This window comes from Nothobranchius furzeri, chromosome 3 (assembly GCF_043380555.1).
Source record: "Nothobranchius furzeri strain GRZ-AD chromosome 3, NfurGRZ-RIMD1, whole genome shotgun sequence".
NCBI classification, from domain to species: domain Eukaryota; kingdom Metazoa; phylum Chordata; class Actinopteri; order Cyprinodontiformes; family Nothobranchiidae; genus Nothobranchius; species Nothobranchius furzeri.
The window spans coordinates 53,379,359-53,442,582 of NC_091743.1; the positions used below are offsets into that span (position 1 = coordinate 53,379,359).

At 42.2% G+C, this 63,224-nt stretch overlaps 2 protein-coding genes across 2 annotated transcripts; one reads left to right on the forward strand and one right to left on the reverse strand.

Annotated features, from left to right (window-relative positions):
- Positions 1-25,086: 25,086 nt before the first annotated feature.
- LOC107385530 (V-set and transmembrane domain containing 2 like) lies at positions 25,087-45,555 on the forward strand. Its single transcript, XM_015959472.3, has 4 exons — positions 25,087-25,332; positions 42,750-42,919; positions 44,951-44,995; positions 45,151-45,555. Exons 1-4 carry the CDS (start codon positions 25,224-25,226, stop codon positions 45,406-45,408), a joined length of 582 nt encoding a protein of 193 aa, XP_015814958.1. The 5' UTR covers positions 25,087-25,223; the 3' UTR covers positions 45,409-45,555.
- Positions 45,556-47,700: 2,145 nt separating this feature from the next.
- On the reverse strand, positions 47,701-60,650 carry tgm2b (transglutaminase 2b). Its single transcript, XM_054750742.2, has 13 exons — positions 60,527-60,650; positions 57,278-57,457; positions 56,295-56,513; positions 55,914-56,032; positions 54,506-54,634; positions 54,219-54,396; positions 53,984-54,116; positions 53,787-53,890; positions 53,470-53,709; positions 51,806-52,081; positions 50,952-51,112; positions 48,733-48,869; positions 47,701-48,159 (listed from the first exon to the last, which is right to left on the reverse strand). The coding sequence occupies exons 1-13, from the start codon at positions 60,534-60,536 to the stop codon at positions 48,009-48,011; spliced, it is 2,037 nt and encodes a 678-aa protein (XP_054606717.1). The 5' UTR covers positions 60,537-60,650; the 3' UTR covers positions 47,701-48,008.
- Positions 60,651-63,224: the final 2,574 nt, after the last annotated feature.

The following is a 63,224-nucleotide window of genomic DNA, read 5'->3' on the forward strand; positions in this document are numbered from 1 at the left end:
GCACAGACGTTGTAGAAATTCTTCATTTAGTTTTGAGCACTGTGGACATGTGGCAATTTAAGTCTGTTTTTACTGGATGCAGATTGATTGATTACTCAAAGCACACACCCCTGACTGTTTCCTCACGATTCCTGTAGAAACGTATCTCCTGGGTATGAATGATGGTGCTGAAAGTTGGAACAGACAGTGGAGAAAAGACAAACTATCTTTGTCATGACGTCTACACAAACCTAATCAGCTAAAATGATAAATGTTCAAGCTCATTTTAAACTATGTGAACTAAACAGGAGGAAACTATGGGGCACAGACAGAAGGGCTCTTCTCTGCTTTCCCATTTAGTGTCATTTCTCTCAATAATAAAAAAGTATGCTGTGCATGCTGCATTTTGGTTCAGCTGGCTTATGTTAAATTATATACCATTTAGACAATTGTAAGGCATATTACTGTCAGCTGAAAAGAGAACTTATGAACAGATCTTGTGAAGACATTGAAAATATAATTCATATAACTTGATTTAATGCAGCTTTGTTAATAAAATGCTGCCATTCTGATGTTTGAATCTGTGTAAAAGTTAAAAATAATTATGATCTCATTTGTTGTGGACAGCGTCCTGAATTGTTTCTGTTCTAAGAAATAGTTTGTGTCCTAATAGACTGCCCCTGGTGTTTTCACAAAACAACCAGGGGCAGTTCTGGGGGGGGGGGGGGGGGGGGGGGGGCAAGTGCATCATTTACAGCAAGATTGCAAGCCCCAGCTGTCAAGATTGTATCTCCCGGCCTAGCCAAGCGCTAACTGTCCTCTATCTTGCAGAACCAGCCTCTCGAGCCAGAGACCCAATCTACCTCATCACACATTTGTGGTGCACCTTTAGTTTACTTTAATAAATAATTGTTTACTTTTTTATCTCTTTGTGTAGTGACTGATTCTACATGTCCTGGGTCAAACAGCTCGATCCAAACATGACATCAATGTTACAAATAAAACGGAGTAAATAAGACGCCAAACCCTGCCGTCTGAAGCCACTTTCTCCTCCAGCTGATATCTATGTTCTCAAACAGGAGCACCAGACCTTCTTACCCAGAGAACAACTTACAAGGCATTCATTCCTACTAGAGACCACTGCAGATGTATTGAAAATATGAATGCAGTTGACCTTTAAACCAACACCCTTGTGTATTTCGTGGCCTTTTAAGATGCCTTGTCACAAGGAGGAGTAGGTCAGACTACCGACTGATTACAAAGAGCACCTAGAAAGTTGACAATCAAAACAAATGTGAACTTTGAGGGAATGTCCGGTTACAGTAAAACAATCTGTAATGTTGTGGAAATGACTGAGGATACACAGTCCAGGACTTGATCCTATTGGGCAGGCTAGGGGATAGGGGACAACATTGGGTTTTTACATGTAAACCATGATTCTCACTGAGTTTTCAGTGCATAAATGAAGGCAGAATAGGTATAGCTAATGTACCACTGAATATTTTGCTGGTAAGAATATAATTGCCCTCATATTTCTCCATAACACTGATGTTATGATTGTTTAGTCACCCATATTTGTAGTTACACATCACAACATTTAATATTATAAAATCATGAATGTGTTTCATCCAAAACAAGTTATTGGATGTTGAAAAAGCTGTTTTTAGAGTTGGGGTGTTGCAAATGATTTAAAGCTTTTATTTTTGTTTTACTATTGAGTAATAATTAACTTTGCCATTAATAAAATTATAGTATTGAAAGTTATTTTCTTTACAGGGATTTCTTTACTGGTGTTTAAAACCTATGAATCTGTGCCAGAACAGTTCTTCTTCTTTCATGCTCATCATGTGTTGAACTACTGATTGTATCTGATCTTGTTTATTTAGGTGTTCAACAATAACCAGCAGATCAGGTAACTGACTCAGTTACTGCAGAACTCACGTCTCGTCTACCGTCAGTAAGTCCAGGATTTCACACAAAGTTTTACTTTTTGACAAATAAATATGTTTAAAACTCTGTCTTGAATTCTTTTCTATTTATGTTTCTTAGAAATATTTGCAATCTGTTGAAAAAATTGATTTGACCTTGTAGAGTTCATTGTCTTTTTAGATTTTTCCATATAACGTTTGCAATTTTCAATATGGAAAACATAGAGCCGTAGAGAAAAAGAGAAGAGCTTGGACACCCGAGAGTGACTCAGGGTAGAGTTGCTGCTCCTCTGAGGAGCCAGCTGGGGTGTTTTGAGCATGAGTTTTTGTTGGGAGACCCTGGACCATCCCAGGACATGCTGGAGGGTGGAAGTTTGTCACTTTAGGATCCCATCAGACAAGTAAGAAGATGTGAAAGGGGAATTAACAGTATGATCTTCATAGTTAAGGCTGCAACCACTGTGGCCTGAGCCCCGGATAGCAGAAGATAAAGATATGAGACAACACTATTTATCTTTTACAGGAATTGATTTTATCACCACTAACTTTCTACAGTTGGAACATAAACATATAGATATCGAAAGCAATCTATCGTCATGTGTCTGGTGAGACAATGCTATTTTTTTTTTCTAAAATAAAAAGAAAGCATATCTATACTCACATTCCCATGAGGATCACACCAATCCTTGCATTTTCCAAATTAAAAAGTCAGGGATAGCCCCCAGTGAGAGTCATTTGCAGGATTATAGGACAAGGTGAGACAGTTTTGAATGCAGCTTTGCCAAATAAAACAAACTTCCCAGCCATCTATAGCAATGATTCTGGTCTGTCAAATTCCAGAATGGGAAGAATCTAACAATGATCTCTTGGTTTCATGGATGAGCATATGGAATGAGGCAGAGTGAAAGGAAATCAAAAGACTGAATCATGTTGCAAAGAAACTAGATTGATCAGCCAGATAGATGATATATGATCTACTGTACATGTATAACATTTCATCAGATAGCCTCTCAGTTGAAGACACACAAGAGCCGTGCTTAGATCATTTAGTCCAGTCCATCTATTTTATTCATTTTAGACCTAAGCTGAATAACCTTTGGTTTATTTTTTCTGGATTTGTGCTGAAGGAACACACTTCTTTTGTTACGTTGCTTGAAATTGGACTCAGACATGATCTTAGGGGCTAGTTTTACATCATCTGCATGAAACAAAATCTGAAAGAAGAGTGGAGATTCTCCTAACCACACATAAACAAATCTGTAGCAAAATTCTATGCAGCTTCACATCTATTTCAAACGATCTATTCATTCATCTTTCCAGTAATCATGACATGGATGCTACTCATCTTAAAAGCAATGCATATTTTATAATATTTGTCTGTAATTATAGAAATTCCCTGCAGCAAATTTAGTTTTTCTTTTAATTTAAGGCACCTTGTGTGTCATGTTCTGCGGGTGGAGGTGGCAGACCATGTGTGGTGGTGGGTTCCGGAGGCAGATGAGCAGGCAGACGGATGTAAAAAATAAAAAGCTGTTTATTGTAGGACGGGAGCAACAGGACGAACAAACATTGACAACGACAATGAACCGACAAAGACAACAACCAGGAGGGAGGTATAAATACACAAGGGAATCAGGAACACATGGGCAGAGTAATCAGGGACAGGTGAGAACAATTAGGCAAATCAGGGCAGGAGAGACACAGTCAGGGAGGCTGGGGCGGATCATGACAGTACCCCCCCCCCCCCCCCCCCCCCCAAGGGGCGGATACCAGATGCCCACAAGCCACAAAACACAGGAGACATGGGCACGAACGAAGACCAGACCAGGGCACACACGACAAGGGAACACAGAAGACGAGACCAGGGAACAAGGAACACCATCCAGGGCTGTGGAGCAGGGGCCTCTCGGTTCAGGCGGCACTCCGTCTTACGACCAAACAGATGTGTCCAAGAACTTAGACCAGGGAAACTCGGACCAGAAGACTTGGGACTCAAGGACTGGGCACAGGGACTCGAACACCTGGACTTGGGCTCGGGGACTTGAACACTTGGACTTTGGCTCAGGGACTCGAACACTTGGACTTGGGCTCAGGGACTCGAACACTTGGACTTGACACGATGGCTTGGACTTGACACGATGGCTTGGACTTGACACGATGGCTTGGACTTGACACGATGACTTGGACTTGACACGATGACTTGGACTTGACACGATGACTTGACTTGACACGATGACTTGACTTGACACAAACACTTGACTCCAGGAATACAGGACACCAGGAACACAGAGACGAACTGCAGCAGCAGGCGTGGGACCCAGCAGGAACTGCAGCAGCAGGCATAGGCCCCAGCAGGAACTGCTGCGTGGAGAACCTGCAGGCACAGAACCTGCAGGCGTGGACCAGGAAGTGGTTGAGTAGCGGGAGCGACGCGTGGAAGCCCAGCTCGGCGGCAGGTACTCGACATCCCAATCAGAGCAGGTGCACATCCCGATCTGCTGGGTCCATCGGCGGAGGCTCGGGAGAAGGGAAGCCGGAGAAGAGCGGGGAGACCAGCCCTACCACACCGGAGAATAATGGCGTGCGTAGGGGGTGTAGCTCCCTTGAGGCTCCGGGATCCACCGGAGAAGAGCGGGGAGACCAGCCCTACCACACCGGAGAATAACGGCGTGCGTAGGGGGTGTAATTCCCTTGTGGCTACAGGATCCGCGGCTTCGGGAGAAGAACGGGACGGGGCAAAAACAGCTGGAGGAGAATGACCCTGGCCACCCCGAAGATAAATAGGATGCGCCAGGATCTTCCAGAGGAACTTCGACCACCCCGAGAACAGGTAGGATGCGCCGAACACACAAACTCCAGGCCAGAAATCTCCCACAACTGAAAGGGACAAAAAAGAAAAAATAATCCTCCAGGAACAGATGTGTTAGCTCACCACAGGTCCAGGTTTGGTCGGTTCATTCTGTCATGTTCTGCGGGTGGAGGTGGCAGACCATGTGTGGTGGTGGGTTCCGGAGGCAGATGAGCAGGCAGATGGATGTAAAAAAAAAAAAAAGCTGTTTATTGTAGGACGGGAGCAACAGGACGAACGAACATGGACAACGACAATGAACCGACAAAGACAACAACCAGGAGGGAGGTATAAATACACAAGGGAATCAGGAACACATGGGCAGAGTAATCAGGGACAGGTGAGAACAATTAGGCAAATCAGGGCAGGAGAGACACAGTCAGGGAGGCTGGGGCAGATCATGACATTGTGAACATGTGAAGTAGTTAACCTTCACTACACTGATTAAAATTTATGCACTGGACTATTTTTATTCAATTAGCTAGAATGCTAACATCATGTGCAACATGAAACCTACTGGCTGGGTGAAGGTGTTCTATGCTTTGTACTGATAAAGCAATCGGTACCCCTCCTTTGCACAGAAGGCGTCGTGTAATGGCCATGGAACATAATTAGCTGCCATTATAAAGGACAGGTGCCTTTCCATCGGCCATGAAGTGTCACGTTTTGGATGCATCCCAGAAGCGCAGCAATATGTTGCTTACATTTGAAGTCTATTTTTTAAGCTCTACGCTTCCAAAACATGTCAAACTCTGCAGTTCAGATCAGGTCGGACAGGAAGTCAAACATGAAAGAGGTGTAAAACATCCATAAGCTTTCAAAATAAAGTCACGTGCACATTTCCATTTGCATAACTAATACTAAACATGCATCTTTTCCTGTGTAACATTTGTAGCCGAGGTAAAATGGAACAGAAAATAAAACACATACCTTTTTGAATATATGCTGCTGTCTTTACCCTTTTTAATAACATTAACTTCTGAAATCCCAAAATCAGGTGGTTTTGCAATTCCAGCTCACCAGCTCAGTGACCTAGTGGTAGAGTGTCCGCTCTGAGACTGGGAGATCAGGATTCAATTCCTGGTCGGGTCATACCAAAGATTTTGAAAAAAATGGGGCCCAATGCCTCCCTGCTTGACACTCAGCAATAAAAAGGGTTGGATTGAGGGGGTTAAACCACCAAATGGTTCCAGATCACAGCTGTGTCTGCAGCTCACCACTCCCCCAGGGGATGGGTCAAATGCGGAGAACAAATTTCACACACACATCAGTGTGTGTGACAACTAATGGGACTTTAAATTTTCTTGTTATTTCATTACCTTGTGGGATGCATTCACTCATGTTCCACATCTAAAAAAAACTTGGTTGTGAGGGTAAAATGTGTCTGTTATGCGCCCCTTTAGTGGAAAGGCTGGGTCAGAGACAACAGGGATGTTTGCACATGCTATGATCCAAAAATACATTTTCTCCCTTGTAACGTTTCCCATAAAATCAAAGTAAAGAAGATTTGCCCATGACTGATTTAGATTGATGCTTATTTTTCTGCACATTAAACCTCAGCCTTACTGCTTTCTGAGTGACTGCCAGGAACCTCCCTCTGCATTCAATAAATGGCACAATGATTGATTCATCCCTCAGGTTTATTAACAAGGATAGCACCGAGCACCCAAAGCATACAGCATGTGGTATAAATAACCTTTAACTGAACAGATCCATTTCATTCCTAAAGGTTGGCTGTCCTTTATAGGGCTGTTCTTGAACACAGAATTGAACCCATATTTCAACTCTGTCTGCTGCAGTCATTTTAAATTAGTCCAGGAGGCTGAAGAGTGACTGGATTAGTGAAGTATAAAGGTAGAAGCATGCAAACATTAGCAATCCAGAGGGGTTTTGCCAATCCAGATTTAGGATTTTTGGTGGCAAAACTTGACTGGAGTCTTGTGAAGAAGGTTTTGTTCTATTTTAACAGTTCAGTTGGTATAAAGACGTTTCAGCTGGATATTACAACATGTTTTTTGCTTAAAGCGACAATGTGTATTTTCCCTGGCGATGGGGGCAGTACACACCTAAATCATTGCAAGCAAGTGGTATTTTTATGTTTGAGTAAGACCTTACCAACGGATGGCCATTAGGGTCAAAAATCCCTGAGATTTTAATTTTCAAAGGAGTACTTTGTCAGATTGTTCAACCTCTAGCAAAACAACTAGCGCATTAGATTCCCTTTCATCATTGGCAATGAGCAAAGTAGTAAATGTGTAAAACAACAACATTGATGAATGGTAAAAGTTTTGTAACCACTTGTAAGAAATCAGTAAATGCATTTTGTCCTCACGGGCACCTGTAGAAGGAAACATGGTGTCTAATATGGTGTCGTTCAGAGACTTAGGGTGTTTCTCAATGCCAAGGAACCTCGCCTTGATGTCTTGGTCCCGCTCTTGTTGCCTTGGAGATGTATCATCAGGAGCCGCCAAGGCATGTTCCAATGTTTATGTTCTACTGAGGCGTGTGTTCTCCATTTGATAGCCGTTTATCTAGCCAAGCAAGGATTCACGGGAGGTGTCTTGTAGCCTAGCCTTTGTCAAAAAATTTCCCAGAACACACCACGGTATTTTCAAATGGATGGTGGATCAGAAGCTGTCAGCTACTTCAGGGGTAAATTTCAAGTTTAAAAGTAAGTCAACTAATTAAAATTTTTGTTTTAGATCCAAAGAAGTTATCTATAGTTGGTTGGTTAGCTTAGTAGTTGCAGCTTCAGTGGCTGGTTGGTAGTAACTCGCTTATATATTTAATTTAACAAATATATACACAATTTAAAAAGTTGAAGGCTCGTTATGTATTTATATTGAAACTAATACGTATAAAATGTAACGTTATCTCCTGTGTCTCATGATGTTATGTGACCGCCGTGGAAGCCGCAGTCACGTGATGTAAGTCTGTTCCATTTAACAGTTTGCTTTGACCAAGTGAGGACAGTGTCCTCGTAAGCAAGGTGCCTGGCGTCGCAAGACATTGCCTCACAAGGCCAGGCGCCTTGACATTGAGAAACACCCTTGGACCCTCTCCCAAAATATTTTGACCTGAAATTTATGGTTATTTGTCACAACGCTAATATTTTTAAACCATTGGGCATAATTTAATTCATTTTCAAAAACATTTTCATGGGTATTTCCAAAGACTACCGGTAAAAACTACAAATTGCCCCTTAAATGAATATTTTATTTGAACACATTTTTACTGTGTAATTCCACACCCCATAATCCCCCCTCCTTAGTGTCTCCAAGCAGCTTGGGATCCATTAGTGACACTGATTAACCCCGCTGTGGTGGCTGTTTGCTGCTTGATGGAGCTGGACGGGTCTGAGATAAGGTCAAACTTGTTAAAATGTATGAATTTTAACACATCTCACAGAGGCCTCCTTATTTTCTGGTTAAAACAGAGATGTTAGAGGCTACTGCTGAATGAGATCTCAGATCGTGTTTGTCCAATGACTGGACTCCCTGTTAAAGCTGTAATAGCAAATCTGCAAACAAGCTAGGTTTATAACATTTATACTGTCATGGAACACTTATCCCGCTTCTTGGGTATTTTTACTGGTTCTGAATCCACCGGAACCAGAAACCCACATTGTCAGAGGAAACAAGAGAGCACTAAACAGCAGTCACTGTTTCTACATCTAAATGTCTTTGGTGGTGCATGACCAGTTGTTTTTTTTTTCTTTTAGGGACTTTGGTATTTTATCTCAAAGTTGTGCATCCGGCTATTTCTCATTCTCTGATATTTTTGAGAACCTCTCACACCAGTGATGTTCTGTTGCTACATGAGTGCGTTATGAGTGGAGGACCCACAGAGGTGCTGGAGGGAAGCGGTTTGGCAAGACCAGCAACCAGATGGTCCAATGGTTTCTTTGTTATTCTTCAAGCTGAAGAAAGAATCCTATCAGATCTTTTTGACCTGTGGTACTCCAGAGGCAGCTGATGGGTACCGGCAGGCCAAGCAGAATGCTACTCAGGGGATTTCAAAGGCAAAAACCCGGGAGTGGGAGGAGTTCAGTGAGACAATGGCGCAAGACTTCCATACGTTTTTGAGGATATTCTGGTCCACCATGTGAGCAATGTGGTTTTCGTCCTGGCCGTGGAACACTGGGCCAGCTCTATACCTTTAGGGGGGTCTTAGAGGGTATGTGGGAGTTCGCCCAACCAATCTACAGGTGTTTTGTGGATTTGGAGAAGGTGTTCCACCGTGTCCCTCAGGGGGCCTTTTGGGGGTACTTTGGCAGAATAGGGTACCAAGCCCTCTGATGAGGGTTGTTAGGTCCCTATAAGACTGGTGTCAGAGCTTGGTCTGCATTGTTGGCAGTAAATCAGGCTTGTTTTTGAGTTGGACTCCGCCAAGGCTGTCCTTTGTCACCGATTCTGTTCATAAGTTTTATGGACAAGATTTCTAGGCACAGCCATGGTGTTGAAGAGATCCATTTTGGTGGCCTAAGGATTGAGTCTCTGCCTTTTGCAGATGATGTGGTCCTGTTGGCTTCCTTAGAACATGATATTCGGCTCTCACTGGAGTGATCCGCAGCCGAGTGTGAAGCGGCTGTGATGAGAATCAGCTACTCTAAAACTGAGACCAAGGTCTTGAGTCGGAAAAGGGTAGAATGCTTTCTCCAGGTCAGTGATGAGGTCCTGCCCCAAGTGGAGGAGTTTAAGTATTTTGGGGTCTTGCTCACGAGTGAGGGAAAGATGGAGCGTGAGATCGACAGGCGAATTGGTGCTGTGTCTGCAGTGATGGGGGCGTTGTACCAATCTGTTGTGGTGAAGGGAGAGCTGAACAAGGCAAAGCTCTTTATTTACCAGCTGATCTATGTTCCAACGCTCACCTATGGTCACAAGCTCTGGGTAGTGACCAAAAGAATGATGCTATGGATACAACAACAGGGTGGCTAGCCTGGCCTGTCACACTCATCCTCTGTTTAATTCTGCACAGAGAAAAAGTCTGGTAACTCACAGGCAGAGAGGCACATGAGGGGCGGGACTAGGCAGCTAAAAAAAAACAATCAGAAAAAAGATGGAAATGCCGACTGTACCGCGCAATGCTGTAGTTTTCTAGCTGTAGTAAAAAAAAAGGTGTCTGGCAACAACGAAAACATCTATTATTTTTTTAGAAGAAAGTCTTTTGGCGCTTCTACTTGTGGTTTTAAAGACACTCGAGTCATTTAGAACAGAGGAAATAGCCATATCAAACTCCGCCGCTGTCTTTGTGGTTTATGAGAAACTGAGCGTCGCTGTGTGTGACGTCCGCAACGCTGAAGTTTTTTAGCTGTAGTCAAAAATTGAGTCTGGCAACGGCGCAAAAGTCTTTCTTTAGAAGAAAGACTTTTAGCACTTCTACTTGTTGTTTTAAAGACATGTCCATGCCATATGGAACAGAGGAAAGAGCTGCAGCGAACTTGGCTTCAGTCACCATATTTATGACAAACTCGGCGTTATGGTGTGTGACGTACGCTACTCAGCGCTGATTGGCTCGGTTACAATTCTCACAAGGTGGGGTTATTTGAACAGGAGAGTTCCCAGACCCTTTCTCTGTGCAAAATTATACAGAGGAGGAGTCTGGCAGGCCAGGCTACAGGGTGGCTGGGCTCTTCCTCAGAGATAGGGTGAGAAGCTCGGTCATCCAGGAGGGTCTTGGAGTAGAGCCGCTGCTCTTCCATATTGAGAGGAGCCAGTTGAGGTGGCTCGGGCATATATTTAGGATGCCTCCCGGACGCCTCCTTGGTGAGATTTTCTGGGCACGTCCAACGGCATTGGAGAAGACCTAAAGAAAGACCCAAGACACGATGGAGTGACTATGTCTCTTGGCTGACCAGGGAACGCCTTAGGATTCTCCCTAGAGGAGCTGACCCAAGTGGCTGGGGAGAGGGAAGCCTGGGCCTGCCTTCTTAGGCTACTAACCTGTGACACAACCCCAGATAAGCAGCTGAAAATAGATGGATGGATGGATGGATGCAAGAGTTTCCTAGCTGTTATGGTCGACAATACCAGAAAGGTGACAGATCATTTGCTGCTGTGGCCCCCAGACTCTGGAACTCTCTCCCCCTGAGCCTGAGATCAGTGGACTCAGTGGTCTCCTTTAAAAAGGCAGCTGAAAACTCACCTGTTCAAATTGGCTTTTGCGTGACCTTTGTCACCACCCTCTTCTTATTCTGTTTTTCTTACCAATTCTGCCTGTCCACTTATTATCTCTTTCTTGTTCATTTTCTTATCTCCTTTCCTTAAATATTGAAATCACACATATTTTTCTCATTTTTAAATCTTTTAATTTGTTATTTAAAATTTTTGTTCTTGTGAAGCACCTCATGATTTAAATCTTGAGAGGTGCTATATAAAATATTGCTTTCTTTCTTTTCTTTCTTTTCTCCCAGACTTATCTTATCCTGTACTGCCACCTAGTGGTAGGCACAGCACTAGCCTAGAAATCTAGACAAACCAAAGCAGTAGCTTAAGATTAGATTGCTAAAGTCACCCTCTATGTCTGTAAAGAGATAAATCCGCTCTATAAATAAAATGATGATGATGATGATGATGATGATGATGATGATGATATGGCTTAGCACCACTACAGCAGGGCTTTATTTTTTATGATGATTAAGACGATGATGAAGATGATGATGATGATGATGATGATGATGTAGTGTAATACTTCCTCACGCTACAATGATGATGATGACGATGACGATGACGATGATGATGATGATGATGATGATGATGATGATATGGCTTAGCACCATTACAGCAGGGCTTTCTTTTTTATGATGATGATGAAGATGATGATGATGATGATGATGATGATGATGATGATGATGATGATATGGCTTAGCACCATTACATCAGGGCTTTCTTTTTTATGACGATGATGAAGACGATGAAGACGATGATGATGATGATGATGATGGTGATGATGATGATATGGCTTAGCACCATTACATCAGGGCTTTCTTTTTTATGACAATGATGAAGACGATGAAGACGATGATGATGATGATGATGATGATGATGATGATGATGATGATGATGATGGTGATGATGATGATATGGCTTAGCACCATTACAGCAGGGCTTTCTTTTTTATGATGAAGGGAAAGCTCAGACAGAGCAAAACTACAAAGATGGTGTAGGCTCAGGAAGTTTGAAATGGCTTTGACATTAACTTTGGGTGATTTGAACTTGGGCTTTACTTTGTTACATGAGCAGATAGAGAAACTTAAGTGCCTCATTAAAAAAAAAGATGGTGTATGACCACTGCCTCATTGACTGATTTCCGTGGAATATAATTAAATGAAAAATTCTTGTTGTTCTTTGCTCTGACTGGTCTTACTGCTACCTGAAAGACTCCACTCTGTAGATTCTACCCCTACGTATAAGCTGAGCTCTATCTAAGGGTCATGGCCAGACTACATATTTACATATAGGACGGCTGGCTATGGGATTCCTCCCAAAATACCAAAAATGGTGAATGGCTTGTATGGCACCTTTTGGGGATTCTACAACCCCCCAAGGCACTTTGCAAAACAATCAGTCATCCACACCACACACACTTTCACATGCTGGTGGTGATGAGCTGCAGTGTGTCTATAGTTACACTTAGCTAAATATCTGCTGAATAAAAAATAATAATTCTCATGAGAATTTGTTGAGTCTTTTCATTTTCTAACAGAAAAAAATAAATATTTCTAACTGTTTAACTATGCGACAGAATGTAAAACAGATTCCTGACGCTAATCCCTTTTTTTTAGTTTTTAGTCATCAACACTTAGTTAAATATCACCAGGTGCAACAATAACTCTAGGGCGGTCAGTGAGTGAAGAAGGCATTCGGAGGGATGGCATGAACACACACACACACACACACACACACACACACACACACACACACACACACACACACACACACACACGCACACGCACACGCACACGCACACACACACACACACACACACACACACACACACACACACACACACACACAGCGTATACTAGCATTGAGTCATCACGCTGTCTTCAGCCCCTAATCCGTGTTGTTTGTGGACGAGGCTGCAGGACTGTGCTTCGAATTGCAACAAACAGATTTGAGTTTTTAAACATCTCAGAGTTTAATTCTGCCTCACGGCCAAGTTTTCACAGAAACTTTACACACAAAACATCTGCTTCCATGTTACAATTGTTTCTATTTAGTGGGTTTCAAGCACCTAAAGTCGGACACATGAAGAAAAACGTAAACTAAACCACATGAATGAGCTCCTTTATTCTAAACACACACACACACACACACACACACACACACACACACACACACACACACACACACACACACACACACACACACACACACACACACACACACACACACACACACACACACACACACATATCTATATATATATATAAACACAAACATGTCAGAATTATATTATTTTGTCTTTTGTGTTTTGTTTTTCTGTATTTGAGCTTCCGGCTGATAGCAAATCATCAACTGGGAAGCCAAAGCAGCTGAAGCAACAGTTTTCTGACTGAGCTGTAACAGGATTTCCTTAATTAAAAGTATTTTTAAGATGATCACATGGTTTCAGTTGCGTTTCATATAATAGTGATTGGATTGGCCTCCTAAAGTGGCACAGCCACAGAACACCCTTCGATTTGTACATTTGTGACACAACATAGCTGCAGATGAAGGCTGGGAAAGCTGAACCCTGCCTGACCTCACTGTAAACCCCTCATGGGATGTAGAAATCTTATACTCTTTTCTTACGTCTAGGGAGGGTCTCACCTGTTTGTCTCTCACAACAATGGGAGGGAAAGAAAGGCCTTTTAAAGGTTATATCAGGGAGTAATGGTAATATATATGAGCCACAACAGATGATTTCACAAGCTTTTCCTGTGATGTTGAGTTAAAACTGCCTGATATAATCTGAGTTTAGAGGGAGTGGTTAAAACTGGATGAAATGTATTCATTTAGTATCACAGACAATCTATTGGATTCATGTGAATGTAAAAACTGTGAACTTAATGATATTTGAGTAATTTTAAAACATCAGCTAATGAACTTAAATAAATCCAAACATCTGTTCTTTAATAATGTAAAGTTCATGTCGAATTGACTAAAATTGCAGCCATCTTCAAATATTTTAAAATGTGCTCTGGTGTCATCATGTCATTAGGGAGACAACTTACATTTAAATTCTGTTTTTTTAAATAAAAATAAACATGTTTTCATAATTCAATGCAAAGAAGCTGAATGATCCATCAGTCTGTGTGTTACACCATTAAAAGACAACATTTGACCCTCTTAGTCATCTTTATATGGTTTCCTTTGTTTTCACCACTTCTTCTTTAATGTCAGTCGGTCCCCTCTTCACCTTCTCATCCCTGGACCTGCAGCGCTGCATCCTTCTCTCTTCCACAGGAGTTTGGGTAATTCTGTTGTTGTGCTTGTCCTCATCATCCTGACCTCTCTCCTCACTTTTAACATGTCTTACTGCTTACTGGACTTTTCTAGGGGAATTTAGGATTCAGCTTTTTATAGACTTTTGTCTCACACATTTGTAGTTATTTTTTTAGGGGGGGGGGGGGTTGTAACAAAAGTTTTTTTCTATGCCACATAAAAAATCAAAACATCCTGAATCTGCAGTTGTTTCCAGTCTGAGTGATATCTACAGCATCACCATACCTCAACTTAGACCTTATTTACTGCATACATATTTTGAAATGTGCAGCTTTTTTTCAGGATGCTGTGACAAAATGACTATCCTTAGCATTATAAACAGCATTTAAATGTTTCGGCTGATATAAAAAAGGCATCTTTATGTCTGTTGCATTTGCTGTTTTTGAGTGATGATGGAGCTCAATCCTGAGATTCCTACAAACCCAAATATGTCATAATTCTTAAATGATTTCAGCCTACAGTCTGAAAACTAGCGATGCTGATGAATTTATGATAATATTAAACCCAAAAAATGCTAACACGCTGCCTTCAGTTGGACGTTGTTGCTGATATTAACTCAAACACGAGCTAAAACAGCTGCCTAGCCTCACCTCTCTTTTGCTACTTTCTCCTTCTGTCTTTTTTAATTTAATTTAAATTTAGTATCATGATTTCCCAGTTTGGGAGAAAAGACCGACATGTTCTTGCTCCTGTTACCTGACTCACTCATTTCAGTCGACCAGGTGTAGGTGTGGAATAAATTATAATGCATCCTGCACACCCCATCATTGTTGTTAAATAAAAAATATATTTATATTTATAGCTATGTTAAAACGTTGTTAAAAGGCATGAAAAATATTTTAAGCTAATTTGTTTTCCAAGTTTGCCTTTGCAGCTGGACATACAATATAAAAAACTTTTGTCTTTATTTGACTGTGGCGTCTTAGATGTGGCCTAGATTGTCCCATATACGTTCCTGACTGTTATCCTCGGCAGATTCTGCAGCAATAGTGTAAAAATGCTATGGAGAACAGTAACGTTACTGTGACCCAGAAACGATTCAGCTGGCTAAACGTCTGGGAGTGTCAAACTGTGTTCAAAGGACTAATAGAAACTATAGCTTTAAAATTGGGTCTTTTAAGAGCTGTTGTTGGGTTTTGGTTCAAATGGACATTTTGTGTGTTTGTGAACAACAATCGTTAGCTGTTTAAGTAAAAAGCTGTCAATCACAAGCAAATTAATCTGCAGTTTGTGTCTTTGTGGTCACTTAAATGCCTCTTCTGAGGATTCCCAATGCCTGCAAAATCTTTGGCGAGCTAGACAGTCTAAATCACTTTTAGCTATTAAAGCGTGCAGTGTTAGTACACCCTCATCAGTGTGAGCTTTTTGCACAGAAGGGGATGTAATTGACTTTGCTCTCCCTCTCTGCAGCCATTGACATTTCAGCACAGTGGGGCAGATTGCTGCCAAATGATTTTTAATCTTTTGCCAATTTTCGTCAGTGCACTTCACCTCTCTACAGTGACCGAAGGCATTTGACCACCGGACATCTCAGACATTCCTTACCTCATCATCCTATCGTTAAAAAGTAATTATAGTTAACTTGTAAAACTTTATTCCAGAGATTATTCCAGAACATTGTTTTATCTACTTTTTTTTAAATTGCTGTCAGTGTTTCAGTTATACTACACAATAGTCTCCCATGAAGTCAAGGTTTCTACAGGGTTGTAACTGTCTTCAAAACATCCGATTTCCCATCTTCAGTGATTTAAATGAACCTTTATGAAAGATTGTAATCCCTGCAATTAATCTGCGTATTTCCAGTAGTATAGAAATGTTTGCAATCATGTTTGCCAGGTGATTTGTGCAATGATCAGATTTTTATTTTACATCACAAAACGCAAAATCTAGATAAGATATTACTGAAAATGGGGACAGCTTCACATGCATCCATCCATTTTCTGTACCAGCAGGGTGGCGAGGTGCTGGTGTCTATCTCCATCAGTCTTCGGGCAGGCAGGCGGGGTACACCCTGGACAGGTTTGGGCATGTCCCGCCAGCAGGACATGCTGAAGGGATTATGCTGGCCAGTTAACGCCTCGGGGTCCTACAGGCAGTAGTAGAGGTTTCTGGGGAAAGGACAGCTTGGGCCTCTCTGCTGGAGCTGCTATTGCTGTGATAAGCTGATGAAAATTGACATGCAGATTTCTTTCTTTCTAGAAAATGTAAAGTATTTTACAGAATGTGGAAAATCATTCAGAAATATGTAAAACTGTGATTTCCATCTATCCACCCTCTGTTTATGAGGCGGGCACTTAACTCCTCTGCTGCCTTCGCCCCGGCTACAAAAGCCTCCACAGAATAAGGAGATAGAGGCACCCTCGTGGTCCCAGGTCTTGCAGGGGACAACTGGTTAGCAAGAGAGGGTTGAGTGGTTGAGTCTCGGTTCCTGGTGCTTGGCTAGACACATCAAATCACCTCCATATAGGCCTTTGGTTTAAAGGGAGCAGAGTCAAGGGTAAGTACACAGGGAAATGGAGAGCAAGCAAAGGTAAGGTCCTGGTGTATGGAGTCATAGACTGGCTTTAGGTGCAACAGTAATTTTCTATGTTCAATTACCTATCAGAGCGAATGGGTATTCACTAGGTATGGACTTTAATGCATTATTATAAAGTAGCTGCATGCATGCGTTGTACCTACTCATTCAAAATTTCTTCACTGGGTATAAACTATTTGAACTCCTGCTTCTCTCAGTCTGTGCTATGATAGCCGCCTCTCTTTCAATCACACTTCACAAACTCACTGCTGCACCAGAAAAGAACCCTACAGGGTGTGAAATGGAGCACTCATCCTTGGCCTGCTGAATAATGCAGCTGCTCATTTGTCAGGAGATGAGACTTCCCATGTGCAGGATCTTTTAGCACCATGTTGTCAGATGAGACCCCCCCCCCCCCCCATGTTCATCAGCATTCCCAAGGAAGGAGCACAATTTCGATGGTTACATTAAGCAGAGTCCATCATTTTCACATTTCATTGTGTGTGCGCCAACTTAATTCCATCCCTTCATGCCCTGTTGTCATGACAACCTCATTATGCATTTCCATCACCTTCAAAAGGAACAGAAAAGCAGCTGTTAGAATGCATCAGACAATTCAAAACAATACAAAATGCACTGTCACAGGGTGATCATTGACCTAAATGTGTGGCAACTTTGTTTTGTCTTAATAAAAGTGTAAGGTGATGCACACAACCCCCACCCTCATCCCATTCAGAAGCACAGGCGAACAACACGCAGGCTCACCCAGAGAGCAGGCTTTGGTTCCTGCTGATTGGTTTACCTTCAGTCCTGAAACAGATGGGTTTTTATTACAATTTTATGCGTCGCCATGCCAAATTCACCCAGTGATTTTGCTCGTGCTCCAAACAGCCCCTCAGACACGTTTATAGGGACTCTTAGTGTAGCATGCCAGGCTACAATAGAGCTTCTCAACAAACAGAGCTGTAACACGGCTCCTTTGGTGGTAAATCAGAGGTCATTAAAAAAAGTGTCTGAAACCTAAATTACGTGCATGGTTAAAAAGGGGGTGGCTCAGTAACTCATGACCGTAAATGAATTTATCGTTGACAGGCTTTGCTTTTTAGCTGTAATTGATTGTTTAAAATCATTTTGTAGATGATAAAGCCAAACAGAAACTTTAGACAACGTTATTTTAGTTCGACAGCATCTCCCTAGGGAGTTTTCAACAGACTTTGAAGGTTTATGTTGATTTTCCTACATTTGGACAAATACATGCAAGCTGTTTATCTCAGGTCCCTAACTCACTGTAGCTAAATGCCGCTGGGCTGGAGATAGTTGGGGCTAGTTCTTCTAAATGTTTGATCCACATCGAACTGAAGACTAGGTTTTGGTTCTAAAATGCTTGTTCCTGTCTGAGATGTAGCCCTTTCATATGCATTTATGGAAAAACTTAAGCATCGTTTGTACTTAGAAAAAAATCCAGATTCATACTGATTTCCACATATGCCTCAACAAGCTATACATTTTGAATATTTGTTTGATGCTGAGCACATATCTTACATGCACTGAACTTTTTATTTGACGGACACGTGAAAGAACAAAGGCAAACATGTTGCAATTTTTTTTCACTTCTAGGGCTGCAAACTCTCACACTGTGTGGGTGAAACTGAGACATTTGACTGTCTTCATACGCCACAATTATGTTTTCTCACACTGAAATAAGTTCATATGGGCTACATATTGCATTGCACTACCATGCACACTCCCCTAGCTACAGGGCTACAAACTCAGTTTTTAATTGACTTTACATGAACAAGGAGGGTAAATGGTGCCTCCAATGGTGACAAGTTGAAACTACACTCTGGTTCTGAAAACAACATGTTAACTTCCCTTTCTAAATGAAGTTGGGAAAAACAATCCTAAACTTTGTTTTCGACCTCTTGAGAACATAAATTTTAAGGAGGAAAATGAGGATGAGAAGGAGGAGAGGGAACTACAAATACAAAGTTACAGGAGTGACTTGGTAGAAACACGTTGTGTAAATTAATTAAAGGTGTTGAACACTTGTTTAATCAATACATTTGCTGTGGTCTCCAGTAGGAATGAATGCCTTGGGATGGTCCAGAAATGCCTGTATAAGCATGGAGGAGTCAGCTGGAGGAGAGAGTGGAACACGTCAGGATCTAGTGTCTTATTTCCTGGACCTCTCACCCCAAATTGGATAACATCAGCATGACTCTGACTCAGCTGTGCAACACTGATGTTTTATCTCCACAAATAACACAAGCCTGGAGGAGCTTCTGCTGTGTGGTGGAGTTGCCAATGCTAATGGTTAGCTTCTACCCGCCGAGATATTCTCTGCTGTTTCCTGGATGCCAAATCAACAGCAGCCTTTCCGTCGTGAGTCAAGATGGGTGAGTCTATGAATGTTAAGTGACAGTGTGACATAGATATGTCAGACTTGTCAAATCCTAGAGAAACTAATGCAGGAGATAGGTGTAGGAGACTATTTTCATGATCAGCCTGCATGAAAAACTCACAGTGGCTGATTATAATCACAAATAATGATTAAAACATGTTTTTTTTAAATAAACATTTAAAATAAAATGCTACTCTAGTTTAGCGTTAGAAACAAGGCAACTCGCTACAACAATCTCCTTCTCTTATCATTTAAACATAATTCTGTTATCTGTGCTTCTGTCAAGCCGCATTAGTCCCAGGATGAAGGTGGGAAAGCTGGCTAATGTGCCGCTCCTTGCTTCACACCACGATACCAGCTGACATCTTTTCAGCAGCAGCAAGTTAAAAACACACCAGAATTGAACAGCAAAGATTTGCTGGAGCACAAAGCCGACACCAGTGAACTGGAAAATGGTGTTGGGGTTTTTGTCATTGTATAATTGTTCATGAACAGCCAGCAAGATGACGGGTGGAGACAGAGGAGAGAAGATGGCAAACAATCTGCTTGTCAAGTGATGGATTCTGTGGGGTGTGAAAACACTTTTCCCACTATTGTAAGTAAAAGTCATGGTGCTGTGTTTGTGGAGGGCTCGTCTTTGTAAATGACACCGGTTCAACAAAAAGAGGGGTTTGACACTTTCCGGTCCAGCGGGTTGGAAACTGATGATTTTACTACACAGGTTCTGTAATTCCTTCTCACCTCTGAGCATCCTGCAGTTTTCTCCCCCTACTTGACTCCCCTGGGAGGAAAAGTTTTCAACTCCTAAAAAGTGACGCAATGTTTTGGAATTTGTCTCTATTTGCCATCAAGTTACATCCTCATGGCTTGTTTAGATTATTTTGAATTCTCTGGACTTAAAAAAGGCCATGTGTGTTGGCAGATGCTCCCACATTTTAAGCCGGTCTTAAAATTGCTGTTCTATCGCTGCGCTTTCTTCAATATTCATGAACCGAGCTGAGATCTCCACTCAAGTCAGGAGCCAGAAGATATGCTGTTATTATTAAGAGTAGTAAACTAGGAGAAGAATAAGGAGGAGGGGCATTTGTCTCCCTAATCTTTCCTTTAGTATGTCAATATAATCTAAATTAGTCAAGAAGCCGAGAAACACACGCATTACAGGAATTTTATGAAACATAATTTGTAGAATGAGTATTTTTTGTAGTTTGGTTGTTTAAAGGGAATTACACTTTCTTTCTGGCTTTTTTATATCCAGGTGAGCCAAAAAGTTTCTTGCCTTGTTGAAATTTTAAAAGAAACAAAGAATTCTTAGGATTTGTCATGTCCTGCTGCAGGATTATTAGGGATCATCACCAGCCTACAGCATAAACTAACATAAGTGATAATAATGGATCAAAACTCAATAATTATAGATATTTAGAACAAGGGTTTGAGGCTTGCTTGAACCTTCTAACTATTTATTTAACTTGGACCCAGGAACTGGAAGTTTACACAATCCAAGCACCCCCCAGTGGCTAATTCCAGTGCATACTTAATTCCTGGCTCCTTATCCTGATTAGGGTTGCAGGAAGCTGGTAAATTCCACAGTCATCGTTCAAGAGGTGGAGGACACCCTGGACTGGTCTCCTTCCCATCATAGGGCCACATATGGTCAAGAAAGGCACTCAATCACACCTGGGGACAACTTAAAATCAACAGGGTTTAGGGTTAGGGTTGCAAAAATGAAGTACCTGTACATGCAATCTTCTTGCTGCAAGGCAACAATGATACCAACTGTTCCACCAAGCAGCCTCAGTTGCCACCTGCTCTATTTAATTTATGAAGTAATTCTAGTAAAGCCTGAAAAAGCATATATTTTGTGTTATTTTATTTATGCACATAGACTGAACCTGCAGTGAGACAGCAGATAACAATGTCTTTATTTCTTATAATGCCAATAAAAATAGAACATAAAGGGATCATTTAATGTGTCAATAAAACAAAATTGTCTATTTGATTGAAACATTATTTGTGATTGAATCCGTCTGCTAGGACAGACTCACCCTATAAGTCCAGCAGGTGAAAGAATCAGCTGAATATGTGAGAGGAGACCCGATAAATAATGGATGTCACGAAGCTTCACTGGAGGCTGTCGGCTTTGAAATCCACTCCCTGGTTGAGTCACATTCCCAGTTCACTCTCTTCATTTTACATTAAACTGGTCCTACACTATAAGTAATATTTCTGACACACACACACACACACACACACACACACACACACACACACACACACACACACACACAGCTCATATGAAGGTGTTGATCTCAGAGCTACCAGCCAGTTATTGGCCACTTCTGTGTACTTTAGTTTTGGTTTCATACTTTTTCCTCCCAGGTCTAAAGGAGCCCGATTGTCTCTCTGATGAATAATCCGACAAATAGCTTCAAAAGGTCCTAAAAAGATTTTGGATTTTTTTAAGTCATAGAAATGTCATCAATAATCATCATAGCTGGACCGAGCAGTGGGCTGAGTGTGTCTAGCGGTCTTTGTTGCAGCAGATCTGAAAATGCTTCTGACTGAAGACACTTGGTTGTTGAATTACTGCCCTGTGATGATTCTCAAGGTTATCCATCATGTGCTTCATTTTAATAACCATCCTCCTTTGTTCAGTTAGCTTTAGAGGCACCAGATCAGTCTCCAGAACAGAGCCATACTTATTTATCAGGTTTCCAGCTTTTTACTAACCTAGAAATCTAGACAAACCGTAGCACTATGGATTGTGCTCTGTAGGTCGATCTAGCCACGCTCCCTTGTAACCTCAGCAGGTCTATCGCTCCATGTGGGCTTAAAGCCAGGGGTGTGACCACGTCACTGCTTTGCAAATCACAAGTAAGTCATAAGTCTTTTCAGTCAAGTCTCAAATCAAGTCCAAGTCAAAGACAACCGAGTCCAAGTCGAGTCCAAAATCAATGATGTGGAAGTCCAAGTCAAGTCCAAGCCTTTAACTTTGAATTTTCAAGTCATAATCAAGTCATCTGTCCAACTTCAATTTAATGACAATGATAATGAATAAATTCCAGAAATAAATCTTAATTTATTTGCTCCAAAAAGCAGAAAGTGCATCTGAAACTGATTATAAGCAACGTGCTTCTGCATTTAGCAGTAAATCAAACCCAGAACCAAGATTGATTTATGATTTTTGTCCATGTCGTGCCACTTTTATGCTAAAATATCAAATATGCTCAAGTCATCATCAAGTCAACAGATGCAAGTCGATTCAAGTCGCAAGTCATTGGCATTCAAGTCCAAGTCAAGTTGCAAGTCCTTACAGATTTTATCAAGTCAAGTCACAAGTCATTAAATTAATGACTTGAGTCTGACCCGAGTCCAGGTCATGTGACTCAAGTCCCCACCTCTGCTTATTGCTAGCAATGCAATGGAGAAAAACGGCAGCTCATGAATGGCTCTTATTTACAACGGCTTTGAACTTTGAACTTGTGCTTTTTTTTGGGTCAAGCTGATAGGTGTGTACTTAAGTCATTTATTTAGAAAAATGAAGTTATTTGCTTCTTCGTTTTCACTGGTGTATGATGAACTGCCCTATTGAATGATTTCTGCACTGATGAATATTTCACATTGAGATGTCAGAGTGTCATGTACTTCCAGGGCCCAATTTAGAAAAATCTGACGGAATTGGAAAATGGACTTGGAAAGTTTATTTTTGTCATTATCTGGATGCAGTTTTACATGCATCCCACACATTTATTGGTTTTAAGAAGAACAAAAACCGTCACATTCAATTTAAGGTCAAAGAATAAATAAAATGGCATCACTACTTCAAACAAAAAAGAATGGTACGGCACATCCTTGTGCAAGCTTTATAAATCACGCAACTCAAAATATGAAACGTGCACACATGGACGTAGTTTTGACTTTAGAAGTGGGGGGCACACAACCAGCATGACCGTGTGTGTGTGTGTGTGTGTGGGGGGGGGGGGGGGTCTTTACCATAAATATACAAAAAAATGTAATATGGAATAGAAAACAGGCTTCAACACAAGTAGTTGTTTTCCACTGGTCCTAGTGCTCAGTCTTTTTAATCTAGTGTAATATTATTTTTGAATGGTAAAAAATGCAGGGGACAAAAATTAACTTTGGAAAAAATAAATATATAAACTACATCCATGTTTGCACATGTGTGAAATAAAATAATTATGAATTAGAATTTTAAATGATTTCTAAATTAGTTATCCTGCCAATATAATATCTTTTGGTGAATTGTTTAGATTTGAGTGATTCGGATGAATTTGATTCTGATTGGTTCAAATCACAAGTTACACTGTTTTTCTATTGTTTTATTCATTTATTTAGAAAATTAAACAGAGAATTATCATTTTGGAGCCTCGAGTCAATGTCAGGTAGATTGTGGAGTGCCACAGGGCAGTTGTTTGGGCCCTCTTTTGTTTTCTATTTTTATTAATGACTTACCTTTAATTTTAAAACATGCAACCATGGCTATATATGCAGATGACACTACATTATTTGTATCAGCACAAACAGAAGGCCAGTTAAATGATATTTTTAAAAAGGAGGTGGCTTTGGTCACACAATGGATTAGAATGAACAGGCTGGTAATTAATGCAGAAAAAAGTAAATGTATGATAGCTGGAACTAAATTTACACTACAGATGACACCTAGACTGCATTTGATGCTAGGTAATACAGAGATAGAGCAAGTAGAAGAATTAAAATTGTTGGGGGTAATTGTGGATTCTAGATTGTCATGGACTAGTCAAATAAATTATGTCTTGCAGAAACTTGGAAGAAGTATGGGCACAATCAAATATTGTTGTGAATTTTCTCCTCATTTGCTGATAAAAAAATTTAGTTCAAACATTAGCACTGTCTCATTTAGATTATGCATCAGTTATTTGGTCTAATACAAGTGAATTGAATTTATATAAGTTACAAGTGGCACAAAATAAAGCTGCACGACTTGTTCTGGGTTGTAATTACAGAACAAATGTAATGATGCATGACAGGTTGGCCTGGTCAACAGTGAAATGTAGACTAAAGTATTCACTGATAACATTTATAAGAAATATAATAAATACAAAAATACCTAGAATAATTTATGACAAGTTATCATTTCATTCAGACAAGCAACACAAGGTGCGCACTACCGCGCTGCAGAACAAATCAAAGGCAAAGAGCGGTTTATTACAGAGCCATGGTTGCATGAAATGCAATACGGAGATTTTTGTTATTAGAGAATAACAGAAGATGTTTTCAAAAGAAGTTAAAACTTTTTTTTGTTTACACAACATTAGATTTTGCACAATGAATTGCAATTGTGACTGAGATAACAGCTTCTATAGTTTTTGTTTGTTATGGAGGTGATGTGATAAGATTTTTAATTCTTGGATATATTTATTTAGTCCTCTGTGTAAACTCTCCGTATTTACTTATTTGTATTACTATTCACATGAACACTGAAGTGTGGTAACTTCATTTTATATCATTATTGCAGTTCAGCTAGTATGATTTGTGGAGTTTCTGGGGTTTGTTGTAGTTGTTGTTGATGTTATTGTCGTTGTTGTTGTTGTTGTTGTTGTTGTGTGTGTGTGTGTGTGGGGGGGGGGGGATATTTATAATGAAAATGGAAGAGACCTCAGTAAGATAGCTCCACACTATGGTGGAGCTAATGAGGTTCTCAATAAATAGATAAAAAATAAATGTCTCATAGGACCCCAATAAAGAGTTTGGTACCAGTAGAATTTAAATGAAATTTATGATATCTGGGTTAAGATCTAGCATCTTAACATTACATTACATGAAGGAGTTTATTAAAAGAACTGAAACTTGACTCTCTCTGATATCCCTCTGCTTAATTGGCTCGAGCCGCTGCACCTGTTTCTCCTTCCGCCTGTCTGATCTGTGAGGAGAGGAAACGCGGTGCTGTAGGTCCAGCTGCGTGTGTGTGCGGGGGAGGCTGTTCAGCACCGCCGGAGACTCTCCGTTATCGGTGTTCTGCGCCTCATGCCACAGTTGAATTCAGCATCTTGAAATACCGGCGGGAGACATGGAGGCGTCGGGGTTGATTTTAGGGATTTTACAGTATGCAGGACTTTATTTTCAATTTAATGCAGGTCTGAACGATGTGAAGATGGACAACCACGTCTCTGGGAACGGTAAGCTGTTTCATGTCTCTGACATGCAGAAGGAAGGTTAAGGATTGGTAAACATTTATTTGAACTGATTTGGTGGCTCTTTTTCTTTCAGTTGTTATTTTTGATAACAAAGACATCAAAGTCCATTTATAAGACATTAAATAAATGTAAATATTGCACTTTTACAGCTATTCTGATAGCCTACAAATACTTATTTAGAATGTCAGTTTTCAATATTAGTGCCAAAAGACTAGAGGACACAGTTAAAGAGCTTAAACTCATCTACCTGCATTGTCTTGATATACTACGAAATTACTTCTTTAAAAATTTATTTAATTACATGAAAGCTGATATACTGACAATTGGTATTTGCTCCTTAATGTCAGGTATTTTTCATAATTCACTGAAAACTGCTGCTGCTCTGAAGATAAGTAAATTAGATCCCTTAGTGATGAATAATTACAGACCAATTTCTACTCTGCCCTTCATTGTGAAAGTTATTGAAAAAGCAGTCATAGTCCAGTTTGAACTACTTCTTGGACATCTTGGATGGTTTTCAGTCAGGCTTTAGACAACACCACAGCATGGAGACTGCACTGATTAAAGTATTAAATGATTTCCATATTAATACAGATTCAGGCTAAACATTGTTTTAGTGATACTCGATCTCAGTGCAGCTTTTGATACTGTGGACAAGATCCTCTTTGATAGACCAATAAACTGGATGGGACTTTCAGCCACAGTCCATAGTTGGTTCCAATCATACCTTGCAGACAGGAGTTATGTTGTTTCTATTAGTGATCACAAATCGAAGCAAATCGCCCTGACATGCCGTGTCCCCCAAGGTTCGATTCTTGTACCACTGCTTTTCAATCTCTACATGCTCCCACTGGTCCAGGTCATAAACAATAACAACATCGCCTATCATAGTTATGCAGAGGACACCAAGATCTACCTAACTCACCTAATGAATCTCGTCCCCTGGACTCATTCTGTTAAGGCCTAGAGCAAGTTACTGACTGGATACAATCAAGTTTCCTTCAGTTAAACAAATATAAGACTGAAGTTTTTGTCTTTGGAAGTAAGGATAGGACAGAAGCCATTTCTCATTTCATTTCAACCACAAAGGCAATTCAAAGTGCTTTACAGAGGCAAGAACAGCAAACAGTAAATCAAACAAAGACATGTAGATTCATTTCAGATTCAAAAAACTAATAAAATCATAGTCAAAAGGGTAGCAGTTACAGTGTAGAAAGTGCAGCATACGAAACATTTATTCAAAGGCTGATGAATACATGAAGGTTTTTAATTTTGATTTAAAAGTTACTAGAACTGGGGCATCTGGTAAGGATGCCTCCTGGACGCCTCCCTGGTGAGGTTTTTCAGGCATGTCCAACCAGGAGAAAGGCCTAAAGGAAGACCCTGGACACGCTGAGAGACTATGTCTCACGGCTGTTCAGGGAACGCCTTAGGATTCCCACGGAGGAGCTGGTCCAAGTGGCTAGGGAGAGGGATGTCTGGGCCTCCCTGCTTCGGCATCTGCCCCCACGACCCGATCTCGGATAAGCGGTCGAAAATGGATGGATGGATGGATGGATGGATGGATGGATTAATGGATGGATGGATGGATGGATGGATGGATGCATGGATGGATGGATGGATGGATGCATGGATAGAATTGGGGCACATTATTGGTCATACGGAAGCTGATTCCATCTGTGTGCAGCATGGTAGCTAAAAGCAGCTTCAACCTGTTTGGTTCTTACCCAAGGTTCTACCAGTTGACTGTTTCCTTAAGATCTCAAAGCCCTGCTGGGTGTACATACAGGAAGGAGATCCGACATGTATTCTGGTCCCATGCAACTGGGTGATTAATGAACTAGTAAAAGCACTTTATAGGGTCTTTTTTGCCTTTGGGACTCTAGAGGCAGCTGATGGGTACCGGCCAACCAAGCGGAATGCGGTAAAACCCGGGCATGGGAGGAGTTTGGTGAGACCATGGAACAAGACTTCCGTATGGCTTTGAGGAGATTCTGGTGCACCATCCGGCATCTCAGAAGGGGAAAGCAGTGTGCTACCAACACTATTTATAGTGGGGACAGTGTGCTGCTGACCTCGACTCGGGACATTGTGGATTGGTGGGCAGAATATTTTGGAGACCTCCTCAATCCCACTGGCACATCTTCCAGAGAGGAAGCAGAGTCCAGGGACTTTGGGTTGAGCTCTCCAGTCTCTGGTGCTGAGGTCAATGAGGTTGTCATAAAGCTCCTCAGTGGCAAGGCCCCGGGGGTGGATGAGATATGCCCAGAGTTCCTTAAGACTCTGGATGTTGTAGGGCTGTGTTGGCTGACCCGGCTTTGAAATATCATGTGGACATCGGGGGCAGTTCCACTGGATTGACAGACAAGGGTGGTGGTCCCCCATTCAAAAAAAGGGGGCCCACAGAGTGAGTTCAAACTACAGGGGGATCACACTTTTGAGCCTCCCTAGTAAGGTCTATTCTGGGGTTCTGGAGAGGATGGTCAGGCAGATTGTTGAACCTCGAATTCAGGAAGATCAATTTGGTTTTCATCCTGGCCGTGGAACACTGGACCAGCTCTCTACCCTTAGGAGGGTCCTGGAGGGTGTGTGGGAGTTTGCCCAACCAATCTACATGTGTTTTGTGGATTTGGAGAAGGCATTTGACTACGTCCCTCGGGGGGTCCTCTGGGGGGTACTTCAGGAATATGGGGTACCAGGCCCTCTGATACAGGCTGTTAGGTCCCTGTATAACCGGTGTTAGAGCTTGATTAGAACGCCTTCATCAGGTCAGGGACGAGGTCCTGCCCCAAGTGGAGGAGTCAAAGTATCTCGGGGTATTGTTCATGAATGAGGGAAAGATGGAGCGTGAGATCAATAGGTGGATCGGTGCTGCATCTGCAGGTATGCAGGCGTTGTACTGATCTGTCGTGGTGAAGAGAGAGCTGAGCCAGAAGGCAAAGCTCTCTATTTACTGGTCGATCTACGTTCCTACCCTCACTTATGGTCACGAGCTTTGGGTAGTGACCGAAATAATGAGATTGCGGGTATAAGCGGCTGAAATTGTTTTTCTCTGCAGGGTGGATGGGCTCTCCCTTAAAGATGGGGTGAGAAGGTCGGTCATCCAGGAGGGGCTCGGAGTAGACCCACTGCTCCTCCACATAGAGAGGAGCTAGTTTAGGTGACTCGAGCTTATGGTAAGGCTTGGACGCCTCACTGGTGAGGTTTTGCGAATATGTCCAACCGGGAGAAGGCCTAAAGGAAGACTCGAGACATGCTGGAGAGACTATGCCCCATTGCTGGTCAGGGAACGCCTTAGAATTCCTCCAGAGGAGCAGGTCCAAGTGGCTGGGAAGAGGGAAGTCTAGGCCTCCCTGCTTAGGCTACTGCCCCCGTGATCTGACCCCAGAAAAGTGGCCAACACTAGATGGATGGATAAAAGCACTTGAAGTCACTTCTGTAGTTTACTGATAACCAGCGCAGAGATTTAAGAACAGGAGTGTTGTGCTTGTTTCTCTTGATTCTTGTTAAGACTCTAGCAGCAGCATTCTGAATAAGCTGCAGTTGCCTCACAGCTGTTTTGGGAAAGCCAGTCAAAAGACCATTGCAATAATCCAGTCTGCTGGAGATGAATGCATGAATGAGTTTCTCTTGGTCTTGTCTGGACATGAGACCTCTGAGTCGTATATTTGATGAAGATGATTAAACGCTGATCTAGTATTGTCTTAATGTGTCCAGTGAAGCTCAGATCTGAATCATTTATGACACCAAGATTTATAACCTGGGTCTTTGTCTTTATTCCTCTGGTCCCAAGTTGAGCAATAACCTCCATCCTATCCTTATTTCCAGAAACTATAACTTCAGTCATGTCTTTGTTTAACTGGAGTCATTAAATTGCTCCAAACACGGACAGAAAGAGTCTAGGGGACTACAGTCACTAGGTGATAAAACTAGAGATCTGGGTGTGAATTGTACAACTATGATAGGCAATGTTGTTATTGTGTATGACCTGACCCAGCGGGAGCATATAGAGATTGAAGAGCAGTGGTCCAAGAATTGAGCCTTGGGGGACCCCACATGTCATGGTGATCACCAAAAGAGACAACATAACCCCTGTCTTCAAGATAAAACTGGAACCAACTATGGACTGTGCCTGAAAGTCCCACCCAGTTTACAAGCGTAACAAGAAGGATGTTGTGGTCCAGAGTATCAAAAGCTGCACTGAGATCGAGCATCATCGGGACAGATGTTTTTGAGATTAGAGATTTGCCTGTAGTTATTCATGACTAAGAGATCTAAATGTATTTTCTTTAGAAGAGGCTTAACAGCAGTAGTTTTCAGTGATTTATGAAAAATACCTGACATTTAGGAGCACTTAATAATTTTCATTATAATTTGTTTGATCTTCTAAGCAAATAACCTGATCCCATTGAGATCCTGCTGAAAGCTGACAGTTTTTAATTAATATGGAGAAAAACAATAAAGCAAACAGCATAAAAGTATTTTATTCTCCCTTTGAATAATGGGAGCTTCAGCATCAGGAAACAGAGTTGTTGTGTCTTTATAGCTAGGTAATCCTCAAAAGAATTTTACTTTTTTTTAATGAGGCTCTTTGATAAATTGCCCAAGCAGAGGGGAGCCGAGCTTTCATGCAGAGCAGGGAGGCTGTATGCACTGTTCTGGAGAGTGCTTGTTAGTTTCAACCCTGACTCATTCGTTTCGGTGCATCTGATCCCAGCGCCCCAGTTTCCACTTGAGCTGAAGTGTAGATTGGATCACCTGCAAAAAAAAGGGGAAAAAAAGAAATACATGTTCCATCTGAAGACAAAAGACCCATTAGACGGACCAGCAGCTTCACCTCCTTGCTGCCACACATGTTCGATTATGGTTCTCACCTCCCTCGTGTACAAGGAGGTCAGACCTCAGCAGTGAGGGAAGACACAATAATTTGTGCTTGTGAATTGTTTTGTGAGGTTTTTATTTTTTGGAGATCATAAAGACACAATGATACTGTTTTTCTTCTCAAATGTCTCATGAAAGCCAGAATTCAGGTAACAATAGTTCGCAATATTTGAGCATTTTGACAGTTCATCCATTAATTCTCAGTGTGGGGGGTGCCCACCGATTCATTAGGCTTCCAAAGTGTCTGGAATCCTCTGCTAGGTCTCCTCTTAAAGAGGATGGCCAGCCCCAGCAGTTTTCATTGGCTTTCAATTTAATAGCACTCTGACAGTGCACGTCAAGGTGGGGGTGGACAGATTATAGCGTCAGGCTGTCAAAGCAAAGGCTGGTGGAGGGCTGGATGGAATGAATGAGACAAGAAAAGATGGCTGAAACAAAGTACACCTAGACTGTATTTACTGGAGGCAGGAGTGAGTCTAGGAAGTCATGACCTGAAGCGGATGCCTTCCTCAGCGGGCAAGAGATGTTTAGATGGGACGTAGCTCAAAGAAAGACATATCTGACATTTTCAGCAAACTCCAGTACATCAAAAAGAATAATTGTCAGAGAAATCGAGTCTGAAATGTAGTTTTTCTAAGAAAACAAATCCCAATGGGATAAAATCTAATATTTTATTAGGATTCTGTGTGCAAGCTATTGAAAGTCTTTGTATGGAATGGATACTCGACATATCTAGTATTGCTCCTCATGTCAGATCGAAAATGTTTGTGCTACTATTGACTATACAACTTACCAGGGGTCTCATTTATCAAGCTTGCTTATGCACAAAACGGGGTCGGAAAACTGCGTAAGTAACTTCCCACGCAAACGTTAGGATTTTTGAAAGAAAACTTAGCGGAAAAATGTGTGCTACTTTAAGTTGACTAAGGACCTTGCTTATGCACATTTTGGACATGGAGAGAACCTGCAGTGCTGCTGCTGAGAAGGATACAATTATGAAATCCTGCAGCATTATCACTTGTACTGCTGAGAACAAGACTCGTCACATGCACACACACACGCACGCACACACACACGCACGCACACACACACATGTGCCCACACACGTGCGCGCGCACACACACACACAGCCTGAAGTGCAGAATACGGAATGCTGAATATCAGCAGGGGGACAGATTGAGACAGAATGGCACGCGTCTCTGACAGTGTGTGTCCTGTCACTGTGACCCGACAAATCATGTGCCCTGGCTACTTGGACAAGGGAGATCTTCGTTTGAGTGGCTGGTTAGCGCACGTGACTTTAACCCGGGAGACTGGGGATCGAATCCCGATTGGACCATTTTGTTTTATATCCACCACAGATCTCTCTGAAGAACTCAGCACTGATGGCTTCAGCAATGCTGGCCCAGTCCTCTCAGTGTGTCCATTAAAAAATCGGGACATTAGTAAAACGCCAGCATATTGCAACCATTTGGACAGTGAGTGATGTCACTGATCAGCGCCAAAAGGCATCTACGGATGTTAATAAAATAAGACATTTTATTCTGTCAAACTAACTTGTAATTTATTCAGTAATGAGAAAAAGAGAGTGATTGTCGTCATCGTCGTCGACATCCTCTGCTTATCCGGGTCCGGGTCGCGGGGGCAGCATCCCAACCAGGGAGCTCCAGACCATCCTCTCCCCGGTCACCTCCACCAGCTCCTCCGGCAGGACCCCAAGGCGTTCCCGGACCAGATTGGAGATGTAACCTCTCCAACGTGTCCTGGGTCGACCCGGGGGCCTCCTGCCAGCAGGACATGCCCGAAACACCTCCCCAGGGAGGCGTCCAGGAGGCATGCTGACCAGATGCCCAAACCACCTCAACTGACTCCTTTCGATCCGGAGGAGCAGCGGTTCAAATCCGAGTCCCTCCCGAATGTCCAAGCTCCTCACCCTTTCTCTAAGGCTGAGCCCGGCCACCCTGCGAAGGAAACTCATTTCGGCCGCTTGTATCTGCCATCTTGTTCTTTTGGTCATTACCCAAAAGCTCATGACCATAGGTGAGGATTGGGATGTAGATCGACCGGTAAATCGAAAGCCTGGCTTTCTGGCTCAGCTCCCTCTTCACCACGACAGATCAGCTCAGCGTCCGCATCACTGCAGACGCCGAACCAATCCGCCTGTTGATCTCCCGATCCCTCCTACCCTCACTCATGAACGAGACCCAGAGATACTTAGGTCCTACCTGAAGTGGAGGAGTTTCTCTCCCGACCCGGAGTTGGCAAGCCACCCTTTCCCGGTCGAGAACCATGGTCTCAGATTTGGAGGTGCTGATCCTCATCCCAGCCGCTTCACACTCGGCCGCGAACCTACCCAGCAAGAGCTGAAGGTCAGAGCTGGATGAAGCTAGGAGGACCACATCATCCGCAAAAAGCAGAGACGAGATTCTCCTGCCACCAAACTCGACACACTCCACACCACGGCTGCGCCTAGAAATTCTGTCCATAAAGGTAATGAACAGAACCGGTGTCAAAGGGCAGCCCTGGCGGAGTCCAACCCTCACCGGGAACAGGTCCGACTTACTACCGGCTATGCGGACCAAACTCACGCTCCTCTGGTAAAGGCACTGAATGGCCCTTAGAAAGCCACCCACCCTATACTCCCGGAGCGTCCCCCACAGGGTGCCCCTGGGGACATGGTCATAAGCCTTCTCCAAATCCACTAAACACATGTGGATTGGTTGGGCAAACTCCCATGCCCCCTGCATCACCCTGGCAAAGGTATAGAGCTGGTCCACAGTTTCACGGCCAGGACGAAAACCACATTGCTCCTCCTCAATCTGAGATTCAACTATCGATCGGACCCTCCTCTCCAGTACCTTGGAGTAGACCTTTCCAGGGAGGCTGAGGAGTGTGATCCCCCTATAGTTGGAACATACCCTCCTGTCACCCTTCTTAAAGATGGGGACCACCACCCCGGTCTGCCACTCCACAGGAACTGCCCCCGATGACCACGCAATGTTGCAGAGACGTGTCAACCACGACAGCCCTACAACATCCATAGCCTTGAGATACCCAGGACGAATCTCCTCCGCCCCACGTGCTCCGCCGCTGTGTAGTTGTTTGACTACCTCAGCAACTTCTGCCCCCGAGATTGGACAGTCCATCCCCAGGTCTCCCGGCTCTGGTTCCTCCTCGGAATGTGCGTTGGCGGGATTGCGGAGCTCCTTAAATTATTCCTTCCACCGTCCAACTATAGCCCCATTTGACGTCAGCAGCTCCCCATCCCCACTGTAAACAGTGTGAGCGAGTTGCTGTCTCCCTCTCCTGAGGCGCAGGACAGTTTGCCAGAACCTCTTTGGAGCCGATCGATAGTCTTTCTCCATGGCCTCACCAAACTCCTCCCATGATCGAGATTTTGCCTCAGCAACTGTCACAGCTGCACCCCGCTTGGCTATCTGGTACCCGTTTGCTGCCTTCGGAGACCCACAGACCAGTCACGCCCTGTAGGCCTCCTTCTTCAGCCTGACAGCTCCCCAAACCTCTGGTGTCCACCAGCGGGTGCGGGGGTTACCACCACGACTGGCACCGGCCACCTTGCGACCACAGCTAGCAACAGCCGCCTCAACAATCGCAGAGTAGAACAAGGCCCACTCGGAGTCAATGTCGCCCACTGCTCTCGGGACGCGGTCAAAGCTCTGCCAGAGTTGGGAGTTGAAGACCATCTTAACAGGTTCTTCTGCCAGGCGTTCCCAGCAGACCTTCACTATGTGTTATGGTCTGCCAGGTCTACGCGGCATCTTCCCCTGCCATCTGATCCAACTCACCACCAGGTGGTGATCAGTTGACAGCTCCGCTCCTCTCCACTCGGGTGTCCAAAACATATGGCCGCAAGTCAGATGATACGACTACAAAGTCAAAGCAACCTAGACTGCCCTGGTACCAAGTGTACCGATGGGCATCCTTATGTTCGAACATGGTGTTCGTTATGGCCAAACTGCGGCTTGCACAGAAGTCCAATAACGAAACACCACTCGAGTTCAGATCAGGCGGGCCGTTCCTCCCAATCACACCCCTCCAGGTCAAGCTGTCATTGCCCACATGAGCATTGAAGTCCCCCAGCAGGACAATGAAGTCCCCTGATGGAGCATTATCTAGCACTCGTCCTAGGGACTCCCAAAAGGGTGGGTACTCTGAACTGATATTTGGCCCATAAGCACAAACAACAGTCAGGACCCGTTCCCCGGCCCGAAGGTGCAGGGAAGCAACCCTCTCGTCCCCTGGGGTAAACCCCAACACACAGGCAGAGAGTCTTGGGGCTAACAAAAAGCCAACCCCAGCCCTCCGCCTCTCACTCGGAGCACCTCCAGCAAAGGAGAGAGTCCAACCCCTCTCAAGGACTTGGGTTCCAGAGCCAATGCTATGTGTCGAGGTGAGTCCGACTATATCTAGCCGGTACCGCTCAACCTCTGCCACAAGCTCCTGCTCCTTCCCCACCAGCGAGGTGACATTCCATGTCCCAAAAACCAGTTTCCTTGTCCGGGGATCAGACCACCAAGGCTTCCGCCTCGGTCTGCCACCCGATCCACACTGCACCAGACCCTTCATGTTCCTCCTGCAGGTGGTGGGTCCACAGTTGGATGAGCCCATATATCCGGCTCGGGCTGGGCCCAGCCGGGCCCCATGGGCAAAAGCCCGGCCACCAGGCGCTCGCTCACGGGCCCCAACCCCAGGCCTGGCTCCAGGGTGGGACCCCAGTAACCCTCCGGGCGGGGTACTCCGACTCCTTGATTGTTCATCCATGAAAAAAATAACATTTTATGCTGCGGTCTGTAGGAGACTACAGAAGAGTGGAAATTATGGCATTGTGGGGGGCTCGCCACCACATTTTTTCAGCATTGAAAGTCTAGAAACAACAATTTCAAATCTGCTTGTTTTCTTTTCCTTCCATTCTGCTTTGCCAGCAAAATTTCCAGTTTTACAAATGCAGGTTGTTTGGAGATGTTGGCTGAGTGTCAGATGAACGTGAGACACTCGGTTAATCAGTGAGTTTGAGTGTAGTGTGCCGCTTAGACCCAAATGTGGAAGTGCTGGCGTTGGGAGGTTCGGATCTAGTAACACCAAAAAGCTCAGATTGGAGTGAGATGGTGTCACAGAAAATAAAGAAAAAGGACTTAACTAGTCTGAGGAGGAAGGATGCTGGGAAGATCGGTGAGGATCTTAGTTCTTGGAATGAACAGGATGAGTTGATGATTGAGCGAGCCGGTGAGTCTTACTTCCCTAAATAATTTTAGAGTTTTAAAGACATAACACAAACCTTTTCTAACGGTTTTGCTGGTAACAGAATTGCTTCGTATTTGTCCCTTATTTAAAAAAAACAACATTCAAAAGCAAACAGGACTAAATCTGAAAGGCTATTCTGTCTTTCCTCAGTTACAGACTCCTCCTACAGCACACTCAAATGTTGAAGCACACTTTGGTAAATGCCAGATCTACTTGTGCTTCCATGACCCAACCGTGACATTGATAAGCTCATTAATTTACTGTCTCTTTTGACAGCTTTTCTTCCTGCTCAATCATTTTGACTGTGGAAGCACCTTCATCAGTTTCACATGAACATTCACTGAGATGAAAAGCAGCCTTCTACCAATAATTTGTATTGTTAGGAGTAATTAGGTCACACCAATCTGTTTTCACCTTCACAGACTTTACCCATCTTGCCAAGCTCACATCTTCTGCACTAGTGCTCATAGTGAAGGAAAACACAATCACATAAAAGTTCTCAAGGTCGACCCAACTGAACAGAACATAATGTTTTTCATCACATGGTAGTCCAGATGGAGTAGAATGTGCACCTTTTAATTTTTTTTAAATGCCTGAGCACCGGGTTGTGCTGTCAACAACACATGCTACATCATGTTGCTGCGTCCAGGGAGGAAATGTGGAAATGGCTTCTGAGTCCCACATCCCAAGGGCTATGAAAAATTCACTCCACAAACCAGAAGTTTGGTGGCAACAAGCAGACAGCTGCCTGCTTGATTACCTGGTGCTGTTCTTGTTACATTATTTTTCCCTTTCACCTTGAGTTCTGCTGAAGGTCTCACTGTGAGCGGGTATTTCCCCAAGGACACTCCTGTTTGTTCCCATTATTGACTTTTTAGCAAATAGACTAGCTTTTTGTTTAATGGTAATCAATGGTTTTGCATGAAGCTATTGCCTCAGCCAGAACCATACTGAGCTAACATATGGTAGCAAAAGTATCATGAAGTATTATGATGCAAGCAAGGTTAATTGTGTACTTTTTATCAGTTGCTCTGATAAAATCAACAACCTCTGAGTACTTGAAATTTTTATACATATCTTCCCATCTCACCTTCTGCAAGTGATCTCATCCTTTCAAGCTCAGGTCCTCTGTTGTTATACATGTGTGTGTGTGTGCGTGTGCGTGTGCGTGTGTGTGTGTGTGTGTGTGTGTGTGTGTGTGTGTGTGTGTGTGTGTGTGTGTGTGTGTGTGTGTGTGTGTGTGTGTGTGTGCGCATGTGTGTGTGCGCATGTGTGTGTGCGCGTGTGTGTGTGCGCGTGTGTGTGCGCGTGTGTGTGCGCGTGTGTGTGTGTGTGTGCGTGCACGTGTGTGTGTGTGTGTGTGTGTGTGTGTGTGTGTTCTAGATTCAAGCTTTATACATCATCAGGAGGTCTCCTTATTGCAGAAGCCCCCTGTTTCATCCACTGTTCCCTTTGGGTCACTGCTATTATTAAACCCATTCATCAAATTAGTGAAATATTTTCCCGCAGAAAAAATAAATAAATAACACTCAGTTCAAGGCTATTTATACTCACCTTGGAGGGGAATTAAGGTGTTCAGCTGGAATTTTGTGACTTTTTTTTTCCAATAAATAATTTCTTGTCTTTGGTGCTTGGCAGATGTAACTCTTGAAAAAGGTTTATTAAATCTAAATTGCCCTTCTACAAAAGGTAGAGGACAAACATAAAAGTTTCATAACTAAATTCGATGGGAAATAACTAAAGGAGGTTACTGTAAAGCACAACGTAAGTGTGACTAAAAAGAGATGGTTAGCAAGTGAGATCATTCAAAGACAAATGCTTCCAAGCAATGAGAGCCACAGGAGGTAACCTGGCTCAACAAAAACTTACAACAGCTAACAAAAGCACATAAAGAGCACAAAAGCTCATATTAGCTCATAAAACAGAGTTTAACTTATCCCAGGCACAAAGTCTCTCATAAACAAAGATCCCAGGAGCTGTGGCGTGCACCAGACAAAATTTGATCCCCCTCCTCGAATGGGTGACAAAACACAAGTTTTTAAAGGCAGCTCGTCAAGAGCTGATTTGCTCCAGCTGGGTGTGGTGGGATCCATGGAGTGTCACTCTCCATGGTGCTGAACATGCTGAGTAGCAGGCAGGGGATCTGGAAAGCAGTATGTGATGATGGATGGATGGATGGATGGATGGATGGATGGATGGATGGGATGGTTGGATGGATGGATTATAAGTTAAGGATTTTTTGTAGGATTCTGAAATGTTTTTAAATTTATGTATTTTACTGGTAATTAACTTCTAAAACGTCAGAATTGTCAAAATGGAGAAAAAAACATGATAAAATTGTACCATACCATTTTATTTATAAAAGTGCTTTCAACATGGCATTACAACCAACCAAAGCGCTGTACAAAATAAAACAACAAAAGCATAAAATAGTCAGTCATTAAATCAATTACAAATATTATAACAAAGAACTGTTCCAAACAAAAACAATAAAAATGTATTAAAAGTAGTCAGACCACAGATTAAAGATGGGAAAACCACAGTGGAAGGAAGTATGACAAATTGTTGATGCTAAGAATCGAAGGCCATGGAGAAGTAGTGTGTTTTCAGCCTCGATTTAAAGACAGGAAGCAAGGGTGCTTGTCTAACCAGAAGGAGTAGTGAATTCCAAAGTTTGGGGGCACAAATACAAAAGCCCTTTCCCTGCGAGTCCTCAAATGCACCTTAGGAGGAGTTTATCTGCAGACCTAAGAGCACGAGAGGTGTGAAAGAAATAGAGGAGTTCTCGTAGATAAAAATCTGGTGATTTTTTTAGATATCACCAGCAGAAGCAAAATGCACCACATCTCATGCATAAAACACTAAAAATAAAGTTAATTTGAGCTGTTATAAGATGGCAGCACTACACTGTGGTCTTGGCTGCATTCAGACCAGCCATAAGTTCCTGTTTGGCCCTACTGTGTGTAAACGCCATTTTGCCTGACTGAGACCATTCTGCAGCAGGCTACAATGAGTAAGACATTAACTATTTGTAAGGCGGACACAAAAAACTTCAAAATGACAGAAATATTTCTTTCATCATTTAGCCAGCCTTCATTGGTCATTATGAACTTAAGGAAAAGAAACATAAAGAGTAATGTGTGGATATAGAAAAGATTGATTTAGCATTATTGTTTACCAGTTTGACACAGAAAAGGTCAGTTTGTGATTGGTGCTACTTTTTTCTGGCTGATGAGCATACATGTGAACATGTAATTACAGCTATGATGACACTTGCTCCTCATCCTTGCTAAGGAGTCTTCTGTAATTCCGTCCCCCTAAAACAGCTCAGCCTCCCTCCTCAATTAAGAATGAAACTGAGAGGATCGATTATTTCAAGTGCAGATTTATGCCTTTCATTTAGCCTCGGACCTGAGCTGAGAAATTATTTACCAGCACCCACTTTCTTGTTTGGCTCTGAGCTGTTTGTTTGCATTTTTAAACATATTTATGTCCTCCGTTGCATTGTTTTCTTTCATTACTGTGTCCTCTTTTTCATTTTTATTGAACCTGTGGTGGATGGAAAGCAGCTATCACTTCTATCACTGCTCGCTGAGCAATAAAGTGAGAAATACTTAGGAGGTCCGTTTAAATATGCATGTACTTTATGTGCAGCTTCAGACAAGGATCCCTTGCCTCAGCTTGAGGAGCACTCTGAACAGTGCTGCCTTTATGAAAATCTGTATGGACAAGGCCAAGCCAAGCAAACTCATTCTTTGCCAGCTTTATAGATATATAAATGAAACAGCTCAGTGTGCTCAAGATTTCTCTGGAAATCTATGCTCTCTTCAGATTTACATGTTTTTCATCTTTTCTGCAGCCTGGGCCAGCAGAGTCATCTTTTCTGTTGATTTTGCATTCTGGCAAGGTTACAGGACTGATTTCTAGAGTTGCTGCTTTGATTAAAGTCAGGAAACAGTTGGAGGTCTGCTGAACAGGCTTGTTACATGGTAGGGTCTAATGTACTATCACACACAGGAGCAGAAAGTGTGTTTGTCAACATGTTGTGTTTTACAGCTGGTTTGATGAGGCAAACCGAGAGGTAATTCCACAACTGTCACAGGGATTATCAAAGCCCGTTAGGGGATTAGAGCCAAAGAAAGGGTGTACATCAGCTGGTCAGTGAGATATATTATCACATTTATGATAGACTCCAACAAACACGATCTAGTTGCTAATGCAATAGACTAAATTATGTTTGAGTCTTAACTCTCAGGTGATAATGGTAATACAGCATAATTAACTGCACAATCTGTCCTGTCTGATGATTTCCTTTTATTTAAATGGTACATCTTGTGCAAAATTCCTATTTTGCTGCCATGTGGGTCTCTACTGCCTCTAATAAAGGGATACTAGGCAGTTTGGCTTGTTTTTAGCACCCCCTGGTGTGTTTAGTAGAACCAAAATTTAAACCTACAGTATCTCTTCTCTGTCCTTTCATCTTTTTAACTGCTGAAATGTCTCCACAGCCTTCATTGGCTTCTACAGGAGTGATTCATGACTAAATCAAACAAATCAGCTGCATTCATCTAAAACATGCTGGAAGCAGACTCCTGCACCAGGCATGTCAGTTCCACTTTTTTCACATATTTTCACATACTGTAAACTCAAATACAGAAAATTGTCTGAAACCTTTATCAACATGACCAACCAACAGTGCTCTCCCTTTGATTTGTTTACATAAAATAAATATAAGTACTATATGGAGGGAAATAACAATGTTTTACACTGCAAGTAGGGAAAATACAGTTTAATGCCACTTTCTTGTTTTTTTTTCACCACTAATACATAATAATTGACTTTTTCTCAGAAAATAAAAAAGATGTGTTCACCAAAAACAGCTTAATACCGAAAATGCATTTCATAACTACATCAATGCGCATTGTGATGAATTCAAGCCACAAAGCACAATACACACTATGATACACACTTACAGAGAGCGAGCGAGAGAGAAGCTCTATCTGAATGATGAACACGGGCAGAGCCAACAGGCAAGGCTCCAAGAGATCTAATTAGTTCCCTGGAGGACTTTGGAAATGCTGCTTCTTGCCAGACCCTGCAGGAGAGAGCCAGAGAAGCATGCACGTGTGCGCGTGCGCACGCACACACACACACACACACACACACACACACACAAACACACACATACACACACACACATACACACACACACACACACACACACACACACAGTTCACTTAACAAGAGGCAGAAAAACAGCAAATAGAAGAAAGACTAAATAATGAAAGTAGAAAAAAGATGTTTTACATCTGACCTTTAGAACATCTTTCTTAAAGATACAATAATTATGATTTTTTTTCTGTAAAATTATTACTCCAAAAGGGAGAGACACGCATGGATGGACTGAAACATTTTGCCCTCATACTTCTCCGTCTTCTGGGAGATGTTGCCAAGCAATTCTCCGCCAGGACAGCAGAGGGCGTAGCGCTGTTCTGTGATATCCTGTCATGTATCCAGTCCAAGATAGTGTGTTTATTTTGTGTTTTTATTTTATTTTTGTATTTAAGAGGCTCTTTAACACGGACAAATATGTCCCTCATTCTCCTCCACCTCTTCTTACACTCGCCACCTCTAAACCCAGGTTTCCCATCATTTGCATCCACGAATAAAATTCTTGCTTGCTTTTCTCTCCTCCAGTCACGGGGGAATAAAACGTTCATATTTTAGAGTTTTTCTGCGAGGTATTCTTCAAGCTGCTCCGTGTCTGCCGCTAGATATCCTCGGCTCTCTTTGTTTTCGAAGGCGCAATGGTGGCCGTGTAAACGACAGTGGTGCCCTCACCAATCACAAGCTTGCGTTCTCTGTCTCGATGGATGGATGTTTAGAAAAGAGAGCTCGACTCTGTCGGTCCTTGCGAGGGCTCTCCAGCAGGCCCGCAAGGATGGATAATGGCGTTGCGTGCGTCCGTCCCGACGCAAACGGAGAAGTATAATTTAGGCTTTAGTAAACAGGAAACAGGACTTTCTCGTTTCACAGATACCATTGCAGCTACACACTCACGCATGGTTTTTCCATGACCTCATGTAGAGGTGGTTTTCTGTTTGAGTGCAGGCAACGCCCTGACAACTCCTTATTATGTTTATGTATTTAGCAGACGCTTTTGTCCAAAGCGACTTACAAGTGATAATCGGCATGTTGCCCTTGAGCCTAACAACAACAATAACAGCAACAACTTGACATCAATCATGGAGAGGAGGGAACAAGGAGTGGACAGTAGAGGGGGGGACGGGTGCAGGGAGGGTGCTAGTTAAGAAGATGCTGTCTGAAGAGCAGGGTCTTCAGGAGTTTCTTGAAAATTGAAAAGGAAGCCACACTTCTGCTTGGAAGGTCATTCCACATTTGTGAAGCACATTTTGCTTATGTAAATTAACCTCTCTGTCAATAAAAGGACTGCATGAGGAAGTGAGATTTCAGTGCTCGTGTGAAAGTGTCACCGCATTCTTCTGCAGAGGAAAACTAACTTTGGCTCCAGTTGAGGGGATATTTAAAGCCCCAACAGTTACATTGTAACAGATCTCATTCTCAGCTAGCTGGGCAGTAGTCAGTTTTTCTCCTTTTAGAAAAGCTAAAGAGGGACATAGTTACTGTTTACAATTTTTTAGCTCGCGGGGTTGCCAGGTCTGACCATGTGTGCCTTTAAAGGTTTTGTGATTATGTTGCTGTTTGTGTCAATGTTTTCTCTATCACTTTCTCTTTTTTCATCCATCCTTCCCAAGTCCTTGTTCTGAACTCTCGTCACTGTTGATCTTTGCCCTCGTCTGTTTTCACTCCAGTTTTCTGACCCCTTGAAGGTTTCATTCCCACATTATGTCATTTTCTGATGACTTTGGGCTAAAAGGAGCCGAGCACCAAAGCTCTGACGCGTGGTACATCAATGAAACCAAAATCCTCTCTTACCTTCTTTTTCCTACTTTATTTCCTTGAGGCTTTATGTCTAAACTCAGAATCACATTCAAACAAGGAAGAGAAACCAGCAACTGAATCGTTTCTTAAATGTATTTATTAAAATGTTTTCTACTGTGTTGTCCCATTGAAGAAATGGAAATCTTGTACTGATGTAACATAACAATTCCAGGACTTTAAACATAGGGACAGCAGTAGCGATGGCGAGACGAAGCCAAACATTATTCAGTGGTAAACTTTAGCTTATTATTTTTCTTCAGCTCTTCTGTCATTTCTTCTTCTCTGTGTTGCAGCTCTCTTCATAGAGGTGCCAAGTGACATCACAACACACAGTGGTGAGGATGTGGAGATGGCCTGCTCTTTCCGGGGAGCGGGTTCCACCTCGTACTCCCTGGAGATTCAGTGGTGGTACAGCAGGAAGCGCAGAGACCAGCAGGACTTTACTTCTTATGCTACTAACAATGTAAGCCACCGAGGAAGACCAGTTTTACTATTGTTCCTTATTTACACACATTTATGAGATGAATAAAAGGGAAGCTTGCAGTTCATGAAAATATTTCTATGATGACGACAATTAGACCATAATACAAAAAAGTGAGGGAATTTGTGATTGGTCAGTTAAGGCCCTTTTACACTAGGGTCAACTCGGCCCCTAATTGGTGCATTTACATTGGGGTTGTTCGAGCAGAGCTGACCAATTTTTTCAGCCCTACTTCCCAGTCAACAATGGACTGACTGGTCATCTGAAGTGATGTCACTTTCACGCCAACCTACAGAGCCTTCCTTTGGCCTGATGGTGCGAGTGTGAAGTTTTGTGACAGAATAGTGCCTGGGTCTTACGCCTTGCTTGGTGACACATTCATGCTTGTCATGCACGAAGTTTCTTCCGTAATAAGAGCCACAGTCTGAGTACCAAGTACAAAATACCTCAACATCCCTCGTTGCTTTTAACCATCTTATCACACTTGTCTCAACAGATCTTGCTCCTTGCTCACACCCACATTTGTTTACTAACTTGTGGCACTTACGAAAGACATCACATACTTCTCTGTGGCACTTTGCTAAGGAGAACCCACCCATGTCCCCACACACTTCACCTTGATGATAGACAGGTGTGTGTGTGTGTGTGTGTGTGTGTGTGTGTGTGTGTGTGTGTGTGTGTGTGTGTGTGTGTGTGTGTGTGTGTGTGTGTGTGTGTGTGTGTGTGTGTGTGTGTGTGTGTGTGTGTGTGTGTGTGTGTGTGTGTGTGTGTGTGAAGGTGGAGCGGGACATGACCACTACTGCATGACAGATAGGTATTTAAAAATTATTAGGAACACAGCAAAAGTAAGAACATGCATACTCTAAATGTGCAATAGCATGATTGCGAGGTCTGAATCCTTGTTCGTCTTTGAGCTCTCGCCATTCTGAAAGCTCTTGTTTGATACCTATTTTGGTCAGACACACTTATTCTCTTCTTAGCTCCATCGGATAAATGTCTTCTTGTCTCTTCTGAAGCTCCATCATGATGAAAACAATGCAATAAATGCTAACCAGGCTTACCTTGCTTATCCTGAGGTGCAAACATGGATTACTGTAAAGCGCCACTGCTTCTTGCGGGATAGGTGACCTTTTGAACTGCAGCGGACTGACCTGAAGAGGCTGTAGCTGCAAACGTGATTGTCTGCCCACAGGCAGCAGATTGGCTGGAGAGACTTTTTATTCACTTTTGGATAGGGTCATCTATGCACCTACTGGCTCAAGAAAATTAATTTTTTAATAAAAACGTTACTTAGTGTACATTTAATTTAACATATTTTAAGAGTGATCACTAACCATAACAACAAAACGTGTTTGATGCTGTTTTGAGTCTGGTTAAAATTGCTGGATCAGATGTGTGCTTTTTGAAGTCACAACACCTCTTTCCTTCCCTCAGGCTTTAGCCGGTCCAGCTGAATGCCAAACACTCAGGCCTTCTGACATCGACACGGGCTGAGCCTCTAGTCTAATGTAAATCAGTACCAGTCAAACATAATATTAGCCTTGTGGAACAGGAAACCAAGGTATAATTGCTGATTAGCATTTGCCAGCAGTAGGGGAGTAGGTTGCCCCCCCCCCCCCCCCCCCCCCCAATCATGGGGGAGGCTCAGGCTCCCCTGTTGCGCCTCTAGACAGTGTAATTGGCTCTGAGAAAGAAATAGATTTTCAAAATCTCTCTCTGCTCCATGCATAATTCATACCTATGCCCAAAAGAATACCTCTGTGCTTCTGCATACATAATCACACACACACACACACACACACACACACACACACACACACACACACACACACACACACACACACACACACACAGGTGTGAAAGGCTCAAATACAAGAAGGAGTAACAACAACGGGGTTCTGTTGTACAAAAGGCTATGAAAACCTCAGATTTACTTGTTTGTGTTGCTTCAGTGACAAATTGCTGTCAAAAGGTTTACTTAGAGATGCATAAATGATGCTTTTCGTTCTGCAGGTTGGAACCCTTGAGGAAATGTCCAAAGATGCAACCAAAATTAGTGTAAGTGGCTCCTGTCGGCTAGAGCAAAGTTTAAAAAAATAATAATGACCCAAACCTTATATTCAAGATATTTTCTGTTCATTTTTCTAAACAAATGCGTCTTCAGAGTGTTTAGTTCCTACAATTTTTAGTTTCACCCTCTTTGTCCTCATTAGGTGGTGAAAGTGGCCGGTAGCAACATCTCCCATAAGCTTCGTCTCACTAGGGTCAAACCAACAGATGAGGGCACGTACGAGTGTCACGTCATCGACCACAGCGGTCTCGTGGTGCAGCGCTACCGCGTGCAGGCTTACCTCCAGGTGGCGCCCGAGAGGAGCCTCGAGTTGGAACCAGAACACGTCTCACAGCAGCGCTCCGCCTTGCCGACAGGGAGCAGGGACGTGGGGGGAGAGAGCAGCTGGCAGCACCTCTGACTGTACGGGTAGCTGTGTGCTTTAGACGGAGCAGATCTGCATGTTCATCACTTATCTCTGTGAAGAGGGACTGTCATTGCTCTATCTGCCACCACATTAACCCCTATAGCCCTGGCTTTTGTCTGTTATTACTTGTGATCTTTTGGGACATATTTTACTGTCAGTTACTCTGTTTCAGTCCTGTTTTTTAAAGAGATTTTTTCTTAGCTTAAGCTGTAAGTTTGAAGGTTGTGCCACAGTTGTTTTATTTCTGAGAATTAGTTTTATGTAAATAGGAAACTTCCTTTTGGCGATTTATGTTGTACTTTGCAAAGATGCAGTTAATGCTGCAAAATAACAATTGAATTTTCAAAGTTAGATCCAAAGAAATGTTTGTGAAATGAATAATTTAAGCTTTAAGAACCACATTTAAATATTTGAATTCCTCACATAAGGTGTTTTTCCAGCAACGCCGAGCCTAAAACAGCTCAGCGTGGTTTGAGGCTGCCCATCTGAATGTAGTTTTGTTCCCATGCCAGCTCCATGTGAAAGTGGGTGCGCCCCTCATAGGTGAGGGGGGTACGTGAGTTTTACTCATGACAAAATAACAGGAGATGATCAGTAAACAGTGTAAGGTAACCCGTATGCTCCACAGAAACATAACTTGGCTGAAAAATGATGCTGATGGACATTTTGCTCAGTTTTATGGCTTTTTGTCGGACTCTGAACCAGGAAGTGGCTGCAGGCAGTGAAACAGAAGGCAAACAACTATGGAGTGACTCCGCCCCCTAGCCAGTCGGTGGCTAGAGTCACAATGCCAGCTCGACTCGGCCTTGCTAGGTACCTCAGTGGAGCAGGGACTAAAAATAGGGGAGAAAGTAGAGGGAAAATACCAAACCATGCCCTTGGAACTGGTCGGGCCGAGCTGCACCGGTCCGAGTTACTCTGAGTAGTACTCCTGGAAACTACCTTTAGGCTGCTGACCTAGTGACCCGATCCTGGATAAGCAGAGGGAAAATACCTCAACGGAGCAGGGACTAAAAATAGGGGTCCAGTCCAAGTTTCTCTGAGTAGCACTCCTGGATAACCACGTAAAGAGGCTGTACCAGCTCTTTATTATTTTTTGGTATCATTTATTTTTCATTGTCGACTTTTAACAAACATTTACCACTAAATACCAAGTGCATCTTAACCAACTGTTATTGATTACATCTGTAAATTTTCAGTATCGCTATTTTGTGGAGAACATCATTTGATGTAATGTTGTTTTCTACATTTGTCCCTATTGTTGTTGTTGTTGTTTCTTTTAAATACATTTGTTGGAAATGCCTTGCTATTTTCTTTAGATTGCTGTGGGGCTTGCTTTATTATAAAGAGGATAATGAAAAACAAACAAACATAGTTTCAATTCAATTTGTTCATTTGATCCTCTGTTCGTTACTTTACTCATTTAATGCTAATTGGACACTAAATAGGACTAATATTTTGAAATAAATTTGGAATTATGCATCAAACCCTATTTAGTCTGTATCTAGTTTTTCAACAAAACTGATTTAATTCAATCTATAAATTATTTAAATGCTCAAAACAGAGGTCACTACTCTGACCAGCAGAGGGCAGCATTTCTTCCACATTCATTTTTACACAGGGAAAACGTTTTTAGCAAATTTGTGTAAAGCTGAATTTCTCAGGTTTTCCACCAAAATATTTACACATAAGACACAAGGAAAGCAGTTGTTTGAGAATTACATCCTTCAACCTCAATATTTAGACTTGCAGGAGGATGTTTTACCTTCATAGTAGAAGAAACCTGCACCCCATTTGGATAATCTATCCCCCGGAGACCTATTTGATGTGCATTTATAAAAACATTTAGTCTGGCTGGCCGGGCTAAAAAATATTTGGAGCATTTAGAAGTTCAAGTAAATCATAACAATAAAATGCCCCTGAATAATAAAATGTTCATGTAGTGCAGCCAATATCCTCATATTAAGTTAAGAAGTGGTAAAAGATTAGCGTGTGACTGTGTCTAATTCTTTACAATGCAACACATGCATGTTTGTGAATGATGCCATGTGTACTCCAGGTGCAAAACTAAATGAGTTGGAAAGCTTTTCTTTCAGAGGTCTCAATGATTTCCATATGTGAGGTAAGGAAACAGAGCAGCATATTTGCAGAGTGGAGATTTTCTGCAGAAGGATGCAGCAGGGTCCCAGCTAAGAGAGCATTATCTCATCATGTCTGGATTATTATTTATGATCAGTAATTTTGTTATAGTCAGCTTATGTGATGCAACAGCACAGTAGGCAGACATGTTTGCATTTCAACCTTTATTTGGATCTATTTGGGGAGGGGGAAATGAGTTTAACTTGTAAAAAATATTTTATTGTGGCCCTCCTTTCAGAAGAAAGTACATTTGAAGTTTAAAAGTGATGGATAAGCCTTCAGCCGTGTTAAAATGTTTTGGGATATTCAACAAAATCAGCAATATTAACAGAATGATTAAAGACGGAAAAGATAATTGAATAAAAATGCAAAAGGAAACACATTTTCATGGTTTTACATAGTTGGAACACTACAATCATAAAATAAACCCTTTCCTTTAATAGAAAGTCAGCTTTTTATTTTCCGATGATCACGTTTCTGTAGCCCTTAACGTGACACAGCTTGTTGCTGTCGAAGTCCACCACCAGTTTTCTGAGCCCTGAGTGAGTGGGAGTGAAGTAGATTTTAACCTTGGCCTCCTCCCCGGGTCCCACCGTGCAGCCCAGCCTGTAAGGTAAACAGTCAAGTATCAAAGCTATGAAAGTTTCACAGTCCTAAGACTGCGTAAACATTAGCAAGACAAATGACTGCTGGCAAAATTCTAAATGTTCACCATGTATGGAAATGATGCAGACAGAGCTGCAAAGTTTTACACTAAAGGTCAAATAATAACAATCATCCAGTTCCAGGCGCTGAGTTATACTGGATTGGATCACTCTAATGCAATAAACAGAGTCCCTGCTTAACTCTCTCATAAAGATATAAACATGCATGTAGATTTATTGAAAAATTACAGTTTGACAGCTCAGCAGTGTTTTAATGCTTTTTAAATCTCCTGTCTGCACACATGATCCTGAGTGGTAAATGTCTTAAATAGTCTTCCTGTCCTGATTGATGCCAACGCATTCAATGCAAGATATCTGAAAGTAGCAGAGGTCAGAGAAATAAATCATAAAACCAAAGCCTCTCTCAGAGCTTGGATTCAGGTGATGAAGAAGCATCTTTAGCTCTGATGTGATTTTTTTTTCCTTGTTACTCTGATGACTAACCGCTGTGTAGATAAGAATCAAACCCTACAACCTCTCAGTGATGACACGTCCCCCGGTCAGGTTGGAGCCCTCGATGCTGAAGCAGCAGTCCTCCAGGGGCTCAGGTAGAGGGTTCTGGAGGGTAATCTCTGCAGCCAGCTTCCGGTTCTCTTTCGGTTCACCTAGGATCTGCAGGACACAGACACTTCTAGGTGAAGATACTATCACGTAGGTGTTTTACACAGAGATGCAATACTGTGCCAGAAAACATGAACATCTATTTTGCAAAGAATAGAATAAGGTGTAACTGGAGACTGATGACAAATAAGTCCTGCTTTCCTTGGCAAAGTCCAAACTATGTTTGAGAAAAGTGGAACCAGACGAAATCCAGTCATCACGATCATTATAGCTGCATCTTAGTGCATTTCTTTATGTTTTCAACCCTTTTTTTATGCATTCGGTTTTTAATTGATTGCCAGATTAAAGACTCGCACATTCTTCATCCATCTATTAAAAACTTCTTTTTCTGTGTATGTGATTTAAACTTTGAATCCTTTTGTTTCCTGGTTTTAAAGATGACTACAACCAGTCAGTCTCAGCTTCAACCACAACTACTGTAATTTCCGGACTATAGAGCGCACCTCAATATAAGCCGCAGCGGGCTAAAAGCCGCAGATATCTACTGAATTGAAAACGTAGTTTAACTGAACTGATCAGTATCAAACAAAACAGAAAAGTTATTGATTAGTTTAGTCATCGTCCTCCTGCGCATTGAAACCACTGAAGTCCTCTTCTTCAGTGTCGGAGTTGATCGGAGTTGAACAGCATCAGAAGAGCTTCGTCACATACCTTTTCTGTGGCGATGTCAGTGTCGCTCTCCGTGTTGCTGTCATCATCCCGGGGTGAAGCTGGGAAAACGAGCAGCGTCGTTTTACTGTGAAAAAATCCTCCTGGGCGCTTTCCGTAGCACTCCGTTAACCATTCCTTCATTAGACTTTCCAGCATCCATCCTTTCTGGTTGACTAAAGCCGCACCTCAGTATAAGCTGCATGGTTCAAAGCGTGGGGAATAGTAGCTGCTTATAGTCCGGAAAATACGGTAAAACTTAAACATCACTCTAGAAGTGCGCCATTAAACAGTTTTGGTCAACTCGACCAGCATCATCCATATTGTCTGGAAAGGCAGCAGCTCTGTATAAACCCATGTTTGTGATCCATCACCCTTGGACAAAATATAGCAAATGTGTTTATTTATGCCTATAAAATCAGCTTATTTTACTGGTTTACAAAGCTAAGTAATAGGGCTTGTGATCACACGTGATTATGCGACATGTTGGTAGCCTCATGAGTGTAAACAAACCATGGAAACAAACAGTACATCGCAGAGAAGAAGCAGGTTTAAGAAAGTGTTAAACAACATGTTAAAATCCCTAAAACAATGCGGAATATTCAGGGATACGTTCAATAGAAAAGCCAGGAAAAGGTTTGTGGACAAAATCAGCATTATAAACAATCTGAATCCATATGAAAACGCAAGACTGGAGCACCAGCGATTTGTGTCTACTGCAGGTCTGCATAACGGACATTTTTGGCTTTCTTGTTTGTGGTGTGAGCGGATGAAAATGTCCAGATGAGAGGTAAATCTTTCATTTGTTGTTTTTTCTAGTACAACAAATTAAATTGTTATTCCATAGAAGAAGTGTAGCAGGAGAAGTGTTGAGTTTCACTGCCCCCGTATTAGCCTACCGATGTGTGTGTGTGTGTGTGTGTGTGTGTGTGTGTGTGTGTGTGTGTGTGTGTGTGTGTGTGTGTGTGTGTGTGTGGTCAGTATGCATGTCCACGTTGAACTAAAGAAACAATGTATAATAAAACGTGTGTATTCTGTAACTTACCAGAATGAAAATGCAGAGAGCACACTCTCATCAGTACCAGGATACTCTGCAGAGTGATATTTGGTCACCTTACAGCTGCAGTCCAAGCAAGCCAACTAGACTTTGTTATGTCTCTGCGGCTATGCACCCAAGCAGGAAAACGATGAAAAGTTAGCTCGTTTTTCACCAGCGGTCATATGATAACGTTGTGCTTTTGCACTACACAACACAGCAACGATGGTTGAGTTAAACCAATCAAATGACTGATAGATTAAATGAAGCCTTTAAGACTGAGTGCGCCACCACGGTGGCCGCTCCTGTGATGACGACACGATCACAAGCCCTATTGCAGCCATCACATTTGTGGTTTCTGCAGCACCAACCTGAACAGCGGTACTCACTCTGACTTTGATTTGTGGATCATCCAGAACAATGTTCCTCACAGCGAGTTTAGCCTCTCCGGTAGAGTAGTCCAGCAGCAGAGCTGCCAGACGGATTAAGCTGTCCTCTGTGAGTTGGCCACCATATTTGGAGTAATTCAGCGTCAACGGAACTCGTCTCTCTGAAAGAAGACATACAAAATCATTGGGTTTAAAAACAGGGGCGGATTAAGGACTGAAGAAGATCCGGGGCTTAACACACGCACGCGCGCACACGCACGCACACACACGTGACACGCACTAGTCAACATATATATTTGTCTTGTACCACATAATTTTTAATCTGAAGCTTCATATTAAGCATATTCAGGGCAGAGTATTGTTCCTGTTAGTGTTTAGTGTGAGATGATAGTAAATATTCCCTTTCTTTCTCCAACAACTTTACCTGATAAGCTAACTTTAGGCAAACCAGCAGCACAACAAATATTTTCAAATAAGACTCACAAACCTGAGTCAACACCAGTCTCATCAAAGCTGGGGTTCTGTCATTGTACTTTTTGTCTAAAAAACGCCCTTCACTCATGCATTTCAGGCAGTGTAGAAAAAAACAGGCACTGCAGAAGAAGCCGGCTGCTGAAGGGCTTCTTCTGCAGTGGTGGAGGCTCAGGCAGGCTGTATACAAACTACTGCTAGCTGCTCCCTCTCTGTTGGACTTTGGTACTGCATGTTACTTCCACGTTTGAGATCCGGGGCTTTTCATTAAAGATTCGGGGCTTCAGCCCAAGTAGCCGGGCCTAACGCCGCCCCTGTTTAAAAATAAGTAGTGGCATTTCAGTGACATTCTCTAGCTGACAGCACTCTGTGGCCTGACTCACCTGCTCCTGGGGAGAGCCGAACATTAAGGAGGTCTTTAAAGCCGCAGTTCCCTCCCAGAACTCCACTGTAGGACATGGCACAGGATCCAAACACCAGGCGACAATGCTTCTCATGTTCTGTGTTGTTGGTAACAACAGCAAACACGTCAAAGTCACAGCCTTTCTTCATGTCTGATGTGACTTTGATGGAGAGGAGCAGGCCCAGATCCTCCTTCTGGTGGAGCAGCTTGTTTTGGTGATCGGCCCTCTTGAAAGCTTCCCGCTCTTCATCCGATCCTGGGAATATAAACACGGAATAACCAGGCAACATATAAAAGAAGCCCTGAAATCTAAAGGTTATGAACTTGTAATTTTCCTCTGCAGATATACTGCTGTTGACTTGCTGCTGTGCTTGGGTTGTTTTTTGCATGATTCGTTTTAGTAAAACATTTTTCTGTTTTAACATGACAACATTTTTCTTTTCAGAGAAGTTCACTGTGAACCGGTTGGTATGAGGTTTATGTACAGATAAGCTGAGCTTTGTTTCAGCAAAATTAATGCATTTTTTCCATCTATATCTTTACTTTGGTGATCCAAATGACGTTGTTCCAGAAGTTCAGCTGTTTATCAAGATGCAACTTTGCAGAAAGAACTTTCCCCGTTTCCAAACAGGCCAGACTTGATTAGTCTTGATCTAATTTTGTCATGAACCTTAACGTCTAACATGCTAACTGGTCTGAATTCAGGCTGAACTTGCTGGTATGTCAGCTATTTGGAAGATTAGCAAACATGTTTAATGTTTCCAACGTAAATAAACCTTATCTGTGGAGAAAGATGGATCTGAAATTCTTTGAAAAGATAGGCACATAACTCTTGGGAGTACATGTGCAAAGACAGTTGCTTCTTTTGTGTTTTACATACACACACACACACACACACACACACACACACACACACACACACACACACACACACACACACACACACACACACACACACGCACGCACGCACACACACACACACACACACACACACGTTCTCCAGAGAAGCAAACTGCTTCTGCCTTATTTTACCAGTTTCTTCAGTGTACTTAATAGTTTACAAGTACCAAAAAGAGGAGGGGGGGGGGGGGCAACTCTTGTAATTTATTTATATATTTTTGTTGAAAGGGACATGTAATGGCTTTTTTTCTTAAGTTAAAATAATTTCATGGGCTCCGTCACTTTAAGAAAACAAGCTGAAGCTGACCACGCTCACCCATCCATATTCTAGCTGCTATAGGCTGAGATGCTCCAAAATCCTGGAGGGGCTCAAAGTAGAGCAGCTGCTTTAATTCACTTGAGAGGTGATTCTATGCCAATTCCTCTATTTGTGACATCACAAACGGAGACTTTTTGAAACGGCTCGTTTTAAACACATCATTTCTAAAACCACACACTGACAGGAAACAGATACAGGTTTTCATCATGTTTGGAGTGTTTACAGAGGCGGCAAAGACCCACATGGCAGCACAAAAGATGAGATTTGCATAATATTTCCCCTTTAAATAAATTAAATATGTCGTGCATTTGTGTCTCAGAGGTTTCACTAACCTCAGTTTAAAATCTGGACTGGCCCTGATACTTTTCACAAAGTCTTGATCTGTAAAATCTGCAATGACAGAAGGGCTTGGCAGAATTCTTTACCTTCGGGGTACTTGTAGATATGAGTGATGTCCTCTCTGGCATCACTGCCAACACTCTTGGTGCTTATCTTCTGGCCCACCAATGTAGCAGAAGTGACATTGGAAGTGCTGCCATCTTTTTTCTTCATGTATGTGAGAACATCAGCGTTGACCTCAGCAAATACAAAGGAGGCGTCATATTTGAAGGTGAGCTCGCCTTCTTTGATGGCCTTGACGGGAATGGGGCCGCAGCAATAGACGTCTGAGGGAACGAGATGGGAGTCAGAACAGAAATGATGCTCACTAACTAGATTGATACCCCTGTTTTTAAAACTGCACCTTCACTCTTCTCCTGAGGTGTTGGGTCACTGGCCTGCCAGCCATTGAAGTCAGGTTTGAGATCAGGTCTGGTCATCCAGCTCTCCACCCAGCAGTGATAATTCCTGTGGTTTAACAAACACAACATCAACACCTGGTGTGTGCTTCTGCTTTAAAGTCATCAGTGAGTAGACTAGAGTTGAGTAAATGAGATTTACCAGATCATTTCTTTGGACTTCATGAGCTCCCCCTCTTCATTAACGTAGCGTTCGATCACCAGGTTGTTGTTGGTGTCGTGGGCAGACAAGTAGTTGGTTACAATTCGGCAGGGGATGCCAAGGGCTCTGGAAACTTAGAATATCAGGATTACATGGTGAATTCTTACAAGGAGAATCAACTTTTATATTAGACCAATGCTTTGTTCTCCAAACAGGCCAACACGTCCCCTCTTACCCGTGCAGGCGACTGCAGCAAACACCCAGCACTGTCCATAGCGAACAGGCTGACAGGCTTGTTGGTCCCAGTTGCGCAGAATCTCCACACTTCCCCGCCAATACAATGGACTCACGCCTCCTTCATAGTCAGTGGTCCATCTTCCCAGCAGCACGCCTTTGTCATCATTACAGTTCACCTGCAACACCGTAGACGAGGGATATTTGTCTCAAAAAAGGTGGTTCTTTTGTTCACTTTAAGGCTTTGCAAATATATAAACATATGAATGAACAGAATGCGAGTCATACCATAGCACTCAGCACTCGGGACACATAGACCGCATTTCTTCTCCCGGAATAGTCTTTGCCAGGATTGCGCAGACATTTGGGATTCATATCCAGAATTCTCAGACAAATATCCAGGATTCCATGTTCAAACTGAACCAACATAATATGAATGTTATGGATGATTATCGTTTATGAGAAATACTTTAACAGAATGTAGAAACTAAAATAAACTTAAACAAGATTTTTTTTCTGAAACTTTCTGAAAATACAAGAGAAAACGCAATTAGATGTAAAGGAAGATGCTCACGTCTGCTGTGGTAGATGCACGAAAGAAGAAAAGTGTGCAAGGGTTTGCTATTTTCTTGCAAGTTGCAGGACCTCATGTATATATCACTGGAATTTTGAATGTATGAAAAAACTTTCCCCAAAACAGTTGCAGAGTTATTTGGAAACCATCTCGATCTAGTTTCTGTCAGTTAGAAAAAGTGAGAAATGCAAGAAAACTATGGAAAGAGGTTGGGCAATGTACCGGTATGAGGAATTTTATTTTATTTTTTGCAATGTTGCACAACTACTGCCCAAATTTTGGAATGAACTCCATGTCAAATGGTTGTAAGGACAAACTAAGGTAGAATCCTTCAGAAAATGTGCATACTGTCTTGAAATGTTGTGTCTGCAGCCACAGCCCAGTGAGATACTGGTTTTGATCAGCTACTTTACAAGCTCATATACATTTCTCTATTAGAGGGGGACGCTTTACCACCCTGACAAGCAGCCCTAGTAATCATCCCAATTTTGATGATCAAGAGGGCATCCTACACGCGGTCGCCCAGGGCGGGAGGTAATCATCTCGCAGCAGCTTGTGCTACGGGACACGTCGGAGCATGGACAGGGATTCTCTGACTGCAATCCCCTCCGGTGGCGCCTGGATGAGTGTTGGCCCTCCCGCGTTTCTCCATCCAGGCAGTACCAGCCATAGCCACAGAACGTGGGTAGCTGGCGTCCCAGTTCGTGCATTTTATAGTGTCACGTTCACTGTGGCCCAGACCTTCAGCCACTCACCACCATAGTATACGATGCGCTAGATGAAGATTCGTTGCCCCACCCCAGGAGGTGAGACGGTCCAGCCTGGGGCAAGGTACCTCCGACGAAGCCACAAAGGTAACAAACTTGCCATAACCAAACGAGGAAAATGGGTCAGCCGAAGTGGGGTCCCTTTAGTCATGACGACGGGGCCCCACATCACACTGACAGCAGCTAAGGGGGATTCGGCACACCACCTGTCTCACTACTCAATCCATGCTTGTTTCTCTCTAATCAGAATGAGTGTGATTTGAACTCCTCTGCCCCTCTGACACACTGCTGACTTATCTAAGTGATGGTGTGTTAGATGAAGAGGATCTGGCAGTGTCAGTATTTGTGTTGGTACCTGGCCAAAGTTCCAAGCAGTGGGAATGGGATGTTTGTAGCTGCCTCGAAATATGATTCCATCCTGAGCCAAGATGTACTCTGCCAGACTTTGTTCATTATCCATATATACGGCATCCCCTGTTGCCAAGACACAACACAAATAATGTCCTGATGCATGTCCTAACTTGGCTGACAAAAGATTTGTTCTCCTGCTAAAACTCCAGGGTATTGCTTTAGGTCACGGTGTTGCTGGACAGATTCATGACAGCTCTTCTAATTAGTTCCAACTGCTCCTGAGAAGCTCTCATCTTTGGTGCATGCTGGTGTGAAACCTGATCTTCAAAGAATTTCCATCCCCTGCTTGACAGACAGCTTTGGCTCATGTGGCTTGTTTACCCACCTGGACACCAGGGGTTAAAGAGCAGGATGAACTCAGTCCTAACTGACCGCCCCAGGGTGAGCGTGTAGCGACCAATCGGAGCGTTGGGAGAAGAGCAGATGGACAGGACCACCATATCTCCTGGGGGACCGGTGACAGAGGCACTCCAGCAGGAGGTGTCGATGTTAGCAGACAGAGCAAAGGAGGCCTTGGTGCCATACTGCTCAGAGGGCTGAGGACCTGCATGAAACAATGAACACGATTAAACCAAACTGTCTGATAAAAGATTTGGAATGGAACTTTTCCTAATTTAATCCACACATTTCTGTTTTTGTGCATGGATGAAATAAAATAATACAAAACAACAGCTTCATTCAGTCATGTGTGAAGCTTCAAGTGTACGTTTAGTAAAATCAAACAATTGAATCATCTCATTTTTGCTGGCTGGGATGGAGGGTTCTGCTTGAGTCCTTTTAAATATGTTTTTGTTTAAAAACCTGTTATCTTGGATTAAACACATGCTTCCCTCTTGGCGAGCAGAGTTTCTTGTTGCTTCTGATTCTGTGCAATGGGCGTTTTATCTAACTTTTTCACTGAGTTTCTTCCAGGCACTGAAAGATGACAGACGTAGTTCAGTGTTTGTATTCTGAGGACAAATGTGTGAGTAGAAAAGTGTTTGAGGCATCCAATAATAACAGACAAGTGTTTGGGATGGCTTAGAGGTAAAAACAAAAGTGACGGCAAAGCCAGCAGGATCTGATCTCCATTCCTTTCCATTAACACTACTGTTCCTTTTCTTTTTCCAACAGGCAACACCAGAAGTAATAACATGGAGGGTGTTCCAACTTCCTGACAGACAGGAAACTTCCAACATGCTTCTGCATCCTGTTTAACCATCTTAATGCATAGATGCTGTTTCAGAGTCCATTTCACAAGACCTTGAAAAATTAAATCACTTTTTAAATTTATTTTAATAACAGAAAACCTGAGAAGGAGTTTAGGACCTGTTTCTGCCACGCAGTCCAGTGAGCTGACCCCAGGCTGGTAGCTTCCAGACCGAAGATATACGCTGATGGTAAAGGGCTGTCCTCTCCTCACGATGAGTCGATCCACTCCATTGAGTTCCGTGCGATGGTCAACGTTGTTGAACTCACACTCCAGGTTCAAGTGATCAATGTCCAAAGCTTATAAAGATAAAAAAAGAAAACTTATTCTAGGAGCAGTTAGATATTTAACATATACAGTAAATAGAGAAATAATGTTTTAATCAAGGTCAGGCATTCTTCATCAGAGGAGAATTCATTTCCATCAGTTACAGCAAGTTCTCCCAGATCATTACACTATCACTGTGTTGTTTATATCTACAATGTAGCAATGCTTTTGCACCAGGTTACACCCTTCTGCATCTAATCAAAACAACCATTCCCACACAATAGAGCCTAATGACTTCAACAGATCCTCACGGGGCAGGAAGCAGGGTATTCACAGGTAGTTTCTGCTCGTTAAGCAACAACAGACAACCACAGCTTATAAGCTTGACTCTCCCATATTCCAGTCAGAACTGACAAAGCTCCTCATATGAGAAGCAAAACGTCTTCAGGAAACCAAAGAAGTCCGGCTGCCTTCGTTTGAACCTCTTTGGATTACCAGACCTGGATGACCAGTAAATTGCACTAAATGTAACGGGACTCACACTTATATGTCTAATTTGTCTTGTCAGAATATTTTCCTCTGTGTTCTTTTTGGTCAGCAGCAGTTTTTGCCTTAAGACTTTCCAGTGTTGTTTTTTGAGATAATTTAGCCTACATATCTTTGTCAGACAGGTTCTAGGAAAGTGAGGTCTGGTAGTCAAGTTCAGGTTTGGCTTGTGAAACATAAATCAGTTATTTCATGATTTAAAAGGTAGGCAAATTCCCTTTTTACTTAACAGCAAGTTGGTTTGGCTAGCTTAATTTGCTTGAGGAATGAAATCGTCTTTTGAAAGCAGTATTCTGTTTTCTGATAAACAAGCTGGTGACAGACATGTAAACATTAACTGTCAGTTGCAGGGTGCTCAGTCATGTTTTCCTGTATTGATTCAACGGAGGTGGTGACTCCTTGAACCTCTCCAGGGGCTTGCTATGGCAAATAAAGTCCCACCCTTTGAATTCCTCTTTGGCAAAAACTCTAGGGTGCTCTTGAGCAACAGTTTGTCTAATGCAGACTGCAGCCTTTCCTTATACACTCGGTCTTTGTGTTCAAACGAGCCCTTGAAACCATCCTGAGGAGGTGATGTCAGGCCTGGGCTCTAAGTGAATAAAGATGTAGCTGAGACAGACTACCTGCTGTTTTACAACAGAACCCATGAGGGGATTCTTCCTTAGATCCGGACTAGGATTTTATGTTTTATTGGTCTTTGATTCAGTACAAGACTTAAATGAAGAAATGTGTGTGAATTTTAAATGACATATGACGTGCCAGAAATAAATTGGAGTGGTATTAAAGTGCTGTTTTTTTTTAATAAGTCATTAAAAAGGCATTTGGGGAAGAGCGTTTTACTGTAAAGCTGAAAAAAATAACATTAAAGCATCTGGAAGAATGTGCAAACAGTTACTAAATCAATAGCATGTGTAGATCTGTGACACAGAACTAAGAAAAAACAAAGGCAAATGTAAGACTTCATCCTTTCTGTAATGATTTGTAATAATATTGGAAGAAAGCAACTGACATGAAAGGAAATAAATTCCTTAACATCATTACAACACAATGCACTTAAGCAGTTACGCGCTTGATTGTGCACATGTGGTGCAAAGTTGAACATAATTCATCCCTGACCTGCAGCTAATTCTGCAGCGTGTCGGGAATGCTTTGGGAAGAGATTCTTGAGTCTTTTAAGCTTTTAAATACTGTGCATGCGACTGCTCCTCTGACCCACCCAACCATAACCCCACACGACACAAGAAGACTTTCTCACCATCAACACTGAGGCCAGTATGAGCCTTGAAGGGATGCTTAAACCAAAATTGTACTGACGTAATCTAGTAAACACTATTTAAATCCTGCAGATTCAAATGGGCAAACAGCCTGGGGTGACAGAACCTTTCAGTGTTCCAGGTGACACCCTCGCTGACCTCAGGTGTTCATCATGGACTCTTTTATTACCGAACGAATGCTCCTGAGCATGTCTAACGCATGGAAAATATGGCATTGGTGCTGGAATTAAAGTGTTCTGCAGAATTTTGTTTCCCTGAACTTAAATGCTCAAATAAAAAGCTAAAACAAATAAATTCTCATTAGTTCTTTGCACATAAGCTTTTATGAAGTGGAATTTTTTGTAAATACATTTTTTTGTAACAGATGACCAGAGTCAACTTTGGTGGCTTTGGGTTGTAGCTCTAAATATAGCACAGATAAGTGGACGCTCCAGCTGCTCTGGACTACTATTCTGAGTCTGAGGGTCCAACTGCTAAACTTAAACCTGAGATCTGGGAAAGTAAACATTCATTTGTCTGATTTTACTGTTTCCATGCCATGATCTGAGTTCTTTCCTGATTCATTCTGCAGCTAAAGCTCTAATCACCGCAGCCTACAGCAAGAATAATCCCTCCAGTATAACTTCAAGTTCTCATCACTTATTATGCTTAAAAGTACATGACTGAGACTGAAAGATAGAAATAATATTTGGGAAACTCAACTAATCAGACTTACAGAGTAAAGAAAAAAGAACATTTTATCTCTTGTTGTTTGCAGCAACTAAATTAGCTATTAAACTCCTTCAAAGAGTCCCTTCGAAGTGAAGGAATCAGACAGGATTTTGATTGGTGTGTGAAAAATTGCATGGCAGGTAAATTAGGTATTTTAAACCTAAATTAAATTTTTTTTAATTACAAATTAATGAAACAAGTTCAGAAAGTTATTTTTAAAATACAGAAATGTTTTATTTACCTGCAACGTTTCGTTTGCGGCTGCAAACTTCGTGACTTCGTGACGAAGTTTGCAGCCGCAAACGAAACGTTGCAGGTAAATAAAACCTTCCTGTGTTTTAAAAATAACTAAAAGATGGAATTAGAATTTCAACACAGCAAGAACACACCAAAGATGTTCAAAGTTCTGAAAATGTTCTGCAAAATCTAACATCTAATAAGACAAGTTCCTGTATCTGACAGAGACCTGAATCGGTGTTTAATCCACATAAAACTAGTTTATGATGACATCATCTCAACTAAAGTTCTGTTTTTATAGGAGCCAGTTGAACATATAAGATCCAGACTTACTTTGAGCCATGACTCCTGCGGTGCTGTTTAACCGGACCGGTTCGGGTGGATTTCCTGCTTATGGGAAGAAGGAGCATCTGTGCTGTTATCTGGCTCTTATATGTGGTCTCCTAGTGCCAGTCAGCCTGAGAGGGTGGGACATGACCCTCATCAAGACGAAGAATATATATATATATATATATATATATATATATATATATATATATATATATATATATATATATATATATCTTGACGCGCGCGAGCTGATGCGTGCGCGCATGCACCAAACCGAATCCTAACATTCCGATAGACTTAAATATTTGTGCAGCTTTTTATGAGGAAATGTTTTGGTCTCAGGACTTATTAAAATGTTTTCAGCATTAAAATGTTACATGGCTCTATTAAAAAAAACACCAGTAGGATGGATGAGATCAGCAAAAACAATAAGCACTGAGAAATAGAATACATCACGATTTTTTAAAGATATAATAGTCGTAAAAAGGTTTATATTTTCCACACAAAATCCCTCTCACACAAAGCATTTTCAGTTGTTTTATTCTTGACAGTTTCAGTACCTTCCAGAATGAGACATTTCAGGGTTCTGTCACTTTAAGAAAACAAACTGGAGCTGGCCACGCCCACCCCTGCCCCACTCGGGCTGCTATAAGCTGAGAAGCTCTGCTATGCTAGAGGGGCTTGGAGTAGAGTTCTTGCTCCTCCAAGCAGGAGAAGTGAGGTGGCTTTATGTGATGTCACAAACAAGTACCTTTTAAAAATAGCTTGTTTTAGGCTTGTATTACCTAAACCAAACACTGACAGAAAACAGACAGAGTTTTTTCATGTCTGGAGTTTCTAGCGACAGTACAGGCCCACATGGCCGCAAAAAGATGCAAAACATGCATTTTGCATAATACGCCCCTTTTTAAAGGACCACTACACACATTTTAAGGAATACAAAGGAATGTAGCAAGTCCAGGCTTGTGCAAAAAAGTCTATGAAGTTTTAAACATTTTTTAAGAACAAGAATAACAAAATTATCTCATGATGACATTTTCTCCAACAAAACAAAATATTTGCTGTTGTGTACAAGATACCTCATAACTGTTTGCATTATTGGAATAAGTTATCCTCCTTAGACGTTTGTAGTGAGAAAATGAGACAATGATTTCAAAGAAAAATCTAACCGTTTCATTAAAAAGTGTTTAATAAAAAAAATAAACATAGAACTCTCCTAGACATCAAACTATGAGCCCCTTCCACTCTTACAACTCACAACCTGTTTTAGCTTCTCAAGAAAATTTGCAGCAATGAAAAAAAATTAGGGGAAAATCAAAACACTTTATCTGACAGATGTTTAAAACACCAAGTGCTTTACTTTCTGGTCAAGAGTTTTGCCCCTAAACGAGGCATTATCTCTGGAATGTGAATCAAGTGGTTAGAAACTGAGCCAGAACTCAGATAATATCTATCCCAACAGACTGAATAATCTGTGATATAAAAGAAATGATCAGCAACACAGAAAATGTGGACTTTTGCCATGGTACAAAGTTAAAGAGACTGTTTTTCAAGTGTCACTCTGAGGAAAGTGACTTGATATGTTATCTGTTGTGGACAGCTGCTGAAGAAACCGATTAGATCTAAAGAGCTTAAGAGAAGTGGTACATCCAGTTAGAATGTGTCAAATTTATATGTAAAAAAACCTTTATTTCAAAAATCTTATGTGCAAATATCATTGGAAAACATTTACATTGCCACAGATTTCATGTTGTTTTAAAGCATCATTTTTGTAAAATTCCAGCCAGAAAGAAATTAGGTGGAATTTCTTTACTACAAAGATGGAAATAAGTGTGTGATGTGACATTTATTAAGGTGTTATGTTTCTAAAATATCATTTGCATGTGCAGCTCATCGACATATATACATACATATATACATATATACATATGTGCAGCTACGATTTCTTTTTCCAGGGCACCGGTTTTTCAGTTTAATCTGATCCAACAGACCTTAGCGAGGTGGCTTCAAGCCTCCAACAGTATGATGCATGAACACAGATGGATGTCTACATTTTTAATATTTGATGTTTGTGAGGCCAAACACAAATGTCATGGTTTAAGCTCTGCTGAACTAGCCTAGTGAGCTAGACCAAATTCTTGCTTTGCAAAGTTTGGTCTAGGCATGCTCCATTGGAACCTCCGCAGCTCCTACCAGGACTCTGGCTAGCCAATCACAACTCACTAGAGGGGTTTCAAACACATAAAGAGCTGTGATTGGTCCATAATGATGGGCCAATCATAGTGCTCTATCTGCTTAGTGAACAAATCACAGAGCTTTATCCGCTTTGTGGGCCAATCAGGGCACTCTATATGCCTGGTGGGTGGGATGATGCAACAGAGTGAAACAAGAGTCACATTCATTGTCCAGTGGAATGTGGAGATCATTTGAAAGACAACGGTAGAACCCGCCCCACAACCGAGAGCCGTCAATGGAGCGTTGCGGCTTGCCAGGCTACTGCTGAACTGGTGTTGGGACAGATTTTATTTGCTGACTCAGCTCCACAGACTAACATGCTTGGGTATGTCACACAGTGTCGAGAGCATCTAAACCATGCTTGTGAAATAACCAGCAGTTTCCTCTCAGTTTTACACAGAAACGTGCAGCGGCTCTATGAAAGGAAAGCCCTAAAGAGCTCTTTCCAGCCAGGCGCATCTGGATC

Coding starts and splice junctions, on each gene's coding strand:
- LOC107385530 (XM_015959472.3), top strand. CDS start 25,224: ATGGAGGCGTCGGGGTTGATTTTAGGGATTTTACAGTATGCAGGACTT. Junction 25,333..42,749: donor CAACCACGTCTCTGGGAACG/GTAAGCTGTTTC, acceptor TCTGTGTTGCAG/CTCTCTTCATAGAGGTGCCA. Junction 42,920..44,950: donor CTTCTTATGCTACTAACAAT/GTAAGCCACCGA, acceptor TTCGTTCTGCAG/GTTGGAACCCTTGAGGAAAT.
- tgm2b (XM_054750742.2), bottom strand. Junction 52,082..53,469: donor TATCTACAAGTACCCCGAAG/GTAAAGAATTCT, acceptor TTATATTCCCAG/GATCGGATGAAGAGCGGGAA. Junction 48,160..48,732: donor GGACGTGTCATCACTGAGAG/GTTGTAGGGTTT, acceptor TTTACCTTACAG/GCTGGGCTGCACGGTGGGAC.